Raw genomic sequence first — 72,089 nt, 5'->3', positions numbered from 1 at the left:
CCCAGCCACTGCACTGTAAATCATAAGGTTGAAAATAAATATTTGTTGCAGGAGTGAATTAAAATATTTCCTTCCCTGATTTTCAGAGCACAGAGTTTATAGATGATACAAATTTAAGTTTTTCATACCCTGCGACCACCTCCTTCTATTACTTGCTCCTCTTAAAATGTGTAGTTTTGAAAATGAGAGCCATCTTCTCTTTGTCTTGCTCATCCTTCAGGTTCCTTTCACCTATCTCTTAAGTCTGGGGCTAAAAGTAAAGGACAGGTGGGGACAGGTAGTGACAGGCCTGGCTGGAGCATCTCTGGGAGCTGAGCCACCTGACGTAGGGGGAATGCAGGGGAGGCTGGGCCCTTTGACAAGGTTTAGGGTGGAGACCACAGTCCTCTCAGAAACACTCCGAGGATTCCCAGACTCTCTTGTTAAGAAACTGTACATACAACATGGTGTCTCCCACTGGAGACCTCAAATACCAGGGCAAGGTAAAAAGATGGCTGAACTGGGAATTGGTAGCCCTGATTTACTTGCTAACCCCACTGCCTATTTATTTAACCTTAGGCAAGTCACTAAACTTTTCTAGGTCTGTTTCATCTCATTTTGAGAATTCGATATGGGAGAGCCCTCCCAGCATGATTTCCCTGCTGGTTGTGAATCTCCTCTGACTCAGCAGACAATGCTTTATGTCAGTATTCCTCTGCAGTTTCACAAGAGGGCACTAAGCCTCAGAGGGTGTGAGCATGAAAGGGCCAGAGGCAAACATACAATTTATTTCCAGTCTCTGCCGTATCTTCAAGTGGGATTTTTTGTATTCTAATCTTCACTATAGCTATGTTTTCGTATTTAAACAATTTAAAATTTATTTTTACAAATTACATTATTTATTGTCCTTAGATTTTGTAGTGTAAGTTAAACCCCAAGGATATGGAACATGCCTATCCCCTGGTTTTGTAAATTCCCTGGAGTGTCCGCATGCTACTTATAGCTATATTGTTCGTGGTCAGTTTTAAATTACAAGATGGATGGAGATTATGCCTCATTATAATTATTGCATATGCATATAGCAATTAACTTAACCCCCACCCCATAACCCTATGCAAAAGGTACTGTCCGTTACTCATTTTATAGACGGAAAACTGAAGCACATAGATGTTCAGTGAATTGCACAAAGGTACACAGCTTGTAAATGGTGTAGCTGGGATTAGACCTGGCCAGTCTGTGTTCTTAGCCTCACTCTATAATCCTGCCTCTATGGTAAACTAATTTAGGGAAGCCAATTGATTTTTTTTTCAGATAATGATCTGATAATTTTGGTGTTACTTTTCACACAGCATTTTTAGAATAAATTTTGACGTCGTTTGCAGGCACCTATTTTGCCTAGAGTTCAAGAAACTCAGTGGTGGGGCCTGATGTTCTCAATTACTGAGAGCTCAGGTCAGCTTCAGTTCTGTGGCTACAGATAGATTCTACCTGGTGTGCGCAACTAGCCAATTCCAGAGAGGCACCACATAAGGCAGGCGGGGCAGGGGCTGCCTCTGACTAGAGTGATTGGTGTCACTGCCAGAGAGAAAATCAATCTGAAGTTTGTCTCATGATTCCAGATGATGGATCTGCATAAGCCATGTAGTTGGATGTTTTCAAACAATGTGACTAAGATACGAAAGATACAGATATTAAAGTTGCTGTAGTGGCTTTGTAGTATTATTTGCTATTGATGCACTTTGCTTACAATTCATTGTGTTTCTTAGCTGTGTAAACAAAAAGCAAGCGCCATTTATTACACACAGTTCTGTTTTATGCTTGTGGTTTAACGTTTGCCAGATATTTCAATATATAGCCACAGATCACTCTGCATGACATTAACAACAACAAAGTCTGTCTGTTTCTTTGTTGTAAAAAATTGGGATCGGCCCATGGGCCTACTGTATATCTCAATGTGGCAAAGGCAGCAATAAAATGTCACAGAGGAGAACAAACTAGCCTATATCTAAAGAGAAGATTTTAAACAGACATATGGCATAGAGTTAGGCAATTGGAAGAAAGCTTTCATATGTTGCTACTTGGGAACCTACTGACATACTTTTATGGGTGCTCATGGGTTATTTTTCTGTAGTACCCCACCGAAGGCCCATCTCTTGACAATGCACTGAATCCCATCATCCTGTCTTCTAATCAAGGTTTCTGCAATTGTCCCTGTGGTCCCTGGTGGCATCTGTTCTTGCACCCACATTGCCTTCCAGCTGCTATACCATATCTCTGAAGAGTTGTTGTCTCTATTTACTGCCGCACATACCTCTCCTCCCATGCTCTGCAGTCCTCACTCCAGTTAGGCTTGGTGTTCCCCTCCCCACCCCCAAATGACTCTCTGACAAAATCGCCCAGGACCTCCACCTTTCAAATTCACTGTTGAGTCCCCAGTCTTCATCTTATTCAGCCTACTGGCAGGATCTGGCCCAACCAATCATGACCTCTTCCTTGAAAGCATTTTTTTTTCACTTGGCTCCTTGATGCCACACTTGGTCCTTTGCCTACCCAGAGGGTGATCCATGCCAATCTTCTTTGCTGATCCTCCTGGCATTGCTTCAGCCTCTTCATATTCAAGTGCCTCAGGCCTCCACAACTTCTGTAACTGTCCTCACTCCCAAATTATCTAGTCCCTTGACATTAAATGTCACTTAAACACTGACGATTTTATCTTGGAACTCTGCTCAATTTCAACCGTTTTTTCTACCTCTCTGCTTGGATATCTGATTGGCATCTCAAGCCTAGCATGTCCAAAGCTTAACTTCATTTCCTTCTACACACTTTCTCACCCCTGCCATACCCAAACTGCCCCATCTTGGTAAATGTCAGTGCCATTTTTAAAATTGCAAAATCCTAGTGCTGCTATTGACCTCTGTCTTTAGCTTCTACTTCACATCAGCAAATCATGTCTGCTCTTCTTTTAAAATACATCTGGAATCTGACCACTTATAATCTCCACTGCTACCACCTAGTTCAGGCAGCTGTCATGTCTTATCTGGAGGTGATCAGTTGGGTGCCCTGTTCCACCCTTGCCTTTGGAATCACCCTGGAAAGATTCTTAGATCTCTCCCAATCTACTCACGTGGGTTTCCATTTCTCTCGGAGTAAAGACCATAGCCCTTGTAAAGACAATGGCCTAGAAAGTCCTATGTGATCTGCTCTCCCATCTCTACCAAACCCAGTCAGTCTCATATCCCTCTTCATTCTCCCTTGATCATTTTGCTGTGGTGACACTGGCTTCTTTACTGTCTCTTTTACAAGTTTTCTCTGCCTTGCCCTCTCATTTGTTGCCTAGATATTTATGAAACCTACTACTTCTCTTCCTTTAGATCTTTGTTTAAATGCCTACTTGATCAGAGAGGCTTTCTTTCACTGATCACCCTAAACAAAATAAGTTGCTCCTAACCCTGCTCCCACCCCCATGTCCCAGGATTGCCTGCCTTCTCTATCCTGCTTGAGCACTCATCACCGGGAGCATATTATGTAGTTATTTGGTTATATTTCCTTCCCCTTTAGACTGGACAGGGAATTTGTCTCTTGTTCTTTGCTGTATCACCTTAACCTAGTGCGGTGCCTGGAAGTTAGTAAGCACTCAATAAACAGTTTTTAAATGACTGAGTGAATTTCCTAGGCAAACTGGTCAGAAATAGGCTACAGAGAACGGAAGAGTGGCTGTACCTGTCATTTAATATGCTCTCAATACGATTACATTTATTGAAATAAGATTTTATTCGTGATGAAACAAAATGCTATTGGGCATACAGAAAGGCATGAGAAAACCAGGCACTAAATTTAATATTAGTCAAGCAAATGTTCATAGTTGGAGAAATGATTGAAGCTGTGTTATGTTTTGTTACTGAGTTACATTCAGAAGGACTGCTGATCACACGACAAGCAATGCAACTCAAGGCAGAAGAAATTGCCAAATCCCCCAGAACAAAGCAGTGAGGAACTAGTTTGACTGTCACCCAAGACTGTCTTTAAGGCATTGTGTCATAGTTAATTGGCAAAGTTTGTTTCTTTCCTAATGATACATAAAATAATGAAGTGTCTTACAATCAGCAGAGTTTTAGCTTGGATAAAATAGGGTGGGTCTCTTTTCTAGATCTTAGAATGATAAAATGAATTTATAAATCTTAATTTTGCCATTTACAGTTGTTAGTTTACTTCTTAGTTTCTAAGATAACAAATGTTACTCTTCCATATTAGTTAAACCAAGAAGGGAGAGCTTTGGCCAGACACTTGTGTATCATTTCTTGGTTTCCTTACTGAATGTCTTTCTCCAAGCGTTAGGTACAGAACTAGCATAATTGGGACCAATTATCCAGTCGTGAGTTTTGACTTTTGTTTCTCATGATTAGCTTGAAGATAATTTTTTCAGACAGCTGCTGGTTTTGTTTTTCAATTTTTTTTTGAAATAATTATAGGTTCCTAAGCAGTGATAAAAATAGTACAGAGAGGTCTCGAGTATCCATCAGCTAGTTTCTCCCCATAGTGACATCGCCCATAACTATAGCACAGCTGCAGTTTTTAATAGATCATTTTGTTCTTTTCCCATGACCTGTTGGAGTAGGAATAGAGAGATCAGGTAATTTCGTTATGGTCTAAGCCGCCTCGCTTTAGGAGGGAGTGTTTCTGGTCGCAGGCGGTGAGCCCAGAGGCAGAGTTGCTATAGAGGGACTAATACATTGATTTTCCTAGAGGAAATAATCACTCAGGTTAAAATGTCTTCAAGAGTTAGTGGCCTGAAGCTCTCCAACAGAGAAACTCTTAATTGATTTGTTTTTGCTTCAGCACAGCTTTCTTTTGAAGCAATCATTTTAGAGTGATTTCAGGTGCTCCGAAAAACCTCTTGATCAACTTAAAGATCTAGAACCTCATTTGGAAGGGATGTGAGGTCAACCTTACCTATTGGATAGGGTGATTTCCCCCTTAAAGACCCAGCCAGGTCACTGTTGCAGTTCTTCTTAAGATCCTTCTCTGCTTAAGGCCTCTGTCCAGTTTCCACATGATGGACTTTTCTTACCCACAAATCAGACAACAGACAGGTACCTCTGTGCTTTCCTTTTCTCCTTCCAGTTAAATACATCTGTGTTCTCAAATCTTGTGGTGGTTTTAGTCACCCACTCCTGACCTCCCTCCTACTTGCTACTTCTCCACAGGCTGCAGTTTTTTGATAGCTTGGCCACGTCCTAGAGAGAAGATAATGGTGGTAGATTAAGGGGTGAGCTGAGAGAGGTACATTATAGAAAAAATATGACAGGAGGTATTTGGTACAAGATTAGAAATGAAAGCTCATTATTAAAATTATATTCTTCAAATGAGGGTAGTGCCTTCCTTATCCTGTTTCTCTTTCCTATTTCTATCATTTGTTATCTTTCACTTGCACTTTTGGACACCCTGTACTGTCTTCTATCCCTTGAAGCCAGACTTCTAGGGTATGGTCTGCATTGTGAGGGGCCCTGATACCCCTATCTCCTCGGTCCAAATACTCACCTTTTGTTTTCTGCTTCTGCTGACTCTTTCACTACATCACCTCTCAGCCAAGACCACCACCTCCACCTCCACCTCCACCTCTATCTCCACCATTGTCCTTCACCTCTACCTCATTTCCATCATTGTCCTTGCCCAAATGCCTGGCCTTCAAGTTGTCTTTGCTGCTGTTTTTTATTCTTTTCTCTTATCACTAGATGAGAACCACGTCATGTCAGCATAGTTAGTGACTATGCTGAGACCAAACAGTCTTAAATTCATGTATATTCAGCATCAATGATGCCTTTGAAAATTCTGATTCTCCCCAGATAAAATATCAGAATGGCAACCCCTGCCCCCTGCCCCTGACCTTCAGCCTCAAACATCTGGCATTTTGGGAGCCGATAAAACCCATACAGAGTGCCCAAGGACTCTTTTCTTCAGAGGGCTGGAACTCTGCGAATTTTCCCCTGCAATTGCTATTTGAAATATTTTTTAAAAAAAGAGAGAGGGAGAACTAAAATATGAACTGGAAATTTCTGGAAACTGCCAGCCCCTTGCAATAGATGCTGGTCAGGATGTGACAAAATTGGGTTTGGGAGTATTATTTCTACTACATAGGAAGTTAGTTGAGAGAGCACTGAGTTGAAGGGTAGAAGGACAAATACTGCAATACAGTTAACTTGGCTTAGGTGGGATGGTAGAGAAGCTGAGGGTTGGGGGTAGAGGTAGCCAAGTCACCTGTTCTAGAAACAGATCTGGCCCATTTTATATGAACCCAATATTGATATATCTTTGTAGATTATGTAAATATATTTTGACTAAGGTCTCCAAAATTGTTAATGTTCTATAGGCAGACTTAGGGATATGCAAACTTGGGCATACAAATTATCATCCCTAAAGAGCTCATCCTTACAGATTAAAATTTCCAAATTGAGGAACACATAGAAATAGAGAAGTAAAAGCCTTGGCTTATTCAGAGTGGTCTTGAATTTATTTGGAGACCCCAGTAAAGATGCTAGCACAAAAAACAGTGTTATATAAATAGAAATGAACTTTGGAAAACCCGACAATGTGATAAAGACTCTATTCTCTGAGCTCCTGGGTGTAGAATATTCTGTAAGGGTACTAATTCACAGAGAACATTTGCTTATCTAAAGAATATCCATACCTATGTTTAATAAAGGAAAAAATCATGGGTAGGTAACTAAGCAGACAATGTATTTTAGCTCATTTGTGTATTAAAACATGTAACAGAATCTCAGTAGAGTTCAAATACGCCCCCTTGACTTCCTAATGCGTAGACTCCGTTAAAATAGTATTTTAGTTGTCCAAGCCTTCCCCCTTAGCCATTTTACACCTGGTAATAACTATGTAAATTCAGAAAAACAGATTTTATATGTTTTGATCCATCTTTTTCTTAATATTACTCTTAGTAAATTCTCACATTGATGAAGATCTGCTTATTTCACCCTAAGGCAATTCAAAAGTTCTGTATGACAACTTTATTCTCACTGCCAACTATTAGGAAAGGAATGCCCACTTTTCCCTGAGGGCGTGTTGTTGCATGCAGCATTCCCATTGGAATGCTCTTGAGAGGTTGAACTCATTTTCTGAGCAATTGTTTTTATAAATTCAGTATTTTGCTTCCAGTGCTCATGGCCAGATAGTGTATAACCTGGTCTCTACCCAGTATTATCCATGCTGTTTTCACACTTACCTCCAAGGGCCAAAGATTATCTCACAGAAGCTCCGAAAGAATTCCTGTTTCTGAAATTCATGTGTAAAAGGAAATTTTTAAAGGGAAGAGGGTGATAATTGAGTTCAAAGTCTGAAGAATTTTTGTCAAGGATTATATTGATTAATAACAAAAGCTCTCTGGCATTTTCAGGCAGACATGTGAAAAAAAGTAGTGATTGTAATTAATTTTTAGTGAGTGCCACATATTTGATAATTGCTCTGATTCACGCTATTATATTCCTCTTCCTTCACCCACAGCAAAATAAGCTTAATTTGATTCATACCCTTAGGAAGAAAAAAAAAAGCCTAAGATTACTCACATGGCTGTGATTCAGCTCTTGGCTCCCACCACCTCCTCCTCCTCCTCATCCTCCCTTTCTCCCACCCTGCCCACTCCCATGTTCACTCCCACCCAGTGGTGTTGCCATCAAAAAACTGAGTCAGTTTGTTCTTTAAAATGGGTGGGGAAAGAAGACAACTAATAAAAACTTTTCTGAGCGAAGTATACTGCTTAGAGCTGAAATCATTGCAGGAAGACAGGCAAAGCGGCTACTTACATAACATGAGAAGCTTGAAACAGAGGCCAGCCCTCATAAAGAAATGTTCAGATTCTTATATAAGACTAGTATAGCTTGTGTGCATGTCTGTAGAGGCATACACATAGCCATGGAGGCAGGTTTCTGTGAAAAACCTCTGATATTGTGGATCTTACATAAAATGTATACAGAAAGAATCTTGTTTTCAAAGTAGGATACTTTGCTATAATCAAAAAGTGAATATAGAAGCAATCCAAAGATTTTTGATCATTGCAAAACATAGGTGATAAAGACATTTTGTTTGCCTTCAAATGAACGTGTGACTTGGCAGCTTGAGGTTTTTTTGTTGTTGTTTGTTTTTTTGTTTTGTTTTGTTTTGTTTGTTTTTGACAGTGTCTTGTTCTGTTGCCCAGGCTGGAGTTCAGTGGCACAGACCACGGCTCACTGCAGCTTTGAACTCCTGGGCCCAACTGATCTTCCCATCTCAGCTTCCCAAGTAACTGAGACTACAGGCGCACACCACTGTGCCTGGCTAATTTTTTTATTTTAATTTATTTTATTTTATTTTATTTTGTAGAGATGAGGTCTCACTATGTTGCCCAGGCTGTTCTCCAACTCCTGGGCTTAAGCAATCCTCTCACCTCGGCTTCCCAAAGTGTTGGGATTATAGGCGTGAGCCACTGCACTCGGCCACAAGATTGTTTTTTGTTTCTCTCCTGAGGAACTGTAAGGTTAGTACTAAAGGTGACAGCTCACCCTTAGAGAGCTGATGGTGGTAGCAGACATATTGAGGCAGCAGTCTCTGTTCCTTGCTTGTATTTTTTCGCTTATTCCCATTCTTCAGATGAAGTAAAAGCCTTAGAGAAATGAAGGGACTCTTCTATGTCCCCACAGGTAATAGCCTCAGAGACAGTATTACAACCCAGGCTGTTTGTCTTTACCCTGACTTGTAACTTTGGTTTCTGGGAGCCTGACACAGTTGGATCGTTTGGTATTTTAGAACTTACCCAAGACAGGAGTGGCGGTGGACAGGAAGTTCCATGCTGGAGCTCCAAACCAGCCTTGAACTGAACTGTTGAATCAGGTCTGTGTGCATCTTCAAACTGGGCTGCGACATGGAGGGGAACAGAATGGAGCCTTCCCCCATCACTCATTTGTAATCCCAACCACCCTCTCTTCATTTTGCTGGCTTTTCCCCCATTATGTTACCATCTGTCTCCAAAACATTGCCTGGGTAAAGACAAACTGGAGCAGTTGCTCGCCCTCAAACAAAACACAGAACTACTTCTCCTCACTCCCATTCCCCCCCACACTAGTGCCGAGCACCATATTTGAGGAATTCCATATTTATAAAGCTTGCCTGCACCTCGATGATGTCTGCTTGCTGTCCTTTTTATTATTCTTCAAATATGTTATGTGCTGACTGGAAACGATTAGCTTTTGTTACTGAGGGGTTTGTGGGATGCTTGAAACAGCTTCATATAGTTCTCAGATGGAAATGCATGCTGTTTGCTCCTTTAAGAAATGCAATTTCTTAATGAAAGACAGCATAGAGGAGAATGCATACTGAGGTTCCCCACCCAACTCTCTGGGTTTCTCCTAGGGTAGTTGTGGTAGGGTTTTATGTCACGGCCCTGTGGAGCGAATAAACAGTGGATCTTGGGTATTTTTTTCTGAGTCTGTACCCATCTTTTCATGCCTCTGACTAGGGGCCCTTGTTAATGTCAAGGGCAGTGCTCTGTCCCCAACAGAGCTGTAGTGTTGCCCCCAGTCTCTGACCCACTCACCTTCTTTCCTGGCTGATGACACTTCCAATGTCCTGACACATCTGGGCAAAGTGGAATTGGAGTTCTTAAATGCCCTCTCTGGCTGGCCCCAGCTCGATTCTGCACTGGCCTTAGCAGGCTCCAGGAAGTTTGGAGAGGAAAGACCCAAACAGATCTCAGATGTAAAACTGGATGAGTATTTCAACTGCTGAAACTTTAGGAGGAAAATATGGATGGGCTACGTGTTTGTCAACATTAGTAAAATAGTTACTAGTGATTCTTTTTTTAAAAAGTTATGGAATCATATTTTTCTCATTCAGAAGTGTTACTTAGGGAATGACTGAAATGTGTATGACTCCAGAGTTCTCTGTCAGACACTGTTCTCAGCACTTAACATAGAATCATTTTTTAATCCAGGTGCCACAGCTAGGAACAGCAGAACCGGAAGTCAAATCCCAGCAAGTCTGACTCCAGAAGCTAGACTCCTCAGAGATGTCATAGGTCCTTTTAGATGCCAGAGTTTTAGATGTTCCATTTTATTCACATTCTATTTTCATAGCCTGTGTTTATTTCCATTGAAAGCCATATAATTATAGACTTTATGTTCTGTATCTTAGCAAGGTAACTGTCTTTAAGCCAATAAAACTTAATATATTACTACTGAAGTATGAATAAGTGTTAATAACTGAGAAATACATACACATGGTTAAAGTAGAATTCAAAAGTGTAATTTGGAAGTGCTCTCGAAATAGTTTCGTGTGATTTTAATTTCTGAAAATCAATTCTGTATGTAAATTGAATGTAGTGTTTATTCCAGTAAAACCCTGCAGGAAGTCTTTTTATAAAGTGAATAATCAACTCCTGAATTAACTGTTATACATGGTTTCAGTGTGTATACCTTTTCTGTGCTCTCATCTACCAATCTGAAAATTAGATATCTGAACATTTTTCTGTGTTTCAAATGTTGGATGTATTTCCTGTATTGTAATAAAACTAGTTATCCATCAAGGCATAATCAACAATAAATGCCAAGCCTTAGTCAGAGCAGTTGCTGACTTTGCTCAAGGTTAAAGGAAGTATGCTGAAAAGAGATAACTGTAGTTAAATTGCTCAGCCCAAGCCTTCCAGATTTTTCATGTGGGGAATTGCACTTCTTATTACTGTATTCTTCCTGTCTACATAATACCTGGGAACAATTTACTCCATGTAATGCCACTCCCATCTTGGTAGTAAAGTTTTTACTGAAGAGGAAGACTACTAGGGCATGTCAGTATATTTAATTGGAATTTTCACTGGTGATTTTCAAGTTTTTATTTCACAGCTTTTAGGCAGGTCGAGACTAAAGGACTGTACAGATTTTTTTGGTGATGTGATTGTATTACGTGTGTGCTGTGTGTGAGTAGCTCAGCTTAGAGTGTGAATTGCAGTAAATGCAAAAGTGAAAGCTGCAACATGGCTCTCATGCTCCCAACCACTTCCTGAAGAACCCGCCACGTGGGCCCCAGACTTAGAGACTTGAATCTTCAGGATGGAAAGAGTCCAAGTCCCTCATGGTAAAGACCTCAAGTAAACCTAAATGTAGAAAACCTGTTTGCTACTCTTGTGTGAATTAAAACGTTTGGTTGCCTCCATTGTAAAAATTTCAGTGCACAATTCTGAAATTTAAAATATTAGGGAACAGAGCCAGAGCGTTGCCATACCTTAAAAATAATCTTGCATCTCTCCTGTTTACATGATTCAATTCTTGAAACCAGTTGGAATGTGCGTCCTGATCTCTAAATGTACAAGTTATTTTAAAAAAATGTGAGCTTGTCAGCTTAGCTACAGCCACCAGTCTAATAAAACTGAGTCACATCCAAATGGGCTGCACTTAAACTACCCTCCCATTCTAGGGAAAACGTGGCTGGAGGAGGCAGTCTGAGTCATCACCTGGTTTGTTTGACATACACTTCCTTCCATAAATTGGGAATGGCAAGCGGCACAGTGTTCTGGGCTTGCCTGGGAGAAGGAGCTGTTGCAGCCTTGCACGATCAAAATAGGGCCTTTAGGTTTGAAGGATGAGGTTGAGCCCATATTTTGACTCCAAATGTCGGGGGAGGGGAGAAGAAGTCGACAGATCCAAACAAGGAACATTTGTAAGTACCAATTTTGGAGGTCGGAGCAATGGTAGGGGTGTTCACAGTTGAATTTCTTCCTAAACATAAAAGGTGTTTAAGAGACAAATTGGGGGCATTCAAATAAAAATAAATGGGTATCTAGTTCACAAAGTGGGCTCGTTTACTTAACAAGAGTGTCCTTGATGTGTACAGTTTAAAATGATTGAGAGAGAGATGATTTGTTGTTACCATACGAATCTGTTCTGACAATGTTTAATTTCACTTAATTTATTTAACTATTTTAAAAGAAATGTATTTCACTTAGGAATCTTTTCATGGCCAATTTGAATCTCCTTCAGGGGTATTTTGAGGGGATGGGAAGAGAGGCTCATGTGTCTCGCACATTTTCTTACAGCGGTTTTGCAGAGGCTCACTGGAGCTTTTTAAAATAAAGAAGTTTAGAATGTAAAATTATTGGAGACTATAGAGGAAGGGGAAGGAGGAGTAGATTTATAGCTGAAGTGGGTTTGTAAACTCAGCGTCTGCTTTGGGATTATTTTTTAATATGTGCCAGACATTCTTCTGATTTTCATCCTGGCTTGGTTGTGGCTCTTTCTCTGTCTGTGTGAGGCTGGGGTGTTCCCTGTTTTAAAGCCGTAGTTGTCGCAGCCTGGGCGTTTTCTGTTTCGGCTTATGGCTTTTTTTCTCTTTTCCTGAATGAGTGTCCTTTGTGTAACCCCAGTAATTCAGAAATCCTGCAGTCATAGGGACTGCCCTATCATGTGACTTAGGTACTAGGTGCTGGCTGCGATTGGTCAGCAGCTAATTGGCGGGTCCCTATAAGAGGTCTTGGGTCGGGCGTCCGGCCACTCTCCTGCCTGGGCTGCTGCTCAACGGGGGCTGGGGGTGTGTGGGGCGGGGGTGGTCTGTCCAGTGATTCAGCCACATGTGATAGATGACCAAGTGACTGCTTTCTTGGAGTCCGCACACCAGTGGAAGACTCTCAAAGTGGTTGTGACCGACTTGATCAAACTCTAGGCTTCCTGAACTGGTAACTGTCACTTTAATATAGGTTACTGATTAAACTCAGAAAAATGCAGCTTAAAATCTTTGCCAGGAACTTGTGTGGACTTACTCCCTGTTCCCCCCCACCCCCCTTGTTCTGATTTGTTTTGTCACAGGAATGAAATGCAGATAACTCTTTAGAAAACTTTTGTAGGAAAAGCGCCTCGTGTGATCTGGAACAAAGACGTTTTATAATCAGATTTATCAAGCTGCGAAGAGGGAGTTTTAGTGAACGGAAGCAGCAGCATTCTGTCACCAGGAAATACTCCTTTATCCAGAATTGGTAAGTGAAAAGTGGCATTGCTCCCTAATAGATATCATATGTGTGTGTGGGAATTGAAAAATTGTTCACAGACCCCTAACAACTGTGTTGAACAGAGAACACATAAACAGTGAGGAGTTCTAAAAAAGAGCAGCACGAGAATACCGCATAAAGACTGAGAAGAAGCCAGGTAATTAACAAAAATGAGCTGAGTGCTATCAGTTTAGCTAAACATATGTAATACAGCTAGATTTGGTTGTTTTATTTTTTCTTGTTAGTGGAGGAGAAACATAAAATCAGAATGGGCTGTTTAGTAGAATTGCGACATTAACTTTCCATGGATGTAGATTTCCATCTAGTCTGAATAGCATGTATGAAATTTGAAGGGATGCTTTCAGAATTAGTCTACTTGCCCTCCTTTCCTTTCCTCTGCATTAAGATGTCAAGTATTTAGTTAGAACCTTACAAGATGAAAGTTGTACAAAATGAAAGTTCAAGTAATGCGTCGGAAACACCTCTCCTGATTGGGAAGGGTAGATTACAATGGCAATAGATTTTTGTTTTTTCTTTCTTACATTTGTGTCACGAATTTTAAGTTTGTTCTATTGGATTACATTAGTACAGCAAAAGGGGGGTTATTTCTATCTATATGGTTCATGACATTTTGAGAGGTCGTGATTAGTAGTTCTTACTGGTTTCGTATGCATGTTCCTGCCTGTTGAATTCAGTTTTCTAATCTTGAATCTGAGCTGCCTTTATGTTAAAGGGTTCTAGAAAAAGACAATAAAGCTTTGAATGCCTGTGTTATATACAACAGGTTCCTGTTCATGATGTATAAGGTAACGCAATTTTATTTTAGGCATGAATGTCTAATTTCTTGATTTGGCTTCTTAAGAATATACTGAAAAGGTTGAATAGAATAAGAAAAAGAACATTAGAAAAGAATGGTGGGTGACTGCCTGATTTTACTAGTTTCTTATTGGTCAATAGAAGTAATCATGTGATGTCTACTTATAGAAGCAAATGGAAAAAATTTTTCTTCTTTAACTGCTAACAATTATATAGGCAATTTTAGCAATCTTCATTTATTAATTCGAATATATAATTATAACTGTTATTAACAGAATAAGTTTTGGGTAATATAGGAAATAATAATTATTTCTTTCTTTTTAAGCCAAATTGGAAGTTGAATCTACTTTTGGTTCCTGTTCTGTTACTTTCAAAATCTTAAAATCCTTAACTCAAAAGGGAAAATGTATAATAAAACAGGATAGCAGTGCTGAAATTTCTCTCTCTTAGCAGTGGAGTGGGATGAGGGTGGGGCAGGGAGATGAATCTAGTGAGATATATTAATTGTTTTTTCCCCCTCTTGTATACTTGGATAACTTTTGAGATCAGTTTTCTCAGACTAGCAGCTCTCAAGACTTTTGCATAAGTATTTATTCTTAAAGAAATAGAAAGACAAGATAAGCACGGCTCTTAAGGGCAGGTCCTCCAATAAGTCAGGAAACTGGTGATCCAAACTTGTGAATATGACAAGTCAATTTGACTTAATTAAGGAATGGCATTAGTTTTCTTGAAGCACATGAATTTATAGGTTTTTAGAGTCTTGAAGACAGAAAAATGGCAACAAACCATTAAGGTATTTACAGGTAATTTATATTCAACTGCTAGCTTATGTTTTCAACTCTGTATTTCATGTAAGTAAATACTTGGGGAGAACATGATGATTTAATAATCTGGATAAATACTGCCGTGCCTGTTGGAAAAAAGCCTCTAATTTTTACGTTTTCCTCATCCATTTAAAATCCATTGTTTTGAATGACAAAATGTGATAGAAACAGGTTGGAACAGTAAATGCTAGAAAGTATATCCCAGAAGAATTAACTGAGAACTTCATGTTTTCAATTCTATTTGCCGTTCTCTGTTCTCAATTTATTAATTTTTAAAAGTACATCGAAAGTGAGTAGCATTGCTTGCTCTGAATTCTCCTCTGGGGTCATTGAGAGTATTCACATTTTCGTATACACTGTTAAAAGATATTAATGCCATGCATATGCCTTTGTCTTTGTGGGTATGTAAAACAACAAACTGAAGGGATCTGGTCAAGAGACAGACCTCAAAATAATTTCTCTGAAATAGTGTTTGAATTTGCCTGTTCGGGAATGTAAATGCTTTCCCTTTGGGCTTGTTTCTGAAGTTTTTGGTGTAGTATACAGTTTTACCCAATTAAATTTTTCTTTTGAGGTCTGTATATGTATGGGTGTCTATATTTGATTTGAAGGGGGAGTTTTAATCATTAGTGAAACAAGTGGCTGTTTGTTAGAACCCAGATAAGCCTCATAGTGTTGTTCCTATGACAACTGAGTAGTTGGGTGTTGAAATGTAGCTTTAAGTTCTTGGTTTGGAAATGTCATTCAGACCTCCCACTATAGTCTCATTGAGTAGGAGGATAATGAGAAGGGGAAAAACCATGAAGCAACATAAGTATCTCCGTTCGTTTCATGTCTTCCTGACTTGTCTTTGTGTACAGGATCGCCATGGGAGTGGTAAACATAGGTCTTGAACAAAGCAATACTTCAATAAAAAAAATACACGGAAAGGGTCAGAAAAGTTGGGGAAGATAAATAACAACACATGGGGGCAATAAAGAGGCAAGAGAAATAGGCTTCCATGGGTTTCTGCAAATCCTTTATCCAGTACTGACCAGCAGTGAGAACATCTTGAACCAGTTATTGTATAGCTCTTCAAGAGCTGTGAATTTCCTTAAAATGCAATGTGGAGAAAATTCCTTTGGTAGCAGGATGGTTTACCACTTTGGCATAACATTTATTCATCTCCCCCAGGCAGACTACAGAGGATACTGTGTTCTTTTAAGGCACATGTTTTTAAACCAGTTGTTCATTTGTCATTTAATAGCTTTTGTCTTTTTTCTATGGGAAAGACAAGGTTGTACTATTAAAATAGTGATAAAATTTAAGTATTTTATTCTATATTCAAAAAGTGCTTTTGAAAAGTACTTAGAAAAAGATTGTTTGAGACCTGTTGTTTGTGGAAATGTCTGTCAATGGAGAATCTATGGAGCACTGTATTTGAGGAGAGGGATTGTTCAGACTAATATTTGGCATAGCTTAATTATGCAGTTGTTGATTTTCCATGTCTGAAGGTCTTCCTATTTCCTACTCCTAAATAGTTTTAACTATTTATTTGGTTGCTAGAACCTCCTGAAGTTAGAAAGAAAAAGATTTCAGTGGGGTTAGTCTCTTAATAAATATATGCCCACCATCTCTTCTGTAATCCAAAAAGCTCTGAAAATCAAAAGATTTTCATGTAACAAATTTGGCAGCAAATCCTGACCTGAACTGATGTGAAGCTAATGATAGTCTTTGTTTAGCTCGCTCAGAATGAGTCTTTGTATGTTTTACTGTAGAAGTATTAATGTGTTTGATCACGGAGTATTGTTCCAGACTCCCCTAGAGGTTTATATACTATATTGAATAGTCAACCTATTACCGTTATAAAATAATAATAATAATCAATCTGAGTGTCAGGTAAGCATTTGTGGACCCATAATTACTGACATACATTGAGTTCATATTATATGCCAGGTACCATTCTAAATGAATCACTGGCATCTAAGAACAGTGTCTGGCACATAGTAGGTACTTAGTAGACACGTTTTGGTAGGAACTGCTTTACACTTATTAAATTCTTTAACTCACAAAAACAGTATACAGGAAGTAGCGGAGCCAAGATTTGAAAGCAGACAGTCTAGCTCCAATCTGCTCTTAATGATTCTGATGCAGGTACAAGAGAGGACTGGAGATGTGGCACTGGACTTCTTAACTGAGTCAGAGGGGGTGTTTGAGTGATTTACTTTATTCATAGTCGCCCTATACCTCCTACGATCAAGAGCTGGTGGTATCACCACTATGGTCATTAGCCGGGGCTGTGGCTGAATGCTTATAACAGGTTCTCCTGGGTGGGAGTGTAGGAATTCCAGGGGTCTGAACTCTCCTCACAGGCTTCCCAAGGTGATCTCCATCAGTAAATCAGCCCGACTTTTTCATCTTGAAAAATTAAGACATAGGAAATAACTCTTTCCTTAACCCTAAGGAAGTTTCCTTGAACAGTGGGAAAAACGTTTTTGTAGACATTCCTTAGACCCCTTACCCAGCAGGAGGTGTGGAATCAATAAAGAGGGCATGGGTCACCTCCAAGGTTGTGAGCTCCCTGGCTTGGGAACTACACTGGGACACAGCAGAGCCTCTTGGGAGAAATCAGGCAGCCCATGGAGCTTCAGCTGCATGACTCTTTGAATTCACAAAAGGATACCTTTAACAGTACTTCTCAAAAAATGTATATAAGGCATGTCTCAAGTCCCTATATGTTTCTAGGGATAAAAAAATTCATTTCAAACTGATGGCAACCTCCCCATTCTATTCCCCAGCTTTCTATCCTTCTTCCTGCTTAATTTTTCTTCTTAGCACTTGCCTCTGTCTGACATATTGTATGTCTTACTTATTTATTCATTTGACATTTTAATTAGACACTAGCAGTATTGTTTTCTTTGAATACATTTAAAGGTCCTAGATTTATTTCTTTTTGATGTTCATCTTCTAACTCATTCCCTCCTATCAATCTCAGACTGCTGTAAATAAATGATTTTTTGCCTTTTTTTTTTACTATTAGTTATCATATTTATTTTTCTTAAACAAGCTGTACTGGTTATACAGTCTGAATTTGGAGAATAGACGTCTTCATTCAGGAGGGGAAATTGAGCCAAGTTTGAATATAATCATTGGGTAACAAATCCAGAAGATTAAGTTACTAAGGAGAACATGCAAAGTAAACACTTGCATTTTATGAACTACCTTCAATTTAAATAGACAACTGGGTAACTGTATATGACATGTTTTGGGAGTAAGACCTGTTAAACCTACCTACTTCCTACTGTTTTCATTTGAAAAATAAATCAATTATTAAACAGTTATTCTACACATTAAAGACTGTAAGTGATTTAACCTTGAATATTTCCTGACTCAAGTTCTTAAAATCCTCAACTCTAACCTCTTGTTTTTCAACCCCATATTTATTCTAGTTTATTCTTTCCAACATATTTAGGGTAATCTAAAACATAAAGTAAAAAAAACCCCACATATATTATTAACTATAAACAATGTGGTTATGTAAATGCATCATTTTAGTTGATCTTTTTTCTTTAGCCTAGTTCTTTTTTTCTTTTCTTTTCTCTCTTTTTTTTTTTTTTTTTTTTTGAGACAGAGTCTTGCACTGTCACCCGGGCTGGAGTGCAATGGTGTGACCTTGGCTCACTGAAACCTCCACCTCCTGGGTTCACGTGATTCTCCTGCCTCAGCCTCCCGAGTAGCTGGGATTACAGGCACACACTGCCACGCCCGGCTAATTTTTTTTTATTTTTTATTTATTTATTTTTTATTTTTAGTAGAGACGGGGTTTCACTATGTTGGCCAGGCTGGTCTTGAACTCCTGACCTGGTGATCTGCCCGCCTCAGCCTCCCAAAGTGCTAGGATTACAGGTGTGAGCCACCGCGTCTGGCCTAGACTAATTCTTAAAGGAACAGATTAGATACATACAAAAGTTGAATTTAGTATGCTTTTGTAAGTTAATATAATGATTGGGACATTTTGTTTTCTTAGCTATGCTTTATAACAAAATAGTTCTAGTTACTTTCTTTTAAATGGTTACTAAAGTAATAAGTTGCTTTTTAAAAACCTAGTATAACTATTTAAGGTAGACTATGAAGAGTAGGCTTAGGTTTCATTTTAAATTATCTCCCCTTTCTGCCACGGAAGAGTTTAATTCCCCTGATGTGCTTATGGTATTGAAAGCCCATTGTTGGTGTTGGTATTGAAAGAAAGCTTAGTTTTTCTGCGTTTCCTAAAAGGAGAGGGAAGAAAGATTTTTAAAAGTGAAAATCCATTGATTTTTTTTTTTCTTGATTAGGATTTGTATAATATATCTGAAGTGAGACTAGAGTTCTTAAAGTTGAGAGAAACAGTAAATATGTACACGCCCGGCAAAACTTTGCAGGGAACATTCAGAGTTCGGATTACCTGAAAAAAATCTTGAAAGCTTCAGACATTTTCCAGAGAGTGTTAGTGCGTGAAAGTGGTACCCATGACCCCAAGAGGGTGTCCATTCACAGCCTCCATTGAAGTAGTTTACTCCCTAAGAGGCCCAGGCTTTGGAAATAAGTAGATTTGTGCTTTAAGCTCCCTTTGCCCCTTGCTAGCTGAGTAAGCTACTCCGCTATTTCCCTGAGCCCCAGAGTGTAGAGCATCAGAAGTAGTGCACAGGTTTGTTGTGTGAGATAACACATGTAAAGCACATGCTGTGGAACCTGGAGTAATGGTGCTTAACACACTTGCATTCCCTTCCAAAATCCCTTTAGGAACAGACTTCTTCAGTTTAGTCCTAAAGCCTGTAGATCCATGCTAAGTGATATGACTTTTTTTCACATCAGATTAAGCAAAACACTGATGATGGTGACTGTCGCTTATTGTGCAGTTACCATGTTCTGGACAGGCACTGTTGTAAGGGCTCTACCTGCATAGACCCATTTTTCCTCATGACAAACTATTGGTGCAATTATCATGCCCATTTCATAGATGAACACACAGAGGCACAGAGAGGTAAAGGAACTTACTTAGGGCCACTCATCTGTCATGGAACCAGAATCTAAATCCAAATAGGCTGTTGCCAGTACAGATGGTAAGTACATGTACTTCTGGCAGGAAAGCAGAATAAAAGTTGACTGAACCTGAAAGTCTCGGAAATGGTCTTCTCATTTCTATTCTGTAAAGTGTCATGTCTTCTAGGCCTACCTCTGTCAATATTGAAATACAAAATTAACTTTTTCTGCTTTTTATTTCACAAATCAACGGGAACAGTCTTAGTCATTTGTGTTTTATGAGTTTTAATTAGGCCACTGCAGTCCAGGAGGGGAATTCCTTGTTTTCAGTTGATCTCATATACTAACAAGTTTAATCATGTAACTTCCCCTATTTTTTTCTCTAATGTTTTCACTTGAAAGTGGGGGTGGGAGGGAGAAGTATGTTAGCATTTGAGTCCTAGGGATGCACTTACATCAACCTTTCTGGAAATTCCTTCTTGCTGGCATAGAACTAATCCGTAGAAAAATGAAATGTGTAAGAATCTGTATTTACTAATATTTTTCTTCTTTATCTCCATCTAGTTCTGGATATTTTCTGGAGGATGGGGTAAAACTTCGAGATAAAGAAGTACAGGAAGCCATCTATGTGCATAAAACCTTATGTTTGGGTGTGGACTTAATTTTCAGAATATGGGAAAGGGGTTTCACATTGAGAATTTCCTCTTTCAGATGTAGATTGAGAATTTTGACTTAGAAGATGAGGGCATGTTATCCTAGCCCGTGGGTTCAGAGTGCTTGGAAGTCTCTTTAAAAAAAAAAAAAATCCCCTGGCCTTGGACTGAGCCTGCTCTTGGAGGATTTATTAATCATGCCGGCCTTCATTCTTTCCTTTGTTTGTTCATTCCTTCATTTGTCCATACTCTCGCATAAGTCGTTCAACATCTACCTGCAAATAGGTGAAAGAAAGGATGGGAGTGAGAGTCCATCAGGGGATGGGAGAGGAGTAGCAATAAACTCACTCTATGTTCCTTTCACCTCACCGACTGCATCTTGTATCTGATTGTTTGCCCCTTTGGAGACAACGTATATTTCACAGACAGACACTCACAACACTCATGAAGGTCTTTAAGCATCTTCCTTTGGGAGCTGCATTTCTTTTTTTAAAGTGAGAGGAGAAAATGCTTGTGAGGGAAAAACAGTGCAGAGAAATGGTTTTTCTTTCTTTCTTTTTAATGTTGGCGGAAGAAGGGTTCATAGTAGGGAACGTATCAGTAAATATAATCTAAGAGCACCCATGCTTTCAAATAATTTCCTTGTTTAAAGATATTAAGTGCAGTAGCGTTTACAATTAATGATCACAACCAGTTACAGATTGCTTTGTTCTTTCTCTACTCTTGCTGCTTCACCTGCCTACGCTTATAATAAAAGAACATTAAGAGACAACAAAGGCCATCACAAAGATGTCTTCAAAAATAATTTTAAAATAGAATTTTAATTAATTTAAAGGTAAGAAGTGTTGCCATGCCCTCAATCAAATTTATTATGACTTTTTGAAAATATCTCTAAGTAAATATATAGAAAATGAGGAATGAACATAGGGGAGGGCTTTTGGAATTTATACTACTATTCTTTCAAAAAATATTACTCGTCTCCATGTTGCAGTTAGGAATACGCTTCCTTAAGACAGAGTCATTATCTTTACTTGTTATTTAAGTCTTGATATCACCTCCTATAGTTTTTGAAAGACATCACTCTTCAAGTTGTCTTCAATGGCACAAACTATACCTGTGCATTTTCTGAAACAAGTTTGACCATACCAGCAAAGGCAATGAAAATGCTTTGTCTTTCAGCATGAAATGTGAAGTCTACATTATTAGTGGGTATATATGGCCCAAGGGAAGAAAATGTTAAAGTAGATTTAAAAACAAAAACAAAATCACTCACACTCTAAAAGAATGTCTCAGTATTTCAAGGCTCTTCTCTCTCTCTGTGTTAAAACCAATAAGGAGGCCTCAGGACAAGTTAGGTTGATAATGACAGTGAATATCTACCTTTCTCCCCATTCCGTTTGACATCCATACTCCAAAAGACCTTCCCTTATTTTCTATGCATGGGTAGCAGGGAGATTATAGAGAAACTGTTCTTTTTCCTGCTTTCTTTTTTTACTGCTGGGGGAGTGATCACTTTCCTACAGCTCTTGTCCACCTGGCCCTTGAGGCGTTTGGAGTTTTGGTAAGGTGTTAACAAAAATTGTCTCAGGTGCCAACTAAATTTCATAAGCTTATAGCAGCACAACAGACTAAGACACCACATGGGAAATGTACATTTTACAAAAATGTATTATACATCTACCATGTCTACCATGTGCCTTACAGAGTTCTGGGTCTGATAATACAGCAGTGAATAAAGTCCCCGCTCACATGGAGGGGGTAGGCTGATGGTGATGGAACTCATAAGTATACGGCAGGTGTTAGTAAACACTGCAGAGAAAAATAAAGCTGTGTCAGAGAGAGAGAGTACCTGGGGATCAGGGGTAGAGCGACGTTAACCAGGGCTAATAGGAAGGCCTCTTTGATATTATTAGGCCAGTGAGGAATCAGCTGTGGGAGTGTCTGGAGGAAGAGGATTCCAGGCAGAGAAAATAAAAAAGTAACTGCAGTAGAGACGGGAGCAGGCTTTGTGTGTCCAAGAGACACATCATGGCAGATCAGGTAGGACTCTGTTGGCCACAGTAAGAAGCTGTTTGGAAGGTAGGAAATGATAACTAGAGAGAGTGAAGATGGTATTCTGAGAGTCTATGTGATTTATTGTAGGGATCCCAGAGAGTCGAGCCCCTTGTGCCTCATAACTGGAGTGTTTACAAGCCGTGTAAGGCCTTCTTGCAGTAAAATGCTACTTTTGTAATTTAAATTATTATGCTATGAAAACCTTAGCAAAGATAGATAAAGTTGAACTATTTGAAGCACAATTACAGCTAAAAAGCGCAAAGTGGGCAATTCTTCCTATCACATCTACTCCTCAGAGAGATGTGGGGTACCTGAATGTCTAACTGTGGAATGTTTTGATTTGATTTAAATTTGCCAAAAACTCATCTTCCATAAGGCATATCTTTGCTGATTTTTGCACTCAGTAACAAGCAGTTTAGAATTTTGAACTGAAGGGATTTTAAATCCATGTTTAAAGTGCTTTCATTTTAAAATAATTCTTAGTTTTATGTTCAGTCAGATGATAAGCTCCTTTTTAAAATTCTGTATGAAAACTTACTGTTTGGTACAGGTTAAGAAGTCTTGTTATACAGTACTTATTTTATTGGAGGTACAAAGAGAGTGTGGAAAAATAAAGGCAATTGGCCAGGTGGGAAGGGTAAAATTGTTTCATGTACCTTTTCTCTTGTAAAGTTGTGTTAAAAACATTTTTGTAATTTCTTAAAGGTAGAGTTGATTGCCATAATTTGATTGCAGCCCCCTGTCATTACTTCACTATTATACTCGGATACTAAATGCCCCTTACTAAATGTAAGGAAATGGGCAAGTTCTGTCATCTGGGAGTTTACATGTTAAGAGACATTGCACGGGTGAGAACAGACATAAAATGTATATGTAATTATATCGACAACATACAGGGCTTAGAAAGGGGCTTGATAGCCTTTTATAGGTGTCGTCCAGGTTTATCTTACTTGAAATACTGCCTGAGACTCTATACCTAATTCTTATCACATAGCCTTTCTATTAGTCAGTGATAGATTTGGGTTGGGTTAACCCTCATATTCTTTTAGCAAGGGACCCACCTGCAGAAAAGAGTTATTATTGGTTTTGTCATTTATAGTTTAGTTCAACAAGACCGGATTTCCTCACCGCCTTTGGCTGAAACTGACTGACTAAATCAGTTTCACTTGTGGGGTAGAGAAATGAGTAATTTGGGAACATAGAGCGTTGTGTGGAGGAGAGCTTAGTTTGCCCCTCTTCATCCTCCCCTTAGGTAAGAAGTCTGCATTGAGAGAGGGAGAAAGATTTGGGACATCATGGGGAAACTGACCCCCTTGAGTGAGACACATTGGGAATTAAGAGAAAGATGTAAAAATGGACCAGGAGAGGATGTACAGAAGCCCCAGGGGAGCCAGAGAATTTCTGGTCCTAAGCTCAAGTGTCAGCCTCAGTTCTGCCTAGCATCTTGGACATGCTGTCCCTGCTGGCTTATCTCCTGTAAGACAAGGGGCATACTCCTGACTTACTGAGCATCCCATCTCAGAGGAGCTGGGAGGACAAGGAATTCAGGAATGGACTTTCAAGACAACATCTAACCCGAGTCTTCTGCAGACATTTCTCTACTGAATCTACTTTCTAAGTGTAGATTAATGTCTAAGAGATAGACATTAAGTTTCTTTTTCTACCAGCCTCTGACCCCCTTGCTTTGAGGAAAACACATGTGTTGTCCATGAAGTGGTGAGTTCTGTTTGGTCCTTCCTCTAAGATTGGTCCGGGGCTTGAGCCGTTTTGCCCCATGTGCTCTGGGATTTCCCCCGGTTGTCCCCCCATATAAGTAGACAACTTGCTGTCTGTGTTCTAAGACCTTCATATTTTTCCCTTTGACTTGAGTCTGTTCTGGAACAATTGTGTGGTGGCTGGGCACTGCAAAATGAGTCAGTTCCTGCAGTTTGGTTACAAGTTCTCAAAAAGTATTTCAGAATGTGGATGTGGTCAGCAGAGTCATTTTCCAGACATCTAAAAGGAAACCCACATCAACTGTAACAATTGAGCTACGAACCGATGGCTCTACACAACAGAATGGGGCCTGCTTTTCCTCAAAGCCTGTAGGTGCCCTCACATCTAGCATTCTCTATGGATCGGAAAGGAGAATTCATCTTCATGCTTGTAGATCACATTTTATCTGTTACTGTTGACATAAAAAAATGCGATAGAGGTTTTGGCCTTCATCACCTTTTGAATGTGGGCACAAATTTGACATAAGAAATAATTAGTAAAATGGAATCTATGGGATTAGAGTATAATTAGTGCAAAGTGTGAAATGTGGCTTAGGGATAGATGCTTGGGTAATTGAACTAATGCACGAAGGAGAGGTTAAGATGGTTTGGGTACCGATAGAGTACATCGAAATATGCTTATTTGGTTTACTAATAGTCTGAACCTGTGCAGACTTAGCAGCAATACTGATAAAATATCATTAAATCCTTTTCAAGCTTTAAAAGAAGTTCAGATTTGTCATAACATTTGGAGAATATTTTCGCTCCACACAAGTTTTGGAAAATAATCTTTGTGAATTTTTTTATCCTCTTGGGTATCATGAATTGTAAAATTTTGTTGCAGTTCTCGGTTACCAGTCTTGCTCCACTCATTAAAACTGATGGCATTTTCAATAATAAGAAAACAAAATTTAAAAATGGGTAAACGATTTGAACAGACACTTCACCACAGAAGATACGCAAATGGCAGATAAGCACAAGAAAAAATCTTTTCAATGTCATTAGTGAAACACAAGTCAAAACCACAGTGAGGTACTGCTACACACCTATCTGAATGGCTAAAATTTAAGAAGCCAGCCATGCCAACTGTTGGTAAGGATGTGTAGGATTTAGAACTCTCATGTAAAATGATACAAACATGTCAAACATACACCTATCATATGATTCAGCTGTTTCACTCCCAGAGAAAAGAAAGCATGTGCTCACCTGAAGACTCGTACGTGAATATGCGTAGTAGTTTTATTAGTAATAGCTAAAAGCTGGAAACAATCCTAATGTCTATCAACAGGTAAATGGATAAACAAATTGTGGTGTATCTGTATGATGGATACTACTCAATAATAAGAAGGAATGAACTATTGATACCTTCAATAACATGGATGACCCTAACCCATGAGAGTCATATCATATGATTCCATGTATACAGAATTCTGGAAAATGTGAAAGCAGATCAGTGGTTACCTGGGGTAGGGGAGATGGGGGTGGCAAGAAAGGGGTTACAAAAAGGCCCGAGAAAACTTCCGGGCTGGTGGATAATTTCTGTCTTGTGTTGATGGTTTCATGGGTGTATATATGTCAAAACTTATCAAATTGTACAATTTGAATATGTGCAGTTTATCGTATGTCAGTTATTCCTTAATTCTTAAAAAAAACTTAAAATAAGAAATCCTTGTTATAGTAGATGGAAGGCTTTAAAATGCCCTTATTTGGCAAAATCAGCATTTCTTGGGGGGAGGGGGGAACCTGATAGAGTTTTAATGGTTTGAGGACAGAAATACGACCTTCTAGTACAGATGAGAAACCAAAGTTAAACAGTGAACATAATAAATGGGATCTCTTTAGTCCCTTTTGTTTACAAAGCATTTGAACAAGTGGTTCAGGAAGTATCTTTTCCAGCATGGTGGTTCCAGCTGCCTGCCCGACTTCTAAGCATTAGCACTTAAACAAACTTACTGTAGCAGTCTACCGTGCAATGTGGCTAAGACATCCAAAGTTGCTGTGTTCAGATTGCAAAGATAAGACATGAAAATCCCCACTTTCAGATTCTATCATTGTTGGAGAAATAAATCTCTCATATTTACACAGTGCATGAAAATTTATGTATTTCCAGCTGTATTGAGGTATAATTGACAAATAAATTGTATATATTCACAGTGTGCAATATGATGTTTTGGTATATGTATACATTGTGAAAGGATTACCACAATCAAGCTAATTAGCATATGTATCACCTCACATAGTTATCTTTTGTGGTGAGAACGTTTTAAGATTTTCTCTCTTAGCAAATTTCAGGTATATGATGTAGAATTATTAACTATAAAGTATTTTCATAAACCTCATCCTGTGAAATCCTTTCAATGGTCCTATTACAGGTAGGATCAGTATTATCCTCGTTTGCTTTGGCAGCAAACTGAGACCCAGAGAAGCCAAGCTACTTGGCCAGGAATACAGAGTCCCCATCTTCTTGCTCAGAAATCACCATTCTAACTACTACACTTTGCTTCTTCCTCCAACTATTGTCATTGAGTGTTTGGCTAAGACTCTTCACTCACCAATTTGTCAGGTAGTTATTAGAGTTCCTTTTTAAAAATATGAGATGTTCAAGATGATAATTCCCTCTAATCCTCTGTTTCCCCGTTTCTAAATGGGTAATAACACAGCCACCAGCTTCCCAAGTTTGTGACCCTTACACGTGGAAGAGTCATGAAAAGTGGGCAACTCTGTGTACCCAGTGGGTGTTGATGTTACTGTGTGACTGCCCTCTTTGTTCCTGGGTTACTGATGACACAGTACTGAGTGGCTTTGCAAACCCAACAGGGAAACATAGCAGTTTAGTTACATTAGTTGCCCTATAGCTTCCTTCAGAATTGGAAAGTTGCGCAATAAGAAATCCTATGTACTGGATTATTTTAAATTCTTCTTTAAAGGACACTAAACCATCATTAGTTGGGTCCCAGAGACTCACCAAACAGAGCTTAGAGGCAGATGCCATTGAGGTTTACTTAGCTAACAAGATTGACCCATGTCTGGCATCCTCCTTTTCTCCTTGGTTGTGTTGCCTGTACATCTCTCCTCCTTATTCTTCATCATTTTTGATGGCCTTCTCTCTTCACTAGCCCTCTAACACACTTTAGAAAATGTTTTGTTTTTTTTTTAAATAACTATTTGATGTATTGGCAAAATGAGCAATTTTCCTGAGAGTTCTCTGTCTGTCCCGACTGGCACTTTTTTTTTTTTTTTCTTTTTTCATATATTGATTTCTTTTAAATTAAATTAAATTTTTTAAAATTTCTGTTGGTTTTGGGGGAACAGGTGGTGTTTGGTTACATGAGTAAGTTTTTTGTGAGATTTGGGTGTACCCATCACCCGAGCAGTATACACTGTACCCAATTTTTAGTTTTTTTTTTTGAGACAAGTCTCACTCTGTCACCCAGGCAGGAGTGCAGTGGTGCAATCTCGGCTCACTGCAAGCTCCGCCTCCCGGGTTCATGCCATTCTCCTGCCTCAGCCTCCTGAGTAGCTGGGACTACAGGCACCCGCCACCACACTCGGCTAATTTTTTGTATTTTTAGTAGAGACGGGGTTTCACCGTGTTAACCAGGATGGTCTCGATCTCCTGACCTTGTGATCCGCCCACCTTGTCCTCCCAAAGTGCTGGGATTACAGGCGTGAGCCACCGCGCGCAGCCCCAATTTGTAGTATTTTATCCCTCACCCGCCTCCCACCCTTTCCCCGAAGTCTCCAAAGTCCATCGTATCATTCTGGCACCTCTAAAACCAGACATGATTTGTTTTCTTGACTTCGGCTTGAGAGTTCCAATTTCTAACTCTAATGGATTTTAATCTTAGAAAATCAGGGGATATAATCATATGGGAGTGCAAAGAGTATCAAATTTTGTCTAAGGATGACAATCAAAGGGAGCCCTATTTTTTTGTTTTGTTTTTCATCAAATCCTCGAATTTATTCCATCCCTAATTCCGTGGTCCTTCATGGCATTCATAGGGGCAGCTGTGAAGAAAAGTGGTAATGTACCTTACGACTCTCTCCTGTCGGTGTCAGGGTTGCATTTACTATTACTGATCCCAGTAATAGGATGAGTTTGATCTCTCAGCATGAAAAGAATGACCATATTAGGGATTTGTTTGTTCTCCAGACTACAGAAAGTTTGATAACAAGAGTAGGACTTACTGGAGAGATAATGTCAGAATGAATAGAAACTGTGAGAAATTTGAACGGGCTCAGTGCTGTTACCTACTAGCTAGAAATGGGAAGCAAGGGGATGAATGTGAGGTTGGGGGCATTGAGTCAGGAAGAAGATCAGGCAATTCTGGAGCTAGGTAAATTGGGATCATTCCTGGCTTGTCACATCTACGTGGGACATTTAGACTATCCACGGGCTGGATACCTTAGGAAAGTTCCTTCTGGCTCTGGGACTCACTGCTCTTTCAGCATTGCCAATTTACATCTAGTGTGTTCTTGTTAGAAGTGGAAGGCTCCTCTTCATTTTTGAGCTCCTTGCGCCCTGTCATTTTCTCTGTATGAGAGGGTTTTGCTATTCCTTTTTGAGTGAAAACGACTCCCATAGCATATTGCCATTCACACTCCACCAGGTCTCCCCTTCACACACACACACACACACACACACACACTCACACACACACACCCCATTCTCTTGTCCTCCCTGAGCCAGTCCTTTCAAGGTTATATCATCCTTTAGTGCCAAGTACCTCCCCTGACCTCTTTCTTCACTCATAGAAAGAGGAACCAGATTTCCCCTGTGTGACTGCCATCAATACAAACAGCAGTTTTGTTTCTGTTATTTCCCCTTTCAACCTAGTGATAAAGTTTGCTGCTGCTGCTCTCCCCACCCCGCACAGGAAGAAAGACTTCCTTCCTTCATCTCTTGACTTTGCCCAGGCCTATGAATAATCTTCGCTTTGTCATGGACTCCGGATGCTCACCTTTTCTAACATTTTTTTTAAACCTCCAAGAGTTACTCCTCAGCCTCCTTCCCTTCCCCACCTTCTGGTTTTCCCTACCTGGTAAACTTCTTATTCTACCTAGTTAATAATAGTGGGCGCCCATGAAGCTCTTGCCTCATTGATGAGTATCTGGGCGTTGGGCTTCCCTATGTCCATTTTCTCTTCTGGTGTATTGACTGACGTCTCTCTCCCTGGCTCTTTTCTCACTTGCGGTGGTGCTCCCTCTTCAATATCCTGCTTCCTTTTTACATTCCAGACTGTCATGTTGTAGACCATCTCCAATTGTAAGCTGAGTGCTTGATATTTTGCCATTTTCCTCTTTGTTAGTGTTTTGAATCCTAATTTTGAATCTGATTTTTAATTATATTGATGGTGTTTTTCTAGATACTTATATTTTGCTCTATAGAACTGTCCATACATTTTCAAAAAACCTTCCACTGTCAGCACAAATACAGTCCAGCATCAACCAATAAGGAGAGAAGAAGGGGGTAGAAGGATGCTGTTGTGCTATTATCAAGGCTTTGCATGGTCCTTGGGTTGTACTGAGTTATTTCCTCCAAAACAGTTGAGGTTTCCTTACAACCTGTTGAAGAACTGATCACACGTCCACTATGTGGCAGCCACTCTGGGAGCAAATACTGGACTTGTAGGTTAGGTCTTTATACTGTAGTCTTTCTTTGTAGTTTGAAAATATCTATTTCCCCTCTTTCCCTTCGTTTAACACATTTTAGAACATTCTTTCTTTAAAAATCTTAATTAGCATTTCCATTTTCTCTTCGTTACACAAGTAGAATCCATGTTTTCATCCTGTTCCTCTTTGCTGAAGTATGTGTTTGTGTGTGTGTGTGTGTGTGTGTGTGTCTTTTGTACCTGATAGGTCATCAAATAGCATCTGCGGGAAATACATTTAGCCCTTCATCATTTAAAAATCATTTTTATTAGTCTTTCCGAATCTTCACACTTCTTCTGCTAACTATCTTCCTTTCTCTTCCATTGTGGTGTGAGCTATTTATATAAGCCACTTAATTTTAAAAGTCCACATACTGTCATAGAACTCATAATAATTGATACCTAATGTGGTTGAGCTTCTGATAACCATCATAAGCAAAAGAAACTGTATATATGGATGTTCTCTTTCTGGTCTTCCCTCATTACCTGTTCATTTGTCTTAGTTTTATCATTTTACTGGAGTAGATTTTATTTCCCTGAGGACCCTTCTGTGCTACAAACCTGTGATGGTACACAAACACACTCTAAGATAGTGCTTTCACTAGTCCATACTTCTGTTAAAAGGAACGTACACTCTTTTACAAATAGCATGATCTTATAAGCACCCACAAATCTTACAGAAAGCTACCATAAAACTAAGAGAGAAAGCAAGAAATGTTTAAAGGATGAAGAAATACAAGAGTTTCCCTGAATGGAGATAGTCTTCCACTGTGTGTGTGTGTGTGTGTGTGTGTGTGTGTGTGTGTGTGTGTGTGTTTTGTTGTTTTTTGAAATGTATCAGTATAGGTGTCAGGCATTTTACTGTCTATTCACTCACATTTCTTTATTTGACAAATATTTACTACAAGGTGACTATGATCTAGTGTACTATGCTGGTACCTGGGGAATCTCAAAATTATGGGACTGATTCTTACCCTCAAAGAGCACATATTCTCACAGGGAGACACATTTCTAAACAAATTGAAGAGCAACGTGTCTTGTGTTTCTGGCTGAGACCACAGACTCAGTGATCTGGGAACCAGCCCCCAGTAGTATGCAGCTAACTTTCCAGAGGAATCCAGGAAGGTCCCTTAGCATCCTATAAGAGAGCTGGGCCTTGCAGGGAGGGAAGTGCTTGTCAGGCGTGTTCAGAAGCCGAATTTTGCTCCTCCATCAGTCCATCTGAGGAGAGGGAAACTTGATGGGAAGATTCGAGGAAGACGACACAAAGAATTTTGTACCATAAGAACACTGTATGACAAAAGAAGTTCTGTACAGTGCCAAAAGCAGAGGCTTGGTAGAGATCTGATTATAAATGAAGGTTGCAATGGTAGACATGTGTGATGTTGATGCCTTTAGAAAATAGCACAAGGCTTAAAAATGAGACCAAATCCACAGAAAGGCCTCGGTAATAGTATAGAGTAGTAATGGGTTAATTGTCACTAAATAAGTCTCTAAGTCATGAATTCTTGAGAGAACTGACTGGTTTTTCTACTATTCACAAGCTCAGAGAAGTTACTTTATTTTGACGTCCTTCTTTTGTTTTTACTTATCATTGATGGAATGCAAATTATTTTCCTCTTTCTTTTATTTAAAAACAACAAGAATTCCTCACCATCGTTGCACACTGCTGACATTGTATGTAGAGAATGCCTTAGGGATTTCTTCCAGAGTGTGGGGAGAGGGACAAAGAGAGATATATATGTACATGGATTTAGGGCAATTAATTTCTGAAACTTGTCCATAAAAAGACTGTTTGTTACTTAGGTTAAAACTATCCTTTTCCTCTGAGTGTTTGCAATGAGTAAAATGCTTCATGTTTTCATCTATTGATTGTTTAAAAAATGTTGTTTTTCGTTGAGAAGGATTAAAGGCATGCACCTAATTGTTAAATATTAGTTTTTAAAAAACTAGTCTGAGTCTGTCTTTATGGGCTCTGAGTGGTTTCACCTTTAGAAGCTTGTTTTAGGATCTTGTGCCAACCAGTCCCTTCTGAGGCCTGTTCAGACTAGAATTATCTGGCAGGGGCAATGTCTTTTAAAAAAATGTCTTCAGCAGGAACGTCCCAGAGAATGTTCACCTCAGTCTTCAAGTTGGCTTGCGGAGCAATTTACTAAATAGAGAGATGTGAGAATCAAGTGACCATCAGCTGGTATAAATGTTTTTGGTCAGTGTAGTCACAGGATCTCAGGTATGCAAGAGCTGGACGGGTTTCAACCACGTGCCCGGTTATGGTGATACCCTGGCTCAGTTGCTCTAACATAACATAACACAGAAGGAATCCAAGTTCATAAGAACATACTTTAATTAGACACCTGTATTTAAAAGGCTGATTTCTCCTCTAGCATAATTTCACCCTGTGGCGCACTGTGTATACATGGGTGCATTTCTTCCCTGGCCTACAGTTAGAGTTAATTGGACTTTTTGTTCTTAACGGTGTGGGAGGCAGCTTTTTTAAAAAAAACAGCTTTATTGAAGTATAATTGATAAAGAACTGCACATATTTCATGTGGATAATTTCATGAGTTTGGATATATGCAAACACCTGTGATACCATCACCATAATCAAGGTAATGGATGTATTCAACATCTCTCAAAGTTTCATTGTATCCCTTTGGTTTTGTGTCTGTGTTTGTGTATATGTTAAGAATCACTTAACATGAGATATACACTGTGGGTGGCAGTTTTTATTCACTTCTAAAGTAAACTCTGACTTCATTAGAATAGTGGACTGGCTTATGCTCTGTCAAATCCCTAAACATGATTATGATAGAATTTGACTCTATTCCTATTTAGTTACAGAAAACTACTGGTGCATGAACAAAAATATGTGAAATATCATGGATGGGGTTTGGGGGGACATGTGGGGCCAGACTTTGTGAGGTTATAGAAAATCATGGAACTGGAAAGCATCTGGAAGTTCTTTTACTCAAAGAAGCATAGATTCTTTCACATTTGTGTTAAAAACAGTGAATTAGACAATTTTGACTTGGTAAAGTTAGCATTCTGGCAATGCTGTGAAATCGTTCATCTCTCTTCATTTACTTCCACATATAGTCCCTAGGGTCAAAATTTCTTTCTAAAAATGATAATTTCTAAAGTCAGAGATGCTTTTTGGGGGCAAAATAGAATTGTCCAGGTAATCAGTTTAAAAGACAGAGTAATTCTACTCTTCCTTCAGTAGAATGACGCACGAAGCAGCATTTCTTTCATTTCCAGTAGAACTTTGATGCGAATGTGACTTTTATCTCTCTCAGTGTAGCTTTAAACATCAATGGGTTTCTTTACTTCTTGGTTTGGTGTATAGGTTGCCCCTGTTCTAACCGTGTGGAGTGTAAGCTCTTCAAATTCTAGGTTAACATTTCAAGAAATGGTCTTTATCCCAGTTCAAAGCAGGCCTTCCAACAGCAGGTGGCAGGCTTAACTTTTAATAGTCTTTCCCTCCCTTTAAACTCTTTCTCATACCTCAAATAAATGGTCTTTAGCCAGAATGTATGGGAGTTTTTGTTTATTATTATTTTTGTTTTGTTTGTTTGCAGTGTGACTAGGACTTGAGCAGAAGTACCTTGGTTACAGTCCTATCACTACCCTTGGGGCTTAGTTGTCATCTTAATTGTTAGATAACAGAATTATATAACTCAACATTTCTAGTTTGAACCTATTTCTTTTCTTTTCCTTTTATTTTTAAACTGAAAATGCATTATTGGTTAATATTCTATGGTGTTATATATTCTACATATTCTATTCTTTGTGTTTTTAATAAACTTAAAACTGTATAGTATTGTTTAGTGGTTGACACTAATTTACAGAATAACCTTTAATACAATTTTATTTACAGATTTTCCTATTTGTATTACCTAGATTAAATTTAAAACAAGGGGCAAAAGACCACCTTAACTTTAGTACTAAGATGTGGAGAATAGATACCTTTGAGAATTAAAAATTTACCTTTTCTCATCTAAATGTAAAGATTTATAAAAGATAATCTTTTGTATTTTGGCATTGAAAGTGACCACACTAAACCCTTGCCTCACTTTAATTGTTAGTCTTATTCATAAAAGTAGAGTTATGAACAGTTAGTTTTAGTGGTTTATGAAATGTTAAGTTTGTGTGTTCTACAAATGCTTTATTTTACATTGAGGGTAAGACTTAGCCAAACCTATATAAACGGTCTTTTCCCCCACTTCAGTATGTATGCTCTGGTTTGTAGGCAGTGCCAAAATATACTTCATAGATGGGATTGGCCTTAACTTATTTAAAGAGAAAAAAAAGCAAGCAATCAAAAAAACCCCTGCTTCACCTTGTAAATTCCACCCTTATCCTCCCCCACCAAGAGCTAACCACACTGGTGAAGCACTATTATTACAATTTGGCAAGTGAGTTGCCTCTTAAAATTAGACATCTGTGATTAAATAGTTAAATCATTCCCTAGATATGTATATATTTAGAGCTCCCAGAAAGCTGGTTATCTTTTCTTATAGCTAACACATTTTTAAAAAGCCACTTTTCTCTTGGTGATAAATATGTGTGTGTCATACTGTGGTATAGCTGCATGTCCGATCAAATGGTACTAGTTTCCAATTGACAGTAGCTTTATTAAATCTTTTCTAAGTGATAGCTGAAGCATTTTAAATTCATAGCAAAGTAGGATTCAAAGACGTGTACTTGGAGAAAAGTTGCATAGTCATTTACCTTCTAGAATAATCCTAAAAGTAGGAAACAATAATTGGCCATGTGGTCATGTGCTAATAAAAGAACACCTTGTCCAAGATACCAGGCTTTTTCCTGTTCCAGTGCTTTTTGTTCTGACTCTTGCCTCTCCCTGTGGTGTCCTTTCCCACCCCAGGTATGTACATGATTCTTCTCCTCCTACTTCAGGAATCCACTCAAATGCCAGGCCCTCAGTGAGGCTTTTCCTAGCCACCTTATCGAAAATAGCATTCCTCTTAACTGTTTCATTACTCTATGAAATGACCGTCCATATCTATGGAGGTTTTTTTCAGTCTTTTTCTACCCTTTCCTTAAATCTTAGACTTAAACTTCCGTGAGTGCAAGGATTTTGTTCAGTGTTGCATTCCCAGTGCCTGGAATAAAGTACGCAGAAGTATTTCAGTAAGGTACTGAAAGGTACTTATTGAAGGTACTCAGTAAGTATTTCTGGGGTGGATAAATGAATAGTAAAGAGAACACCAATCCTGTGACTTATTTTGTTACCTGCATTGTATCATGGGAGGAAAGCTTGGAACTGACATACTAGTGAGCACCTGCTTTGAATATTTATTATAATATGCATTTTCTGTAATTTTCTTTGGTGTTTGAGATATTTGGTAAAATAACTGTATTATCCTCAGTTCGTAACAGGAAAGAATTTTTTAACTGCAATTTACTTTACATATGTGCATCATTGCTAGATTACCCAAGTTAAAGTGACAGGAAGCAACAAAAATGCTCCAAGCCACAATAAAATGGTAGATTGGTTTTTTGTTTGCTTGTTTGTTTTTCTCTTGTGTATATTTCCATTTTACTGCAAAACATACCAAATAATTGATTGTAGATTTTGTCACAAGGAATCATGTATGCTGTAGAAGTATAGAGATTTTCCACTTTTTTTGTTTGCTGCTGGATCTCCAGCACCTAAGAAAATATGTGGCACTTTATTTAATGTCACTCAGTCAGTATCTGTTGGATAAGTAAATAAATCCAGAGGTTGTTTAAAATTACGTACATGGGAATATTGTCAAAATGTCAATTCATGATCCAAAGAAAATGTGCAATTGAAATCTGATATCTTCTTTTTTCTTCCACAGAGCCCCTCCCCAGAAGGCAAAGGATCACCCAGCTGCTGGAAGGTGTAGGTACCCTCAATGGCTCAGTAGCCAGTGTAGATCCTGTCTTTCGTAATCAGCAGCTACATCTGGCTACTGGGTCTCTGATGGCATCTTCTAGCTTCTGCTTCAGTGTCCTGAGAGAGATTATTGGGCAGTCTTTAATAATGAAAACTTTACCTTGAATTACACACACACACACACACTCACACACACACACACAGAGAGAGAGACAGAGAGAGAGGAGAGAGTCAAGTTCTAGGGTGTTAAGTCCAACATTATCAGCTGGGGCTTGGGAACCTTCAAGGTTTTATGAATGATGAGGTCTATTTGCTTTCAATACTGCAAGGGGGAGGAATCTGGATATTTATCCATGTTTTACCTCTTACCTGTTTTTGTTTTACCTCTTTTTTTCTCTTTCCCCCCTATGAAAGGTATCATTTGGATAGATCAATCTATTCATCTATCTACCTACCTACCTATCTACCCCTACCCATCCACCCATTTATCCATCCACCCATCCATCCATCCATCCACCCACCTGCCCGCGTACCTACCAGTTTATCTATCCGACCTTCCTTCCATCCAGCTTTTTCATCTCTTGACTTTTAGATGGCATTTTCAACATGATGTCATGATTAAATGATGACAACTTGATGATATGATGGTTTAAGGAAATTTTGTTGGTAGTAGGTAAGTCCCAGCATTTCTGACTGTTGGTTTTCTTTTCCTTGTGGTAGAAAAGACAAATGCCAATTTTGAAATCTTGAATGCAGTAGGCAGTTGTGTTGAAATAGTATGTGAGAATTACTTGCAAGCTGAACATCCAGGTCTGGGGCATGAACCTGGCATACAATGTAGATTTCTGTGTTCGTTAGGCAACAGCTACATTGTCTGCTGGGTTTCAGGCTACCTGGAAACATGTTCTCCATTGGCTGTCTCACCAATGCTACCCCTATAATGTTTCTGAATAACTGTTTTCCAGGAGGTATAAACCAGTGGAGTTTATCATTGAATAGAGTGCAGAGAAAGGACCGCAAGAAAGCTGATCACCTCAGCAATGAATGATTTCGATACGATTTCACCCAAATGGTCTCACACACCAGCCTAGTAAACCAGAGATAAGGTGTAATGTCATCCTTCCTTCCTTCTCCCTGCCTCAACTGTCAAAGATTGACAACTTACATGTTGTTTACTTTTTGGCTTCTATTTCTGTTCATAATTATTATCAGAAGGCATAGCACCCACAAGCCTAATCATACTGCCTTACAACCTTATTCCTCTTCATTTTGTCTTCTCACTTACCTGCAGAAACCCAGTTTATTTTTGTTCTCCCTTTACCACACCAGCCTTGTAACTGTTATGAATGACCCTCAATCTCACTGGAATCTGAATCACTCAGGAATTCAAGCAAACTGGATGTTTTAAGCACTGTTCAGCTTTCTTATGGAATGACAGAGAACTCGTAAAGATAAAACACCAGTTTGCAGGAAGAAAGGAAGAGAATGGAAATTGCTTCTGGAAAATACTAGTTTTACAATATGTTTTGTTTGTCTGCTCTCTTAAATAAACTTAATCCTATAAACATTTTTTAAGAACTAGCCATTAAGACTGTTAAGTTCTCAATTATAAAGGAATAAAATGTTTTAAGGAGGATTTATTTGCCCTTGCTTATATGAACTGCATATTTTTAGTAGGAAATCATGTAATTTAAATTAGTATTGATTAACAGATTTAATGTAGAAAATGGACATATAAAGAATACAAGGATAAATGTCTACATGTAATAATGGATGGTAGTGATATAATGCATTTTTGTCATCCCATGCTGAATTCAGTAAAAATAAAGCTAATGACTTGGAGCTTTTAAAAGATTGTACTGTTCTCTGTGTGTGTCTTTTGGCTTCCTACTCACCAATCAGTTCTATTATCTATTCTGTACCTGAGCCACTGGCTTTTGTGACCCGGGAAGAGAAAGTAATTCCACTTGAGATGTTTGACAGGCTTTTAAGAGAAATAAGTGGCTCTGTGCAACATGGTTATGTTTAATAAATCATAATTACCAAAGGGACAGTTTCTCTTCTCCCATGTCCACTTATACTTTTTTTTTTTTTTTTTTTAAAGAGATGAGTTCTCTTTCTGTCATTCAGGCTGGAGTGCACTGGTACAGAACTCTTGGGCTCAAGTGATCCTCTCGCCTCAGCCTCCAAAAGTGCTTGAACCACCATGCCCAGTCCTCCACTCCCTACTTCTGATGTTCTTTGAGTCCCTTTGCCTATCATTAAATGAGAAGGTGTTGACAGTGGTGCCAGGTGTGAAGAACTCCCTAATTCCATTGATAAGTTTACATTTCCCTCTCAGGTACAAGTATTGGGTTGATCCTCAAAGCAAGATTTAATGTTGTGATAATATAATAAGAAAAAGACATATTTGGTCTTCACCCTCAGTTCCTGGAACAGAGCTCCTAAAACTGTCATAATTTTCTAACTAATAGAGGTGATAGCATCTTTTGTTAAAGTATTTGGTCTTAGTCCCCTGTTCCTGACACAAGAGCTTCTAAGATCCTTGGACTCTCTGGAGTGATGAGTGTCTTTCTGTATGCGAACAAGATAATGAGATGACTTGGCTTAGCGGGGAGTAGAGGTGGTGGCAAGTTAGCTTCAAGATGAAGGCTGGTTGTCAGAAAGACCAAGGTATGATTAGAGGGTTGGAGCTTTCAACATTCAATCCCACCCCTGACCTCTGACAACTGAGTTGATCACTGTCTTAGTCCATTAATGCTGGTATAACAAAGTACCCGAGACTGGGTAATTTATAATGAACAGTAATTTATTTTCTTACAGTCCTAGATGCTGGGAAGTCCAAGGCCAAGGCCTTGGCACTCAGTGTTGGGTGAGGGCCTTCTTACTGCTTCTTCATATGATGATGAGCGGGCAAAAAGAAGATGAATGCTGTGTCTTCACATAGGAGAAGAGAAAGAACACACTCCGTCAAGCCCCTTTTAAAGAGCCTAATCCCATCAGTGAGGCCTCTTCCCTTGTAACCTAATCACCTCTTAAAGCCTGTACCTCTTAGTACTATCACACTGATGACTAAGGTTCAACATATGAACTTTGGAGGACACAATCAGACCATAGTGTCTGGCTCCTGGCCCCCCAAATTTATGTTCTTACGTATGAAATACATTCATTCCATCTCAGTAGCCCCAAAGATCTTAACTTGTTCCAGCATCAACTCAAAAGTCTAGAATCTCATGTAAATCAGATATGAGTGAGACTGAAGGTAAGGTTCATTCTGAGACAAATTGCTTTTGTGCTGTGAACCTATAAGGTCAAACAAGTTATATACTTCCAAAATACAATGGTGGAACAACCATAGGATAGACATTTCCATTCCAAAACAAAGCAATAGGAAAGAAAGAAGGAATAACAGGTCCTAAGTAAGTGCTAAAACCAACAAGGTAAACAACATTAAATCTTAAGGCTTGAGAATAATCTAGACACACTAGAGTGGAGGTTAAGCCCCCAAGGCCATAGGGGGCCCCAGCCCCATGGTTTTTTTGGGCATATTCTATACAGCACCTCGCAAGTTGGAGTTGGGTGTCTGCAGCTCTCCCAGGCTAGGATCACACTCCAGTGGCTCTGCAGTACTGGAGTCTCAGAGGCAGTCCCAATCTTATGGCTACACTGGGCATTGTCCCACTGGGGAGTCTGGTGGCACTATCCCTGTCTCAGTTCTCTGTGTTGGTCCTGAGGCTCTCCAAGTCATCCATTGAAACCTACGTGGAATTAGTCATTCCTCCACAGCTCTTGCGCTCTGTGTGTCTGCAGAGTTATAATGTGGACACTGGGGGCACTAGCCACACCTAGGCATAACCACAGCTGAGGTGGGTGAGGAGTGCTACACTGGAGTAAATGGAGCAGAGATGAGGCATCACTGGGCAGTGAACGCAGAGGTTCTTCGGTTACCCTAAGCCCCTAGTTTTAGTTATGTGCCCCAGGCCTTGGCACTCCGGGCTTGTCATGAGAAAGGCAGCACCAATAGTCTCTGATATGCCTTCAGGGTGTTTTTTGTTTTGTTTTGTTTCGTTTTGTTTTGAGACAAAGTCTCACTCTGTCACCCAGGCTGGAGTGCAGCGGGACGATCTCAGCTCACTGCAACCTCCACCTCCCAGGTTCAAGTGGTTCTCCCACCTCACCCTCCCCAGCAGCTGGGATTACAGGTGTGCACCACCACCCAGCTAATTTTTGTATTTTTAGTAGAGATGGGGTTTCACCGTGTTCAGGGTCACTTTTCATTGTCTTGATGAACAGTATATGACTTTCTTCTATCCGTACTAATCTCCTTGCAAATGGTCACTTCTTCACACCCCTGGTGTTTTCTTCCAAATGCTTTTGCACTTGGCCAGGCTGAGAATGTTCCAAATCTTTAAATTCTGCTTCCCCTTTGATTTTATTATTTATTATTATTTGAGACAGGTTCTTGCTCTGTTGCCCAGGCTGGAGTGCAGTGGTGAGATTTTAGCCCTCTGCAGCCTTGACCACCCAGGCTTAAGTGATCCTCCCACCTCAGCTTCCCGAGTAGCTGGGAGTACAGGCATGTGCCACCACAGCTGGCTAATTTTTTTAATTTTTGGTAGAGACAGGGTTTCACCATGTTGCCCAGGCTGGTCTCGAACTCCTGAGCTCAATAGATCCACCCACCCTTGGCCTCACAAAGTGCTGGAATTACAGGCATGAGCCACCATGCCTGGCCACTCCTCTGAGTTTAAATTCCATCTTCACTATATTTCTCTCTTGCATTTTACTATAAGCAGTTAAGAGAAGCCATGCAGTACCCTGAACACCTTGCTCAAAGATTTCTTCTGCCAAATATCCTAGTTCATCACTCTTAAATTCTGCCTTCCATAAAGTTCTAGGAGGTGGGCAAAATTCTGCCACGTTCTTTGTCATTTTGCAACAAGGATGACTTTTCCTCTGGTTTCCAATAAGACACTCCTCATTTCTATATAATACTTCCTCACAATGGCCTTTACTATGCATACATCTGTCAGCATTCTGATCATGATAACTTAGGTACTCTCAAAAAAAGCATCTCTCTACAGCTTTCCTCTTCTGAGCCCTCACCAGAATCATCCTTAATGCTCTGTTCATGGCAATGTATGCTTTTTCTAGCCTGCACCTTCAAAATCTTCCAGCCTCTATCCACTATCCTGTTCCAAAGCTGTGTCCACATTTTTAGATATTTGTTATAGCAACACCCCAATTTTCTAGTACTAGTTTCTGTTTTAGTCCATTTGTCCTGCTATATAAAAGTACCTGAGACTGGGTCATTCATAAAGAACAGAAATTTATTTTTCTCACAGTTCTTGAGGTTGGGAAGTCCAAGATCAAGGCACCAACATTTGGTATCTGGTGAGGACCTTCTTGCTGTGTCCTAACATGATGGAAGGTGGAAGGGCAAAAGAGATGAACTATCCTTACATGGCAGAAGAGCAGAAGAGAAGACCCCACTCCCTCAAGTGCTTTTATAAGTGCCATAATCCCATCCATGAGGACTCTGCCATTATGACTTAATCACTGCCTAAAACCCCACCTCTTAATGTTATTACATTGGAGATTAAGTTTCAATATACAAATTTGGGGGGATGCAATCAGATCACAGCAGTTACCAATGGCCAATGATGTAATCAATTGTGTATGTAATAAAACTTCCATATAACCCCCAGAATTACAGAGTTCTGATGGCTTCTGGGTTGGTGAACACATGGAGATATTAAGGGGATGGCATTCCAGGAGGCTGCATGGAAGCCCCTCATCCTTTCCCACATACTTTGCCCTATATATCTTTTCCATTTGGCTGTTCCTGACTTGTACCCGTTATAATAAACCATTAATATTAAGTAAACGTTTTTTCTGAGTTCTGTGCGCTGTTCTTGCAAATTATCTAACACAAGGAGGGAGCAGTGGGAACCCCTGATTAATAGCCAGTCAGAAATACAAGTGGTTCAGAACTTGGAATTGACATTTGAAGTGGGGGCAGTCTTGTGAGTCCTTAACTTGCACCGTCTGACACTAATTCCAGTTAGATGGTGCCAGAATTAAATTGTAGGGCACTCAGCTAGTGTCAGAGAATTGGTTGGTGTGGGGGAAGAAACCTGCACATTTGATGTCAAAGTGTTAAGCATGAAAACAAGATGGAAAGGTGCAAACAACCAGGGGCTTGTTTTCTCACTTTTTCTCAACTTTTTTTCTCTCATTCTGTAAGACCCTGAAGCAATGGACATTGGTTTGTTGGCTCTTACTAGAAGAGGCACAACAACCTGACTATATTCTTTTTTTTTAAAACTTTTCATTTTGAAATAATTTCAAACTTCAACATAGTTGCAAAAATAATATGAAGGCAGCGCTGGTGGGAGTTTAAAATGGTACAGCTGCTTTGGAAAAGTTTGGCAGTTCCTCAAATACTTAAATAGCATTACCATATGATTAAGAAATTTCACTCCTATGTGTATACCCAAAAGAATTGAAAACAGGTACTCAAAAACATGTGCATGCATGTTCATAGTAGCACTATTCTTATTCACAGTAACTGTAAGGCGGAAATGTCCATCAACAGATGAATGATAAAATGTGTTATATCCACACAATGCAATATTACACAGCCTTAAAAGGAATGAAGTACTGATTCATGCTACAACATGGGTGAACCTCAAAAATATTATGCTAAGTGAATGAAGCCAGATACAAAAAGCCACATATTATGTATTTCCATTGATATGAAATATCCAGAATAGGCAATTCTATAGAGACAGTAGATAAGTAGTTGCCGGGGCTTGGGGGTAGGAAGGAGTGGGGAATGAGTGCTAATGGATACAACATTTCTCTTTGGGGTGATGAAAATATTATGAAATTAATGTTCTGGTGATGGTTGCAAAGCTTTGTGAATATACTAAAAATCACTGAATTGTACACTTTAAATGGGTGAATTTCAAAATATGTGAATTATATCTAATAATAAAAAAATTGAGAGTATCCACACACCTTCGATTCCCCAGATGACAATATCTTATGTACCTACAATTATCAAAATCAAAAAATTAACATCAATATAATACTATAACCTACACACTGTGTTCAGATTTCACCACTTGTCTCTCTGTTGTTCTGTTTCTAGTTTAGGATCCAATCTAAGATCCCACGTTTAGTTTTTATATCTCTAGTCTCCTTTAACCTGAAACAGTTTCTCAGCTTTCCTTTGTCTTTCATGACTTTGGCACTTTGGAAAAGTACAGGCCAGTTATTTTGTAGAGTGTTCCTCAGTTTGGGTTTCTGGTAATTCCTTCTGCTTAAAGTCAGGTTATACACGTTTGGCAAGAATAACACGTAAGTACAGTTGTGTCCTTAAGTGCATCATATTAGGATACACATTACATCGATTTGTCCTGCTACTGGTGATGTTAAATTCAGTGATCAGTTTCTTTGGTGTGTGATTGTGACTATTCATAGTTTTCTTTCTTGTTTATAAAAAAATTTCATTTTATCACCATTCTATACTCCCATTTTCCCTTACTCCCCACACATAGTCAAATATATTTAATGTGTATCATGTAGTTTCTATGTGTTCTTGAAAAATGTACCTTGTTTTGGTGTCCAAGTATTTTTAGTTTACACGAGTGGCATTGTGTTGTATCTCATTCCATTTCTTACTTTTAAAATTCAGCACTGTTTTTAAGGTCCATTCTTGTTTCTAATCTGTTATTTTTAATTCTGCATGATACTCCTTGGAGTGCAACTACCACATTTTACCTATGCCATTTCCAGTGATAGACCCCACGTGGGAACCAATTCCTGGCCACCACAAATAACATTGTACTGAACATTCTAATAATGCATGTCTCCTTATGGGTCTCTGTAGGAAATTATTTGGAATGTATAATGAGGAATGGAGTTGTTGGGTCATAGGACACACACACACACACACACACACACACACACACACACACACAGAATGGCCTGATCAGTCCATGTTCCCAGTGTTAGTGAATGAGGTTTCCTTGGTACATCCCTGCCCATAACCGATATGATGAAGCTATTTCTGCCAGTCTAAAAGATGTGATATCTTATTGTTTTAATTTGCATTTCTCTGGTTGCTAATGATTATGAACATCTTTTTGTATGCATTTGAGCTTTGGAGGTTTTCTGTAACTTTCCTGTTGATATATTTTTTCCATTTTAACTTTTAAAACTGTGAAGTATAGCATGCATATGGGGAAATGCACGTAAAATAAATAAACAACTCACTAAATAGAGTTGTGTAATTGCCACCCAAATCAACAAATGGAATATTCCAAGTATCTCAGAAACTCAACTCCTCTGTATCCTCCCAGTCAGTATCTTTCCCTGCTCCCCAAAGGTAACTATCACTCTGAATTCTAAAATTATAGCTTAGTATTGCTTGTTAATGAAGTTTTCAACTCTCTTGTTCATTTTTATGTTCAGGCAGATTATTTGTTGACTTGTAAGAATTCTTCATATATTCTGGATGTAAGCCTTTTGTTATTTTATTGCAAATATCTTTTACTCTATGATTTCCCTTTCGTTTTCTCAATGGTTTCAATGACCAAAAATTCTTAATTTTAATGTAATCTAATCAATCAATATTTTCTTTAGTAAGTGTTATTTTTTGTATGTCCTGTTAAAATCTTTTCCTATTCCAAAAGTTTTATTGTTTTGCCTTTCACATTTCACATTTAAATACACAATTCTCCTGGAACTGAATTTTATAAATTGGGTGTGTTAGATGTCAAATTTTGTTTTTTAGTATAGGGATTTACAAGTTATTCAACTTCATTTGTTGAAAACGTTCCCCACGGCTCTGTGCAACTTTCACAAATACATCAAATGCCTATAGATGTCTGTGTCTACTTCTGGGATATGTATTCTATTGGTCCATTTGAATATTCTTGTACCAATAATACTTTGACTTTATTACCATAGCTGTATAGGTTAAAAAAATGTTTTTAGAGACAGGGTCTCACTCTGTCACCTAGGCTGGAGTACATTCTTGACCTCCTGGGCTCAAGTAATCCTCCTGCCTCGGCCTCCCAAGTAGCTGGGACTACAGGTGCACACCATCATGCCTGGCTAAGTTTTTCTTTTTTTTTGTAGAGATGGGGTCTTGCTATGTTGCTCAGGCTGGTCTCAAACTCTCCTGAAGTAATACTCCTGCCTCGGCTTCCCAAAGTGCTGGGATTACAGGTGTGAGCCACCACGCCTGGCCGCTATATAAGTTTTGATATCCACTAGAGCTGTTCTTTGATATTGCTTTGGATATTTTAGCTCTTTGCATTTGTGTTATAAATTTTAGAATCCATTGTAAATTTTGCCAAAAATGTTAGGATCTTAATTGCAAACGTAGTTAATCAATTTGGAGGGAGTTGATATTTATGCTTTATAGAGTGTTCTGATATGTGAATACTGGGATCTCTCTACTGGTTTAGGTCTTTAATTTCTCAAATGTTTTAAAGTTTTCTGTGTGGAGCTTTTGCACATCATACATTAGATTCATTCCTAAGTATCTGATCTTTTGTGATGCTACCATACATGGTATCTCAAAATTTCGCTTTGTAATGAATTGTCCTGGTATATAAAAATGCAGTTCGTTTTTTTGACTTTGTATCCAGCAACTTTGCTAAACTTATTTGTTAATTCTAAGGTTAATTGTAGATTTTTGACTATGTACACAAATATATCTATGAATAGGTTTTCTTTCTTCCTTTCTAATCTTTATACTTCTTATTTATCTTTGTTTACTAATTGTACTGGCTAGGGCATGTAGTGCAGTGTTGAATAGAGGAGTGCATAGAGAGCATCTTTGTCTTATTCTCAGTCTCAAAGGCAACACTTAGCATTTCACCAGTAAGTATGACGTTTGCCCTAGGTTCTTTGTAAAAATAGGCCTTTTAAGGCAGTTTACCTCTCTTTTGAGAGTTTTAAATTTTTTTTCATGAGTAGATAGTGAATTTTATCAAATGCCTTTTCTGCATTTACTGAGATGATCATCTGGTTTTTGTCTCCTTTGTTTAGTTAATGTGGTGAATTGCACTGATTTTTTAAAAACAACTTTATTGAGGTATAATTTACATATATTAAAATGCACCAATTTTAAGTATATAATTCAAAAAGTTTTGATAAATATATACCCATTAGCAATCATCACAACCAAGATATAAAACATTTTATTATCCTAAAAATCCCCCTCATGTCTCTTTTAGGTCAATTCCCACACCCCTCCCACCCCCACAAGGCACACACTCACCCTCACAAGGCACACACTTCCACCCCCACAAGGCACACACTCCCACACTGGCTTTCTGAACAGTAGGATGAGGGCTATCATGGTGGGAAAGGCCAAATGGAAGTCATTAGAGCTGCCTCTACCTGGAAAAATAGTAAACTCGTTTTCTAGAGTTTTATGTAAATGGAATTATATATATAGCCTTATGAGTCAGGCTTCTTTCTTTTTCTTTTTTCTTTTTTTTTTTTGAGATGGAGTTTTGCTCTTGTTGCCCAGGCTGGAGTACAATGGCACGATCTTGGCTTACCGCAACCTCCGCCTCCGGAGTTCAAGCGATTCTCCTGCCTCAGCCTCCTGAGTAGCTGGGATTACAGGCATGTGCAACCACGCCTGGCTAATTTTGTATTTTTAGTAGAGACAAGGTTTCTCCATGTTGGTGAGGCTGGTCTTGAACTCCTGACCTCAGATGATCTGCCTGCCTTGGCCTCTCAAAGTGCTGGGATTATAGGCGTGAGCCACCATGCCTGGCCGAGTCAGGTTTCTTTCACTTGGCATGTTTCTCAGATTCATCTGTGTTTCATGAATCAGTAGTTCTTTCTTACTGCTTGGTAGTATGCTATTAAATGGATATATCACAATTTGTTTATCTATTCATCTTTTAATGGACATTTGGGTTGTTTTTAGTTTTGACTATTGAGAATAAAGCTTTTTATGTACATTAAATCTTTGTATAGTCATATATTTACCTTTGTCTTGGGAAAATACTTATGAGTCACAGGTAGGTATATTTTTTATTTTATAAGAAACTGCCAAACTGTTTTCCAAAGTGATTGTACCACTTTATGTTCTCACCTACAATTTATGAGTGTGCCATTTGTTCAAACATTCTTGCTGACCCTTGATATTGGCAGTCCTTAATTTTAGCTGCACTAGTGGCTATGAGTAGTATCTCATTGTGGTTTCAAATTGCACTTCCCCAATGACTAAAGATGTTGACTTTCTTTCATGTGTTTATCTGCCATTCATATGCCTTTTTTGGTTAAATATCTCTTCATATCTTTTGCCCGTTTTTAGATGGAATGTTTGTCTTCTCATTATTCAGTTTTAAGAGTTTTTATATATTCTGCATAGAGACCCTTTATTAGACATGTGTTTTGCTAATATTTTCTCCCAGCCTGTTGCATGCCTGTTCTTTTTCTTTTCTTTTTTTTTTTTTTTTGAGACGGAGTCTCGCACTGTCGCCCAGGCTGGAGTGCAGTGGCCCGATCTCAGCTCACTGCAAGCTCCGCCTCCTGGGTTCATGCCATTCTCCTGCCTCAGCTTCCTGAGTAGCTGGGACTACAGGTGCCCACCACCACGCCCGGCTAATTTTTTGTATTTTTAGTAGAGACAGGGTTTCACTGTGTTAGCCAGGATGGTCTGGAACTCCTAACCTCGTGATCCGCCCGCCTTGGCCTCCCGGAGTGCTGGGATTACAGGCGTAAGCCACCACGCCTGGCGCCTATTCTTTTTCTTAACAGTATTTGTATTAGTCTGTTTTTACACTGCGATAAAGATACTACCTGAGACTGGGTAATTTATGAACAAAAGCGGTGCAGCTGCAGAATTCCCACACTGGCTCTCTGAATAGTAGGGTGAGGGCTATTACGGTGGGAAAGGCCAAATGGAAGTCATTAGAGCTGCCTCTACCTAGAAAAATAGTAAATCAAAAACAATATCACATCCCTGGAGGGATTGCGGAGATTAGTGCCACCATCAAGGACTTGAATGACACCGGGGTGGTGATTTCCACCACACTCCCATTCAACTCTCCTATTTGGCCTGTGCAGAAGACAGATGGATCTTCGAGAAAGACAGTGGATTTTCGAAGCTTAACCCAGTGGTGACTCCAATTGCAGCTGCTGTACCAGATGTGGTTTCATTGCTTGAGCAAATTAACACATTTCCTGGTACCTGGTATGTAGCCATTGCCTTGGAAAATGCCCTTTTCTCCATTCCTGTCCATAAGGCCCACAAGAAGCAATTTGCCTTTGGGTGGCAAGGCCAGCAATATGCCTTTACTGTCCTACCTCAGGGTTATATCAACTCTCCAGCTTTGTGTCGTAATCTTATTCGGAGAGACCTTGATCGCTGTGCTTCCTCAAGATATCACACTGGTGGCGGGGGCGGGGCGCGGGTGGTGGTGGCGGGGAGGCCCTGGGCCTGGCCCACAAAGCCATTTTTCTCTTCTAGGCCTCTGGGCCTGTGATGAGAGGGGCTGCTAGTCTGATATGCCCTGGAGACAATTTCCCCATTGTCTTGGCTATTAACATTCGGCTCTTTCTTTCACCTGTGCAAATTTCTGCAGCCTGCTTGAATTCCTCCCCAGAAAATGCGTTTTCTTTTCTACACATGGTCAGGCTGCAAATTTTCCAAACCTTTATTCTTTGCTTCCCTTTTAAATGTAAGTTCCAATTTCAAACCCTCTCTTTATGAATGCACATGACTGAATGTTTTCAGAATCAGCCAGTTCAACTATTGAATGCTTTGCTTCTTGGAAATTTCTTCCACCAGATACCCTAAATCATCTCTCTCAAGTTCAAAGTTCCACAGATCTCTAGAGCAGGGGCAAAATGCTGCCAGTCTCATTGCTAAAGCATAGCAAGAGTGACCTTTGCTTCAGTTCCCAATAAGTTTCTCATCTCTATCCGAGACTACCTCAGTCTGGACTTCATTGTCCCTGTCACTATAAGTATTTTGGTCAAAACCATTCAACAAGTCTCTAGGAAGTTCCAAACTTTCCCGCATCTTCCTGTCTTCTTCCGAGCCCTCCAAACTGTTCCAACCTCTGCCTGTTACCAAGCTCCAAAGTTGCTTCCATATTTTCAGGTTATCTTTATAGCAGTACCTGACTCTGCCAGTACCAATTCTCCGTATTAGTCCATTTTCACACTGCTATAAAGATATTACTCAAGACTGGGTAATTTATAAACAAAAGAGGTTTGAGTCACAGTTCCACATGGCTTCGGAGGACGCAGGAAACTTACTATCATGGCAGAAGGCAAAGGGGAAGCAAGGCACATTTTACATGGCAGCAGGAGAGCAAGAGCACAGGGGAAACTGCCAAACACTTTTGAAGCATCAGATTTTATGAGAACTCACTCACTATCACAAGAACAGCCTGGGGGAAACCGCCCCCATGATCCAATCACCTCCCACTAGTTCCCCCCCTTGACACATGGGGATTATAATTGGAGATGAGATTTGGAGCCAAACATATTAATGTTGTTCAAAGAAGAGAAGTTTTTGACATCTAATTTATCTACTTTTTAAAAAATTCTTTAGATTTTTAAAAAATTTATTTTTAATTGACTAATAATTGTATATATGTGATTCAATGTGGTGTTTTGGTATATGTTTACAATATAGAATGATTAAATTAAGCTAATTAACAAACCTATCACCTCAAATACTTACCTTTCTGTGGTGAAAACATTTAAAATCTACTATTGTGGCTATTTTTAAATATGCAATATATTATTATTTATTATAGTCACCATTCTGTACAATAGATTACTAAAGCTTATTCCTCCTGTCTAACTGAAAGTTTGATAAGCTTCTTCCATTTTCTCATCCACTCCCATTCTGAGCCTCTTGTAACCATCATTTTGCTCTCTACTTCTGTGAGTTCACCTCTTTTAGATTCACTTATAAGTGAGATCATGTGGTATTTGTCTTTCTGTGCCTTGCTTATTTCATTTAACATAATGTCCTCCAGGTTTGTCTATATTGTTGAAAATGACACAATTTCCCTCTTTTAAAGGCTGAATTGTATTCCATTTTGTATCTATACTACATTTTTAAATTGTTTTACTTTTAAGAGTACCATGCTTTTTATATCTTATTAAGGAAATCTTTTGTTTCCTTATAGATTATTCATAATTTTAGCTTTTATTTGAGGTTTATGATGTACTTCTAATTAATTTTTGTGTATAGTATACAATAAGGGTTGAAATTCTTTTTATTTCCATGTAGATTTCTAATTTTTTTTAGCACCATTTCCTGAAAAGACTATCCTATTCCTACTTAATTACATTGCTCTCTTTTAAGAAAATAAATTAACCATATATGCATGGGTCTATTTCTATTCTATTGATAGGTATGTCTGTCCTCATGCCAATACCACACAATCTTGATTACTAAAGACTAAAGCTTTATAATAAGACTTGAAGTCAGTAGTTTAAGTCCATCAACTTTATTCTTCTTTTTCAAACCTTATTCGGTTTTATTTTTTGATTGACAGTTTATTAAATATACTACATTTGTACTTAATGCTGTAGTTTTAAAAATTATTCACACATGGGCTTAGTAAATATGCGCTTTATAGAAAACCAACTGCAAGACCGAAATGAAAATAAGAACACACATATTGCACACATATTAGATAAACTGCTGAAATGTTATGAATTAATTTAACCTGTACATGTGCTTAATGAAGGTGATCATGAAATATTAGGTGGTTTGATTTACTTAAATCTGACACCAGACCGTGACTTCAAAAGTGTTAATGTTGAAATGTAGGTGCAAAACCATCTATTAATAAAATCATTTAATCTATTAGTCTTTGAAAAACAGAATAAAACATTGTTTTTCTTTTAAAGATACTTTTCTAAATCCATTCTCTATGCACTCTTTCTCCCATTCAAAGAGTTAGTTGTGCAGACTGATGAGGCAAAAAATCAATTCCTTTTCAAAAAATCCCAACAAACTAGAGCCTACTTACAAAACATGCAAAGGGAGAATTTTAAGTAGGTATTACTGCAGAACTGGTTAAAAGTGAATACAGCTGAGTGACAGAATATACCTTTCCTCTGACAATATAGGTCTTTCCCCCCTTCTCTCTGGAAGAAACACATCATCAGGGCATGGACTACATAACGGCATAAAATGCAAAGACAGAAACAAAGAAGTTTGCAAGTTCTCTATATTTCTAGCTGTTGAGGCAGTATGTTTAAGAGCTGAAGTTACCTCTAGCGGCGAAACCAGAGCCAGCTACTAAGCAGCCACAATCCTATGGTAATTGAATACATGACCATTTCTCTCTTGGCACGTTCTTTGTTCTCCTCTTCTAGATGTTGCAAGCGTCTATTTAGTTTGATTATCTGTCGCCTTAACGAAGCTGCATCTGCAACAGTCATGTCATCCGAAGTTCCTTCACTTGTATCTATGTTTGAAGTGCCATACCTGATGTTGTCACGATGCGGATTAGAAGTGGTAGCAGCAGACCTGCCATACTGCACAGGTCTGCGATTTTCACCCATCTCATCCACGATATGCTGGTAAGCCCTATGAGTAGAAGACTGGATAAATGACAGAATGCCATGAACAGAGGAAAGATTAGTTCTATTTTCGGGTAACATGTTGGGAAGACAGCTTCTTATGGTGATGGTGTCACGATGAAATCACTCCTGATCAACGTCTATTTTGGCCAACAACATTTTCACTCAAAGAGCAGTCTCTTTTTAGCTTGCCAAATGCAGATTTCTTCATTTTGAAGGGTTGAAGGAGGTCTTTCTAAATCCTGAAAATCTGGTGGTCTTCCACTTAAAGTACATGAAGCGGTGGTTTTAGTGCCAGAGGTTTAAAGGGAGTTGACTGAATAAAGTCAAAATCCACTGGTCTTCAAAACAGAATGTCTCCGTTGTTCTCTGCTGTAACAATCCTCTCTAGAACCTGCATCATCACATTAGCATTTAGAACTCCTTTTTGGAATTCTTGTTCCAGGTCACCATTTGATGGTGCTGACTTAATTTTTCTGGGACCCTCATTTGCTGACTAATATCTTTATTGTATTCCATTTCATACTGAAATTGACTAATTTCTTCCATCTAGAGAAGGAAGTGCTTCCCTACTCACCAAATATGTACCAGCTACTACTTGCTATTTGGCACTATCTGCTCCCGTGCTTCATATTCAATGCTTTAATTTCATTCAAAGTGCATGTGCCGGGTTTAGAGCCACTTTTGTTCCTCTGGGTCTGTAGAGAGTTCCCAGTGAGGGCTGCCAGGGTGGGTGCTCTCAGAGACCATTAGCAAAATGCAGGAAAGAGCTAGGACAAAGCACCTGTCAGGTTGGCCGGTGGCAGACTAGGAGAGCCTCATTTGGTTATTTTAGATATTTTATATTTTCATATAAATTTTACAATAAGGTTTCCAACTTCTATGAAACAACTTGGTGGAATTTAGATTGCGATTACATAAAATGTGTCATCTCTCTATGTATCATCTATCTATCTATCTATCATCTATCTATCTATCATCCATCTATCTATCTATCTATCTATCTATCTATCTATCTATCTATCATCTATCTATCTAGATATCCCTCTCTCCACCTCTACTCACTACTCACTATGACTACTTTTTCTTTACTGCATAACTGTGTTTCCCCTGGAATAAATACTTTTCTTGTTTCTTTTGTTTCCTTAGTTTTCTATGTATTTACACGTACTTTTGCTTCCAGACTCTTCTTCATTCCTTCCTCAATACATTTGAATACATTAGATATTCCATCAGTTTTGTCTTTTTAAAGAGAAATCTCTCTCAACAAACCTCTGATCTGATTAAATATAGACAGCTTGCTCCCTAGGCCTGTTGAACACTGTCATCCTATAATCTCCCTTTGCCACCATATTGGGCATTTTTTTTTTTTGCCACCTTCTTGACTTGGTTCCCCTGTTGCCTTATATCTTCCTCTTCCTTGGTTTACCATCTTTCTTAGTGAGCACATACTCTAGTAGTTTCCCCAGAAAGAGGGCATGGGAGGTAAAATTTTTAAGACAATATATATATATAGTCTTAAAAAATATATATATACATATTTTTTTTTTTCGAGACAGAGTCTTTCTCTGTCTCCCAGGCTGGAGTACAGTGGCATGTTCTTGGCTCACTGCAACCTCTGCCTCCTGGGTTCAAGCGATTCTCCTGCCTCAGCCTCCTGAGTAGCTAGGATTACAGGCATGAGCCAACACACCTGTCTAATTTTGTAATTTTTTAGTAGCGACGGGGTTTCACTCTGTTGGCCAGGCTGGTCTTGAACTCCTCACCTCAGGTGATCCACCTGCCTTGGCCTTCCAAAGTGCTGGGATTACAGGCGTGAGTCACCCTGCCTGGCCTTCCTTCGAATTTTGATCGCATTGTTCTATTGTTTTCTAGCTTCCGGCATTGCTGTGGAAAAATAAAATAGCACAATCATTCATTATCCTTTATATAAAAGCTGAGTTTTTGCTGTTGCTGTTTCATCTCTTTCTCTTTAGAAAAACCTTTTATTTGACCTAAGCAATGTAAAACTGCCTTGATGTGGCTCTATCTTCCTTCTTTGTGATGAGCCCTTTCAAATTGGAAATTCAAGTTTTTCAATTTTTGGGAAAATTCTGGAAATCGTTTTGTTGCTGATGTCTTCCTTTCTGTTTTTCCGTCTTATGTTTGTGGCCACAGATAGTTTGCCTCTTAAACTATCTACATTTCATCATGACTTCAAGAAAACTAAATTATAAATCAGAAAAACAACTAAAACTTAAAAAAAATTTGTAAAGCTTAGGAACTCATAAGTATAGCTCAGCAAATGATTTTAGTTACTTTAATTAACACAGGTTATTCAGATTAGTATCTTCTGAATGGATTCTTATTTTTTCCTTCATTTTTAATTCTTTATACTTTTTGCTCTATTTTCTGAGATGCTTTCCAAACTCGTATTGAATTTTTATATTATTGCCAACAGCTCTTCAACTTTTTGTGTATTCCGAATGTTCTTTCCTCATACCATATTGTTCTAGTTTCATGGATACAATATCTTATCTCTCAGAAGATATAAGTAATCCTTTTAAAAGTTTTCTTCTCTCTCCAAGTTTGTTTCCTGTTTCTTTTCTTTCTGGTTGTTTTGTTCACTTTGTTTCATATTTCTCATATCTGATGACCCTTGACTGTCTGAATACATTATACAGCTTTGTACAAATGAGTAGGGTTTTTCAACTGTGGGAGACACTATAATGTGATTTGCCTGATCTATTTCATTAGAAAATCCCTAATGCCAATATCTCTTCCCCCCCACCACCCCAACCCCCGTCTCCCACCCAATTGGTCAGGTTCCAAAATGAAGACCTTTACAATAGCTTATGAGCATTTGGGAAACTGAAAGAGATGAGAAAGCTGACTGTGCCAACATTTAATAGGCAAATGTCCACCTCTCTATAATCAACTGTGCCTGGTGTACCTTAGTCCAAAGACCCACTGTCCGCATTCGCTTCAAGAAATAAACCTTCAGTCTCCTGTTAGGATGAAGTAGGATCATTCTCGACTGCTTTGAGTGGAGGAAGCACTTTGGGACCCCAATTCTTGTTAAGCAGATTTTCAGTGAAATCTCCTGTTTTTAGCCTTACTTTAACCAGCATTTCTACAGCTGACACCAATTCCTAAGCTGTTAGGAAAAAGTTCTGAGGTGCAAACTGGGTTGTTTCTGGTTTTCCTGCTGCTGGCTTAGAATTCAGCTGAGTTGAGCCTTTTAGGTCAGTTACCATCTATCCATCTGTTTTCTGGCTTCCATAAATTTATTACCGTTGACTTCTCTCTCTTCTCTTTGTTCTTGTGACTCTATGACAGATGTAAATGTGTTTGTTCAGTTGGTCATTGTTATTCAGAACAGTGCTCTCCTTTTAACTTAAATTCATGATAATATTCATGTGTTTTCTAATGCACTTGTTTCCTCCCATTGTTCCTGCCGTCCCTCTTTCACCTCAATGTAGCCATATATTTAAGTGTTAAACCTCATTCATGATACCCACATAATGTTATAAATGACAGTTGCAGAATCCAGTGCAGCTGTAGGAAGAAACCATACATGCACACCTAGGTTAGATTAAACTCCTGGTTTATTTAGGCAGGAATGTAGAATCTTCTTGGAAACAAGGTAGTTGCCTTTCCACTGCCTGTGCTAGCATCTCTTGGAAGCTTCCATTAACATTTAACACGCAAAGTTGGGTTTTTCTTTTGTTTTTTTGATCTGAGGAATTCATTTTTTGACTATGTCACAGTACCATCGAGGAAGCATTTACACAGATAATGTTTGCCCTTAGAAGACAATATTTAGATATATTCTGGAACATTAAAGACAATCTAGAGGGTAAATGGGCTAATGATTCTTTAGCTAAACTCAGTGTCAGCAAGATTTATGCTTATTTAAAGGATAAAACAGAGTGAGTGCCCAGAAGTCCCTGGATAATCTCTGTATCCTTCTTCTCAGTGTCCTGGAAAGCCTATTTCCCCATTAGTCCACGCACAGTTTTAATACAATATCTTTTTTTTTCTTCCTGGGGTGGCTCCGATCTTGTTTTTGGTCAAAGGATCATCTAGCATTAAATTTTAAAACAATTTCCCAAATGTGTGACTTGGTGTTGATGGAATATGGCAATGTTGATGTCCAGAGGAATCTTGGTATAGAAGCCATTTATTGCTCTTGCAACCATTAATTTTATCTGTGACATCACACTTTTTTAGTCCTAAGCAATTATTGACCCATGTAAGTGATGCAGAAACTTTCAATTTTAAAGAGTGTGCCTTCACACTTAACATCCTGCCAAATGGTCTTTCTCCCAGGAATACATTTTAGTTTTATGTAATGGAGCACAGTAGGACTCTGTTTAGTATGGGTTGGTCTAGTTATAGAAGCTTCAAAAAATGTCATAAGGTGCTGGAGATCTTCATGTGGTCTTATAGAAGGTACTACAAGGGCTACAGCGATTGGTACAGCCTACTTTTGGAGAACTTTTTTTTTTTTTTAGCATCTAAATGGCAAATATAAGTGAGTTCAAAAAGACCTAAAAGCCAGACACTGTGGCTCACACCTGTAATCCCAGCACTTTGGGAGGCTGAGATGGGGGGATCACTTGATATCAGGACCAGCCTGGCCAATGTGGCAATAACCTGTCTCTACTAAAAAATACAACAATTAGCTGGGCGCTGTGGTGAATGCCTGTAATACCAGCTACTTGGGAGGCTGAGGTGGGAGGATTGCTTGAACCTGGGAGGCAGAGGCTGCAGTTAGCCAAGATCACACCACTGCACTCCAGCCTGGGCCACATAGTGAAACTCTGTCTCATAAGAAAAAGATCCATAATTAGAAACAAAGTGATTTTTTTCTATTTCTGTAAAGAATATCCTTACTATTTTGATAAAGATTGCATTGAATCTGCTTTGGCTAGTATAGACATTTTGACAATTTTAACAATATTAACAATATTAATTAGTTAACAATATTAATTCTTCCAATCAATGAGCATGGGATATCTTTCCATTTATTTGTGTACTTTTCAATTTCTTTCATCAGTGTTTTAAAGTTTTCATTGTGGAAATATTTAACCTTTTTGGTTAAATTTACTCCTAGGTATTTCATTTTTTTGTAGCTATTGTAAATGGAATTGTTTTCTTGATTTCTTTTTCAGATAGGCTGCTCTCTCTCTATATATTCAGATATATGCTATCTATTAATCTAATATTATTAATGTTGATTTTGTATTCTGCAACTTTATTGAATTCATTCATTAGTTGTAACAGTTTTTTTTGGTGGAGTCTTTAGGGTTTTCTATTTATAAGATCATGTCATCTGCAAACAGGAATAGTTTCACTTCCTCCTTTCCAACTTGGATGCGTTTTATTTCTTTCTCTGGCCTAATTGCTCTGGTTAGGACTTCCAGGACTATATTGAATAGAAGTGGTGAAAATGGGAGTCCTTATCTTGTTCCAGATCTTGGAGGAAAAGCTTTCAACTTTTTCCAGTTCAATATGATGTTCACTATGGGTTTGTCAAATAAGGTCATTATTATGTTGAGGTACATTTCTTCTTTACCTAATTGGTTGAGAGTTTTTTTGTGAAAGGGTGTTGAATTTTGTCAAATGCTTTTTCTGCATCTCTCGAAATGATCGTGTATGGCTTTTGTTGTATGGAACCACAAAACACCCCAAATAGCCAAAGCAATCTTGAACAAAAAGAACAAAACTGGAGGTATCACACTACCTGACTTCAAAATATACTATAATGCTATAATAACCAAAACAGCTTGGTACTGGCATGAAAAATAGACACATTGACCAAACGAACCAGAATAGAGAGCCCATGAAAACATTTACACATTTACAGCCAACTAATATTTGACAAAGGTGTCAAGAATACACACTGGGGAAAGGACAGTCTTTTCAATAAATGTGTTGGGAAAACTGGATATTCACATGCAAAACAATGTTATTAGGTCTTTATTTCTCATCATATGCAGAAATCAACTCAAAATGGCTGCATATTATTTCATGGTGTATATGTACCACATTTTCTTTATCCAGCCTACCATTGATGGGCACCTGGGTTGATTCCATGTCTTTGCTATAATGAATAGTACAATAATGAACACATGAGTGCATGTGTCTTTTTGGTAGAATGATTTTTTGGGTGGGCGGTATATACACAGTAATAGGATTGTGGGGTCTATGCAGCCGTAAAAAAGAATGAAATCATGTTCATTACAGCAACATGCATAGAGCTGCAGGCCATAATCCTAAGCAAATTAATGCAGGAACAGAACACCAAATATTGCATTTTGTCACTTATAAGTGGGAGCTAAACATTGAGCGCACATGGACATAAATGTGGGAACAATAAACACTGTGGACTATTAGAGGGTGGAGGGAGGAGGTGGGTTTAAAAACTATCTATTGGATACTATGCTTACTATCTGGGTGATGGGATCCGTACTCCACACCTCAGCATCACGCAATATTCCCATGTAACAAATCTGCACATGTACCCCCGTATCTAAAATAAGAGTTGAAATAAAAAAGAAAAAAATGTAAAGAAATAAACACGAAATGGATTAGACTTAACTGCAAAACCTGAAACTATGGAACTACTAAAATAAACAGGGGAAATCCTTCATGACATGGATATAGACAATGATTTTCTGGATAAGACCTCAAAAGCACAGGCAACAAAAGCAAAATTGGACAAATGGAACTATATTAAACTAAAAAGCTTCTTCATAACAAAAGAAACAATCAGCAGCGTGAAGATATAACCTACAGAATGGGAAAGGATACTGGCAAACTATACAAACTACGGGCGTTAATGTCCAAAATATGTAAGGAACTCAACTCAAAAGCAAGACAACAAATAACACTATTAAAGATTGGCAAAATACCTGAATAGACACTCTGTAAAGAAGATATACAAGGGGCCAACAGGTATATAAAAAATGCTCAACATTGCTAATCATTAGTGAAACGCAAATCAAAACCACAGTGAGATATCGCTTCATACCTGTTAGAATGACTATTATCAAAAAGACTATTATCAAAAAGTGTTGGTGTGGATGTGGAGAAAAGGTAACTCTTACACACTGTTGGTGTGAATGTAAATTAGTACAGCCTTGATGAGAAACAGCATTGAGGCTCCTCAAAATACTAAAAAGAGAACTACCATATGATCCAGCAATCCCACCACTGGGTATATATCTAAAGTAAATAATATCAGTATGTCAAAAAGACATCTCCACCGCATGTTTACCACTATTCACAATAGCCAAGACGTGGAATCACCCTAAGTGCCCATCAACAGATAAGTGGATTAAAAGAGTGAAATATGTATATGTACATATGTACACATATATGCATAGACACATATATGTAGATACATATATGTGTCTATACATATATATACACACACACACATGCACACATGCCTTTTATGACAACATGAATGAAACTGGAAGACATAATGTAAGTAAAATAAGCCAAGCACAGGAAGATAAATACTGCATGATTTCACTCATATGTGGCATCAAATAAAGCTGATCTCACAGAAGAGGAGAGTAGAATGGTGGTTACCAGGGGCTTGGGTGATTGCTGGGTAGGGGGAATTGTTGGTCAAAGGATATACAATCACAGACAGGAGGAGTAAAAAAATTGTACAGAATGGACAAATATATAGAAATGGAAACTAGACAAGTGACTGCCTGGGGTTAGGTGTTGGAGGGGAGAGGATAGAAGGGAGTGAAGAGAAATGGGGAATGACTACTAATAGTTATGGAGCTTCTTTATTAGATAATGAAAATGTTCTAAAAATGATTATGGTGATGGTTGCACAGCTCTGTGGCCATACTAAAAACCATTGGATTGTACATTTTAAATGAGTGAATTGTATAATATGTGAATTATATCTCAATAAAGCTGTTGGAAAAGAAAGTGAGAGTGTTTCATCAAGGTATAAATAGCTAAATAACCTACATTTATTCATAAAATAGAGCAATATGATAAGTGTGACCAATCTATGACTGAATGTTGTCTTTTTTTAAAATTGCCACTTAGAATTTCTGTTTAAATAAAGTATCTTTTTTCCTCTTTGGTACAGAGATGATAAATCCAGACATTTTTGCCCCAGCAGAGCTTAGTGAGCCGTAGCCATTGCGAAAGCAGCCACCAAAAGGGATTTCACCCATGAGCCAAGGAAAGCTGAGCTCTCACGCCCTCAATTTTATTCCTTGCTCTGAAATTTCCTTTAGCAAGTTTATGTGTCTTACACATTTGGCAGTAGAGTCAAAGTTAAATAATCAACAGTATTATGAGGTCTTGAGGTATTTAGTCCTTTTTGCAAATTGGATTTTTCTCATTTGAACGCTCAGCTCAGATTCAAGGAGTTCAGTCTAAGTCTGTGCTCTCACATTAAGGAATAAGCAAAGTTCATTCCCATGTTGTTCTTTTCTACAGGATGGCTGTTACTAAGTTAACATAATTCTTATTTTTTCTTTTTTTGAGACAGACTCTCATTCTGTCACCCAGGCTAGAGTACAGTGGTGCGATCTCAGCTCACTGCAACCTCCGCCTCCCGGGTTCCAGCAATTCTCCTGCCTCAGCCTCCCAAGGAGCTGGGATTACAGGCACCCGCCACCAAGTCCGGCTAATTTATATATATATTTAGTAGAGATGAGGTTTCACCTTGTTTGCCAGGCTGGTCTCGAACTCCTGGCCTCAAGTGATCCACCCACCTTGGCCTCCCAAAGTGCTGGGATTACAGGTATGAGTCACCATGCCAGGCCAAGTTAATATAATTCTTTTTTTTTTTTTTAACAACTAGTATTATATGTTTTAAGAGACTGAATCAGAAATGTAAGAAAACCCTCTCAAATCCATGTTTTTCAAACTTTTTAAAGAGAACAAGCCCAGACTCAAATTTCAAGATGACATTTTTTAAAACACTGCACAAACTACATTTTTCTGCTGCTCTATAAGAGGAGTTTTTGTAACTTCTTAATGCCTGTTATGTGGCTCACATGGCTCTTGGCCAAAGTTACCGTTTGGGCTTATACTTCATCTCTTGTAGAAATATTCTTACCCGCCTTTTCAGTGCCTGATCCACACATGGCCTATGATTAATCACTATTCACATTTTAATTAGTTCCAAGACTAAACATAGAATTGAAGAAAATGTTTAACCTGTAACATATATATCCCAGTTGATGGTGTGCATTTCCAAAGTTGTATATCATATTAAGAAAAGACCTGAATGAAAAGGCAAAAATGGATTTTTTTTCTCTTTTGAGATGGAGTCTCACTCTGTCGCCCAGGCTGGAATGCAGTGGCGTGATCTCAGCTCACGGCAGCCTCTGCCTCCAGCGTTCAAGCGATCCTCCTGCCTCAACCTCCCGAGTAGCTGGGATTACAGGTACCCACCACCATGCCCGGCTAATTTTTAAATTTTTAGTAGAGAAGGGGTTTCACTATGTTGGCCAGGCTGGTCTTGAACTCCTGACCTCAGGTGATCCACCCGCCTCGGCCTCTCAAAGTGCTGAGATTACAGGTGTGAGCCACTGCACCTGGCCAAAAATGGAATAAAAAAAAAATTAAATCCTGATGCCATTCGCTGGAAGATTTATGGCTTTAAAAATTCCCTCTATGGTCATTTGACAAGCAATTTTCTCTCTGGTCTGCACTGCACATGCTTAAGATATGTTTAGAGTCAGGTGGGCGGATCACGAGGTCAGGAGATTGAGAACACGGTGAAACCCCGTCTCTACTAAAAATACAAAAAATTAGCCGGGCGTGGTGGCGGGCGCCTGTAGTCCCAGCTACTCGGGAGGCTGAGGCAGGAGAATGGCGTGAACCCGGGAGGCGGAGCTTGCAGTGAGCCGAGATCACGCCACTGCACTCCAGCTTGGGCAGCAGAGTGAGAGTCCGTCTCAAAAAAAAAAAAAAAAAGATATGTTTGGAGTCTTCGTGCTCCTTTCCAATATTACAAGGACTCAGTTGTGTTGGTTTGTCTCTTTAAGGTCCTATTTTCCAAACAAACTCATAGCTGGGAAGAAACTAAAAAAATTGAAGTTTTAAACATATTTTACAAGTTTCTTTCAAAGCATACTACCTTCTCAAACTCTTATAGGTCCAGAGATGCCAGCAATTTATAGTAATAGATAATCTCCCTCATTTTACAGACGAGGGCACTGAATCCCAGCTAGTAAGCCAAGATATGTATCTGCTTTTGGCAAAACAACTTTAAAGGATATAAGCTATAGCATGAATGTATCAAACCAATATGGCAGTGAAGCTCTAATTTTGAATTATTTTTTAGCACACAATAAATGTGAAGAAAAAATTATACACACACGCACACATATATATGTGTGTATATATATGCATATGCATATATATATGTATATGTATATATATTTGAGCTTCAGAAGAGGCTTAACTAACTGGACTCTGAACATTCCTAGTCTACATTCTTAAGAGCAATACCAACCAATGAATATGAGGTTTGAATACTACCCAAATTTTGTAAAGAACTTGCTTTGAGAATTCAATTCTGCAGACATTTATTAATGCCTGCCATGTGCAAGGCACAGTGTCAGATGCTAAGGAGGCGTTGCATTTCCTTTAACAAACAATCCCAAAATCTCAATAACTACACACTTAGGTCACAGTCCAATGCAGTTAGCAAGTGTTGGCAGGATGACGGTGTGATCCAGGCTTTATCCAGTCTGGTGGCTCCTTGTGACAGACTAGTTAGATTCTCACCAAACCCAGCCAGTGTTGAAGACGGCAGAGTAAATTAGTTAAGGTAAGTTATACACAATGGTATGCTGAGGCAGGTTTGTACAGGTTCACAAGAGCCACTGATTAGCATCTCTTTCCAACTCCAAGTTCAGGAAATGTTGAATAAATGATCACTTTGGTAGCTTGAAAACAGCCATGGTGGTAGTATTTACATCACAGAAATCAGCAAACACTACAAATAGGAGTTTTGTGTTTTGTTTTATTTTGTTTCATTTGAACATCCAGTTGGTAAACATTTACCAACACGAGTGGTTATATGATCTGCTGTTACAAACAATCCCCATATGTCAGTGACTTGATATAATAAATTTTTATTTCTCCCTCACATCACTATGTAATGCCAGCTGACAGTGGAGACTCTGCTCCAGGCAATAAGTCAGGCATCAAACTCCTTTCACTGGGGCTCCGCTATCTTCACATGGATTCATAGTCATCTGGGGATATCTGCTTACAGAGAGGGTAGGTAGAGAGAACATAGAGAAGGCTCACCACCTCTTAACTGCCTCAAAGTGACACATCACTTCCACACACTCTAGTAATGAGAACTAACCACAAGGCCCTATCTGGATGTGAGAGAGACAACAGTTTGACAATGAAGTATAGCAAAAGAAGTAACACTGTAAAGGGATTGAAGGGCTGAGAAAATGTTTTTTTTCCTAGATTCAGAAAGACCTGGATTCAGGAAGTACTCATTATGTCGAACAAATCCTGCTCATGGGACGTAAAGTTGACCATTCCATTGATAAAAGAAAGTCATAAGATCAGCCCATATTCAAAGGGAGGGGAAAGAAATGCCACTTCTCGATGGGAGAAGCACATCAAGGAAGGAGCACATTGCAAAAGGGCATGGATACAGGAAGACATGACTCATGGGAAGACATTTTTAATAATCTACCACAACCTCCTATCAGCAGCGGGATCCCACCAACCTGGCCTGCTCTGTGTTCTTCCACATACACGTCTTGAAGGCATTTTGTGACTTTGGCTATCTGTTATGGTGGCCCTAGTGTCCACTATAAAGTAATTTGCATGTGGCCTGCAGGACTTGAGGAAAACTCAGAATATGCTAACCCAATCTTAGGTCTCTGCTTTTACTGTTTTTTGTTCTAGCCATTTGTCTGCTGGTAATTTCTACTCTAACAGGCTGCTGACTTCTTGAAAGCAAGGCCTGGGTCATTCTAACAGGTATAAGGTGATATCTCATTGTGGTTTTGATTTGCATTTCACTGATGTTTAGTAATGTGGAGCATTTTTTATATACCTGTTGGCCCCTTGTATATCTTCTTTACAGAGTGTCTATTCAGGTATTTTGCCCATTTTTAATGGGGTTATTTGTTTTCTTGCTTTTAAGTTGAGTTCCTTACATATTTTGGACATTAACCCATGTGGTTTGTATAGTTTGCCAGTATCCTTTCCCATTTTATAGGTGGTTTGTTCACTCTGCTGATTGTTTCCTTTGCTGTGAAGAAGCTTTTTGGTTTAATATAGTCCCTTTTGTCCAATTTTGCTTTTGTTGCCTGTGCTTTTGAGGTCTTATCCAAAAAACCATTGTCTATATCCATGTCATTAAGCATTTCCCACTTTTTTTTTGTAGTTCCATAGTTTCAGGCTTTGCAATTAAGGGCTAAGCACAGCTTTTTACATATCAGGCTTCAATAAATGTTGAATAAATTATTCAAATTGACCATCTCCAATTTTTACCAACCTTTTCTGTATGATCTTCCCCAAGATATAATTATTTCTGATTATTATTTAAGAAAAGAAAGCAAATGAAGCAATATTGAAGTCTAGAGAATTTCTAAAAATTATTCTTTATTTCTAGCCACACTGTTTCTCACAGGCAAATACCATCCTTCATCTGGTATCTATGCCTGTGGTTAGGCTTCTAAGAGCAGACCAAGGAAGGCCAAATACTTAGTGGGTACTGAATGAAGGAACAGGAAGAATCAGAATAAACTCTTTCCACACTGTTTTTTCAAAAAACACAAAGGAATAGAGCCTTGGTATTGTAAAGGGCTGTGAGCCTGGTGTGGAAAAACATCATACGAGAACAGTGAATGAAAACATACCCTGCTCTTAGAAGCCAAACACATACATACCTCTTTCTCCCTCCCCCAGCCAGAAGTGACTATAGAATCTGTTGATGCCATTAGGAAAATTGTAGTAATTCCCGCTATGTTTCACTTGATTCCAAGTGCTGCCTCATGACTCTGTCAGCCAAAAAATGTTTGTCAATATACTCACCACTAATTCTGATGCAGTCTTTGTCTTTTAGATGTGTTTGTTGACCCTCCTCCACTCTGGTAAGCACCTGCTCATTCCAAGGCAAGGCAGTTTCAGATGAGTCCCAGTACTTCACCCACCCAATTAAATTGGATATTCATGCAGTTTTAATTTCTCCCATTTTCCAACCCCAGTTGTGATTTGGAGAATTAGCCAAGCTTCTCTATCTGCTTGTCTGTAAAATTGGGCTAGCCATTTACATAAAAGAGAAAATCTGTGAAATAAGCTGAGATTTTCTTTTCAGAGATTACTTAGCTTGAGTCAGATTTTAGGCCTTGCCCATTCCCACAGGCCGAGAGGAGCTTGTAGAGGAGTAACTCCTCCTACCTAAGGTTCTTTCTGGGACAGAAACAGCCCAACTTCCATTCTCTTTCCAGATAATTATTGTCTCACCTCACGCCTACAATGAACTGAATGCTTATGTTCCCACAAATACCCCCCAAGGTGATAGCCTTAAAAGGTGGGACATTTGGGTGGTAATTAGGTCATGATTTGGATTGATGCCCTTATGAAAGGGATCCCAAAGAGCTCACTTGCCTCTTCCCCATGTGAGGACACAGTGAGAAGCCTCCATCTATGAGGAATGGGCCCTCACCAGATACTGAATTTGCCAGTGCCTTGGTCTTGCACTTCCCAGACTCCAGAACTGTGAGAAATCATTGTGTATTGTTTATAAGCCACCCAGTTTATGGCATTTAGTTATAGCAACCTTAACAAACTAAGACACTGCCCATGTTTAACTTAGCTATGTGATTTCTTTATTTTTCTTTTTTGTTAGCTCTTTGATATTTTTGTAAATTGTAGTTATTTGCATTTGGATCAAACACTTTTAAAATCAATGAATGGATATTTATCTATGTGAACTATTTATCATGAACCATTGATTCAAAGCAAAGCAGAAAAGTATTATTTGTAGAAACTCTGTACTATTGCCATATAATCACTATATTTTTAATACCTTTATTGAGGTGTAATTGCTATAATATATGCCATACAGATTGAGAATGTACAAGTTGATAAGTATTCACATGTGTATATATACCTGTGAAGCCATCTTCACAATCAAGAAAATGGACAGATCCATCACCTCTAAAAGTTTCTTCCTGCCCTTTTATAATTTCTTTCTCCCAACCCTCATCCCACCTATTCCCAGGCTGGGAGGAACAAGTATCATTTACTATTCCTGGTTCTGTGTGAGCACTGGATATTGTTCCCGCTAAAGCTTTCATGTGGTTCTTTCCCTATGCTTGTATAGTTTCCTTAGATGCATGTGCTAATTAGTACTCTGCTGAATACTCGAGGGGGACCTCCACAGCAATCCTGAATTTTTTCTCTTCTCTCTACACTGCCAAGTCTAGTTGCCTTGGTTTCCTTCAGATTCTCAACTCTATTTCTGCAACTCAAGGAGTCTTCTGGGCCCCCTCTGAGTTCCCCGTCCCTGCACTATGACCTGGACACTCCCTCCAGGCAGTAAACTGGTGCAAGTGTAGGGCTTAACTACTTTGTTTCCTGTTTCTCAGGAATCATTGTCTTTATTGCTTAATGTCGAATGTCTTGAAAACTTTTTTTTCATATATTTTGTCCAGTTTTTTAGTTGCTTAAGACGGGAGGATAAATCTTCTCCCTGGTATTCCATCTTGGCTAGAAGAGGAAGTTGCTCATAGTTCTATTGTTTGCTATAAAAATCTTAAGGGGCAATAAAATTTCCACTAAAAAACTGTAGGAAAATGTTTTTATAAGTTCAATAAGCAGATCTGGAAGGTAAATTTAACTTCTCAACTTCTTAAATACAGGGCCATGGGAATATTTAGAAGATCAATATTTATTATAACTGTGTTTGAAGGAAAATGAATGAATTGAATAAAAAATTAGAAGTGAATAAATGAGGAGACATGATTTCTGATTTCTTTTTCCTTTTCTCCACGTTCTTACATTGCCTTCTCTCTGATGTTGGCCCACTCTCCTACATTTAAACTTTATCACTCAACCCATCCATCTATCCATCTACTAGTCCATCTATCAAATGTTACCGAGTGCCAGGGATAAAATGAATTGTAAGACAGGGAACCTCCTACAATGTACTTACATATGGTGGGTGGGAGTTCTGTTATTGTAGAGGCCTGAATAAAATGCTGAAGCATTGTGGAGGGCAGAGTCATTAACTTGGGGCAGGGCTGGGGCACAGATTAAGGAAGGCTTCTCTCAGGAGAAAACATTTGAAATGAGTATTGAAGAGTGAGTAGCATTTGGCTAGGTTGAGATGGGAAGGAAGAGGTATTTGAGAGGGAGGTAAAGACCTAGGCCAAGGTGAGTGTGGGGAAAAGGTCAGTCCTATTTCTGGAGTGGTAAAAAGCTGACTGTGGCTGGGGTCTAGGGGCTGGAAGGTGGCATGGCAGGAAATTAGGCTACAGAGGTGGTTGGAGCCAGCCTAAGAACTCTGAGTGCTAAACCAGTGTCTCCCAAGAGCCTGAAGTTTCATAGCATGGAAATGACATAATCAGATGTGGGTTTTTGAGCTCTCTAGAGGAGGCAGGTGGCAAGAAGGCTCCACAGGATGCTGCTGAAGTCATCCAAGAAAGGATACTAGTCCCTGAACTCAGACAGGGAGGATGCAGACTAATCCAAGAGACATTTCTGCAAGAGAATTGGAAATGTACAGTGACTGGTTGTATGTTGAGAATGAATGAGAGGGAGACGTAAGGATAAATGCCTCTAGGTTTTTCAATTTGAGAGAACTGGCAGATGTCATGTAATTAACTGAGATGGAGACAGAAGACAGAATAGGTTTGAATTAGCTTTTAATTCCACTGAGTTTAGAGTTTTTATGGATCACTCATGTGGAGAGATAGAACAGGAAATTGGACCTCAAGAGAGAGGTCTGAGAGTCAATGGCACAATGCCATGGTTAGAATGATCACAATTGGTTTGATCATGGTGCATAGAATGAGCAGAAAGTAATATGACATTCTTGTTCTCTGAAAAGCTTTAATGAAGAATTTTGTACTTCAAATATCTATCAAGCAAAGATACTCATGCAGGCCAATTTCTGAGTATCCCAGTGCAGGAGATAAAAGTCTGCCGTAATATTCTCTCAGTAGGCAAAGGGTTTTAAGGTATTCTCATCAGCTGTCATGAATTCTAGAATTTTACACAGTGTAATAATGTTCTTCAGTCAAAATGAAAAAATCAGAGACAGGCATATATTGTCTACAGACTTTCTAAGCAGTGACCACTGGAACAGAAAAGTAAGAAGAGCATCTGAAAGAGAGTCTCAGGAGTCAATGCTGAGCCCTTTTCAAAGAGTTGCTATTTTAAGTCCAGCTCTGATTTAAATATTCCTGGTACTGAATAAGCAGGGGAACTTGGGAAAGCCTGAGTCACCCTCACACCCTTAGCTGGCTTCATAAAGCAAGAGACATTCTGACTTGGCCATTTTATGAGCCTGTGAAAGTGAAATCTATTTGAGGAAGAAGTGATTTGGTGTGACCTTTAAGCAGTGGAAAAGAAAACACTTGCCACTTCCGGAGGACTTCCTCAGAGGAAGCGCTGCCTCAGGCAGTAGAACCCCGATGGCATTTCCCAATCTCCTGAAATATCAGAAATATTGGCTACAACATTTGTGTTCATAAGGACTACATGTTTGAGAATTATTGGTGGACAACTTTGTTAATGTCAATCTGTCCAAAGCTCTAATTAAGTTCTTCCCTTCCTTGACTAAGATGGTCCAAGGTGAGCAGACAGTGTTATATATTGTGAGGAAGCTCCCTTTCCCCAGGCTACAAGATGTAGGCAGAGAAAATGAAGAGCCCAGTTTTCCTGAATCCTAATTCAGGAAATCCCTCAGACATGGCATGGTTCCATTCCTGTATTCCAGTGTCAGACATTCAGTGGCATGGCCACTTAGTTTTCAGACTGAGACCAGATTTGGTGGTTTTTGTGTCTTTCATAGAAGTAGACAGCATGAAGAAACTTCTTGATCTAGTGCTACCTGGAATGAATGATTCTTAAATACAACACAGATTACAAAATGGTCAGGATTTGCCATCACATGCTTTAAAAGTTTCTTCTTTATATCACTGGAAGTTGTTGATGGCAATGAAAATATGCAATAGTAACTCTTCAGTTACTATTCTTCAGAAACTTCTAGACTTGCAAACACAACCCTGAGAGGAGAGACTGTTGTCATCCATCTGAGAATATTTGGAAGGTACTTGATAAGGTAGAAGCTGATCTTCAAAGAGCTTAGCAATTCTTGGCAAGTGGAGCCTGTCCTGGAAGTTGGGGCTTTCTGTCTTCTGGGAAATGAGTGCCTGAAAACAATGGTGGATGGGCAACTACAGGTTATGTCTACAGATGTCCAGTGCGAGGCTTCTGCAATGAATCCTTTGACTGAAATGCACAGAATGCTCAATGGAGTAAAAGCCTTGAGTCTTTTGTATCCAAAATTCACTGTGTGGAACAATGAATCACCTTAAGGATGTGGTATGAAGGGTTAGGGAGAAGAAGCTCACACTCAAAAGATCACCACCCTTGTTCCAAACTCCTACTGATCCCTGAACTTCTACTACCAGTCATTCTCTACTTTCCCACTTTTTGGAATTTATGGAAGAAAAACAGGTGTTGCCACCAGGCTGTGGGTTAATTGATCATATTGACTCCCTAGTTAATTTCTGGGCCATTGGTTGGGAAAAGAGAACGCAAGGAGCCCAAAAAAACTACCTAATCTACAGTTTTGCTTACTTATCATATGGCCTGATGAAACATTACCTTAGAAGTGAGAATGCCTTACAATACACTAGTTTTTGGTGGCCATTTTATTGGATATTTACTATGTGCCAGGTTTTGTACTAAGCATTTCATAAGCACTATTCTTAGAAAAGAACCTGAGAGATGGGTAGTATGACTATTTTACAGATAAGGAAACTAAGAGTCCCTGAGGTTAAATGATTTAACCAAGGTCACTGAGACCCAAACCTAGGTTTGTGTAACTCCACTGTCTGATTCTGCTTAGACTTTTGTTATATCTTTAACCGGCTGTCTTAGTCAACTTGAACTGCTATAACAGAATACCACAGACTGGGTGGCTTAAACAACAAACACCTACTTTCTCACACTTCTCAAGGCTGAAAGTCCAATATCAGGGTGCCAGCGTGGATGGGTTCTGGTTAGGGCTCTCTTCCTGGGTTGCAGAAGACTGCCTTCTTATTGTATCTTCAGATGGTTAAGAGAGGGATCTCAATTTCATATCTCGTCTTATACGGGCACTAATCCCATTCACAAGGGCTCCACCCCCCCAATACCTAATTACCTCCCAAAGACCCCTCTTCCAAATACCATCCCACTGGGGAGTAGGGCTTCAACGTATGATTTTGGTGGGGCCACACTAAGTTCATAGCACCAGTCATAATAATATTTTTCTTCATACTTAAAAATGTGGCTCCCCCTCAAATAGCTTTTAGATGATTTTCCACTAGTGTTTATGGGTTTGCATGCATCCATCCTCACTGTTTGACTCAGTCTCCATTGGGGCCAGCTTTTGCTCACACTCACTTGTATATACCTCTTGCTTCATCCAAACTAAAATATTCCATGTTCCCATACACGCCCCATGCTTTTCATTGTGTTTCCTTTTGCAAAAGCAGAAACATAGGGGTGGAGGGTAGAAAGAGCTGCATAGTGTTCATCTTTTGCTCAGTGTTGAGGCAGGAAGAAGCTGAAGACATTGTTTTAAGGAGGGCTGTATCAGACATGAGAAACATGACACAGCCTCATGTCCATGTGTATGACCATGGAGGGCAAAAGGCCATTCTCCACAGTTCTCTGTAGTATCAATAAGGCTTCAATCCCAGAGGTCAGAAGGGACCATGACACCATCATGGTCTCCATTGTAGCAGCTTTGCGGACACGGAGAAAAGCACCTAGGAAGGTACACCGTACTCACAGAGAAGGTGGTGGTCTGCAGAGTGGGCATGACTGAAGTGCTGTCCCTCTCAAAACATTGGATAAAGACCAGAATGGAAGAAAAAGAGAGTACAGTACGGAAACACAGATTAAACTCTCTGTAAGATCCTGGAAGTAACTAGAATGATTTGGGAGGGGGCCACTTTTGGTGCTGAGGCCCAACATTATCCAGAGTTGTCAAAGAAATCTGAGTTATCCCCATTCTGTGACCTCACCCTCATTCATACAACCAGCTGGTGGGGATTGGGCAAGATTGAGTTCATTTATTTGGGAAACATGTCTCATATACCTAATATGTGCCAGACACTGCAAAGCTCTGAAGATCCAAAGATAAGACTCAGTCCCTGCCCTCTCAGGGCTTACATCATGGTAACAAGTCTACTTCTTATGTCCACAGAGGCTTCGCCCTGTATATCTCTTAGACTTTTGTCCCAGGGTTGCCACCAGTGGCCACACAGATTGTTTTCTACACAGAGATTTTGATGTGAATGGCAACCCCTATAGTTGTATATTGCATAGCCTGCACAACCTGCACAACTGCACATGGTGGCCCTGTTTGCCCAAATAATTTCCCCCTAAAATACCTTCCCCTGCAACTCTGCCTTCCAAATTTTTCCAGACGCATCTCTGATCTGAACTCCTCTTTCCATCCTGGCCTTACCACAACCCCCAAGGCATTCCTTTTTCCTCAGACCTCCTTTGATATTTTCTGCCTGTAGAGGTAAACTGAAAATTAAACAGGGCCTCCATGGACCCTTTCTTGTTTTGAGTTTTTTAACTATTAGTTTAGCCTTGTGTTTGTTTAGCTTTTGCCAACCTGACTCTTATCTCCCTGCATGGTTTTTGGTAGTAAGGGTAAGAACTGTGTCCTATCCATCTTTGTGTCTCCCCAAAGGGCTTTGCACATAATTGAAATTCAATAGGACAAAAGAAGAAAGTGGTATTTAAAATGAGAGACCTTTCAAAGAGTGAAAGATGCCAGTTGAAATGGAGTGTTTGTGACAAAAATCTTCAGTCAATACGTTTTTCAAATTCTTTCAGTGTTGACTCTCAAATATTTATGCTAATGACAACCAGGAAAAGCACAGATATTGGAAATGTACCAAACCAAGACTAATTCTGGCCAACTAATTATTTTCATCAAACCTTCTGTAAGAGTATCTAACAAGAAAAGGTTCAGGCACCACTGACCTCTCGCAACTCTCCCTCAAGGGAGTCAAGCTCAATTCATGCCTCAGGTTCAAACCATTCGTGGGAGGTCCAAAGCGTGGCGATCTGAGGGTACAAGAGAGAGGGAGGAAGATGGAGGGAGAAAGTGAAAAGGCAAAGGATCTGAAAATGAAAGAAAACATATATCAGTTGTTTACACAGAGCTTGGATTTAGAATCTTTAGATCAGCTAAGGTCATTTCCAATTAATTACTTACGTGATTTTATTCTTATAAAGAACAGCTACTTTTTCCACAAAAGGAAAGGAAGGAAGAAAAGAAAGAATGGAAAGAATGGAAAGAAAGAAAGAAAGAAAGAAAGAAAGAAAGAAAGAAAGAAAGAAAGGAGGGAGAGAGAGAGAGAAAAGAAAGAAAGAAAAAAGAAGAAAGGAAAGAGAGAGAGGGAGAGAGGGAGGGAGAAAGGAGAGAGGAGGTGGAGAGATGGGGGAGAGAGACAGAGCGCAATCAAAAGGGTAGGGCAAAAGGGAGCTCTCCAAAAAGACCATTATTTGCCTTTTTGGTATTTTATTGAAGTTCAATATGGTTTAATTGACACAGGAGTCTGGAACGCTCTGAAACTGTGACTAAGGGGACAGCCTCCCTGGG

At 39.0% G+C, this 72,089-nt stretch overlaps 1 long non-coding RNA gene, 2 other non-coding genes and 1 pseudogene across 3 annotated transcripts; 3 read left to right on the top strand and 1 right to left on the bottom strand.

Moving 5' to 3' along the window:
* Nucleotides 1-11,680: 11,680 nt before the first annotated feature.
* On the top strand, nt 11,681-25,555 carry LOC107971142 (uncharacterized). Its single transcript, XR_001714073.3, has 2 exons — nt 11,681-12,682; nt 12,813-25,555. It is a non-coding gene; the product is annotated as an uncharacterized LOC107971142 (long non-coding RNA).
* A 10,065-nt stretch (nt 25,556-35,620) lies between these two features.
* Nucleotides 35,621-35,732, top strand: MIR222 (microRNA mir-222). The gene has a single exon (NR_106613.1). It is a non-coding gene; the product is annotated as a microRNA mir-222 (primary transcript).
* Nucleotides 35,733-36,428: 696 nt separating this feature from the next.
* On the top strand, nt 36,429-36,537 carry MIR221 (microRNA mir-221). Its single transcript, NR_035720.1, has one exon. It is a non-coding gene; the product is annotated as a microRNA mir-221 (primary transcript).
* A 14,320-nt stretch (nt 36,538-50,857) lies between these two features.
* On the bottom strand, nt 50,858-51,775 carry LOC473581 (mitochondrial fission factor-like; annotated as a pseudogene).
* Nucleotides 51,776-72,089: the final 20,314 nt, after the last annotated feature.

Source organism: Pan troglodytes, chromosome X (assembly GCF_028858775.2).
Source record: "Pan troglodytes isolate AG18354 chromosome X, NHGRI_mPanTro3-v2.0_pri, whole genome shotgun sequence".
Lineage (NCBI taxonomy): Eukaryota > Metazoa > Chordata > Mammalia > Primates > Hominidae > Pan > Pan troglodytes.
The sequence above is the reverse complement of the archived record's forward strand: the minus strand, read 5'-3'. Positions and strand labels throughout refer to the sequence as shown.